Here is a 70563-nt window from a genome sequence, read left to right as displayed (position 1 = left end):
TTGTTTTGGTTTAGTTTTTAAAGTTATTGACTGTTTTGATTCATATAATCCTCATCTTTATTCAATTTTTAAAAACCTTTACTGAGGTATGGTTGATAAGTAACAAACTATACATATTAATGTATTGTTCACTATACTTAGTTTACTGTATTAAATGCATTTGGAACTGTTTTCACATATGAAGAACTATCACTAAGAATAATGAATTTACTTGAAACTGCCCTAATGTCCTTGCATCACTTTATTCTCTCTCGCCTCATCCTTCCCATGGTGTAAGACCCACTCCCTTCCCCAAGTAACCACTCATATGCTTTGTTCACTGTCATCCTAATCACTTTGTGTTCATAGTGAAAAACTTTAGCTTCAAGTTTGAGTGCTTTCTTTGGCCTTTGTATTCTCTTTCTATAATGAATCTTTTCACTATATTATTATTATTATTATTATTATTATTATTATTATTATTATTATTTACTCTTTAATGTTAGAGATTTTACTCAAATATCTAATGATCACTGTGCCCACAGTGGATTGGACCCTCCCATATCATTCACTAATCAAAAAAAAATGCTCCACAGACTGCCCCCAAGTCAATCTGATAAAAGCAGTTCCTGAATGTTCCTTCTTCCCAAGTTGGCAAAACAGAGTCATGCCAGTTATGGGTCAGAGATGTGATTGTGAGATGGAAACCACATCCCTCACTTGATGTCCTATCTTCCTGCTGGGGGTGGGCTCTATAAGTTCCCTCTCCCTACTGCTGGGCATTTCATCTAAGGTCCTTTGAGTCCTGGGTGTCTCTTACCTCCCAGGTCTCTGGTGCATTCTGGAGGGTCCCCTCAACCTCCTATTTCCTGAGGTTGCCTGTTTCCATTCTTTCTGCTGGCCTTCAGGACTTCAGTCCTTTTCCCTCACCCAATGCCAGATCAGGTTCCCCTCTCCCCCTCCACTGCCTCCCCTTCCCCATCCACTTTCCCTCCCAGGTCTCTCCCTCCCTCCCCAGTTGTGGTTGCTTTCTTCTCTCTCCCAAGTGAGACTGAGGTGACCTCACTTGGGCACTTCAGCTTGTTGAGCTTTTTGAATTCTGTGGACTGTATCTTGGATATTCTGTACTTTTTTTTGGGGGGGTGGCTAATATCCACTTAGTGAGTACATACCATGCATGTCCTTCTGGGTCTGAGTTACCTTACTCAGGATGATATTTTCTAGTTCTATCCATTTGCCTGCAAAACTCAAAATGTCCTCGATCTTAATAGCTTAGTATTCCATTGTGTAAGTGAACCACATTTTCTGTATCCATTCTTCTGCCGTGGGACATCTAGGTTGGTGACTTGTTTTTGTTGTTGTCATTGTTGTTTGTTTTATTTATTGGTTAGTTGTTTTTTAAAGCTTATTGGAGTCCTTCTGTTTCTCTTTTTATGGATATCATAATTACTTATCAAAATTTGCACTATTTGTTGTTCATAACACATCCACAGACTGCTGTGCATCTAATGATTTTGTTCCTCTTCTCTTTTCTCTTTTCTGATTATTTTCCCAGGAATTCAACAAAATGGGAATGCAGTCCTTTAGTCTGAAAAAGCTATGCAGAAATAGTGACCGAAAACAGGCAGCTGCCAAATTTTATACTCTTCTCATCCTGAAAAAACATCGTGCTATTGAGCTGAGCCAGAGTGTTCCCTATGCAGATATTATAGCTACTGTGGGACCAATGTTCTATAAGATGTGAAAGAAATCCACAGCATGCGGGTTTATACCATCACTGGCACTTCTGCAGAGACTGGTCAGTTTGATGCAGAAGCCATGGAAGCAGCTGATGGTCTGATCCATTTCATAGACAGGCTGGCCTCTCTTTTTCTATCTAGAGGTCAGAACAAATACAACCAGAATTGGAAACCTATGTGGAGACAGTTATTTTTCTAACTTAGCTGATTTGAATATATGGCATTTATCATTGCCCTGATCTGAATGTTGCATTTAGGTTGTGTTTCGGATACATTATAAAATACTGTGTACCTCCAGGAAACATTTAAGGGTGTATCTAAAACACTGTTATACATTAGGTTACTAAAATTTATGGGGCTAATATATGATTGATATTTTCTTACTTGTAGATATCAGTTTATTTGATCTACTTGTATCATTGATAGTGCCTAACTCCCTGGGTTTTAATCTAATATGCAATTATAAAGAGCCTCTTTGTGTGTGTGTATGTATGTGTATATATATATATAATGCAAACAACAATTGTTTTAAATATTTTTATTTTTAGATAATTAAAAAATTGATGGTTTGGTTTCTTGATTTTTTTGGTATACATTTCATATATTTTTAAATATATATGAAATTATATATTAATATATATGAATATGAATCAATATATATTTCTAATATATATATTAGAATACACACACATATCCCACAATCTAGACATATTCATATCATCTTTAAAAAAATATTTTTGAGTTAATCTCCTTGTGGTAGTTCCNCTGTTCTATAGCTGGGTGCTATTCTCCATGACTACACTTGTGTCTCTTTGGGAATGTTATATAAATGGAATTATATAGCATATAACCTTCTGAGACTGGTTTCTTTCACTCAGTGTAGTATCCTTGATATGNATCCAAGTTCTTTTTGTATCAGTATTTTGTTCCTTTTAAAGGCTGAGTAGTATTCTGTTGCCTGCTTTTATCCATTAAAAGAGTTTAAGTACTTCCAATTTTGACTTATTACAGAGCTGTAAGCATATTTAGTTTTATATGTATAAGTGTTTATTTTTGTACAAATAGCATTTCTGAGTCATATGTAAATGTATATTTAACTTTATAACATTATTTGCCGGAGGTTAGACCACTTTTATTTACTCTAATAAAATATGAGAGCTTCAATTCACTTGTGAATTTGTTTGTTTATTGATACAGAGTCTCACTATGTAGCTGTGGCTGGCCTGGAACTCTGCTGTAGACTAGGTTGGTCTTGAACTCACAGAGATCACCCTGTCTTTACCTCCTAATTGCTGTGTGAAGGTATGTGCCACCACACTTGTAGGCTTGATAATATTTTTGTATCTATATTCATTTTTAACCCAAAATTTCTTTATATAAAACATTAAAATACAATCTAACTTTAAGATGAAATTGTATATAGGTGTATTTATAACTATGCTAAGTCAAAAGCTGTACAATAATGAGAAACATCAATGGGACAAATGTTGACACAAATGAAAACACTCTTGAGTGCCCCTGTGTCATTAAGCATCAAAACTCATCCATCGGGCTGGAGAGATGGCTCAGGCATTAAGAGCACTGGCTGAAATTCTTGAGGGTCCAAGTTCAATTCTCAGCAGAATCTCAACTTACTGGACTCCATTTGCTATTCTTTTCTTTCTCCTCCATACCTTGGGTGGTAGTTGGCATTTGTATTTTCATTGACTTACATTCGTTTCTAAGTCTACACATTTTTTAGGGTTGGGGGTAGTGGGAAGGGCAGGAGATGGGGAAGGAGAAGCACTGTAGCCAATGAGGACATAGAGCTGAAGAACAGCCCTAGAGAAGGTGGCAGTTAGTTCTTGGTAATGGCTTGTGTATAAATGAGGAAATTGAAGGTCTGAATGACACTTTTGAGTTTCACAGTTGGTTAAAATAGAATTTAGTTCATTAGCTTTGCTTCCCAGCTTAAATCAACTTGGAAAGTTGGAACGTAGTGACAAAATAATCTCTGGAGCCTTGGAAGTCCTGGAAGAGAAATATCTAAATCTTACCTGCCTGGCTCCAAATCTTTTTTTTTTTTTTTTTTTTTTTTTTTTTTTTAAATCAAAGACCCCAGTACAGTAGAAGCTTCGCAAAATCTTTAAAAGTAGAAGTTTCAACTTGCTTAGCTGAGGTCACAAACCTGGAAGATTATAAAGAAAGTATTTTGGAATTGTTGCAGCAAATTGCATAAGTAGGTGGATTCTGTCAGGAAGATCGCGAAGCTCCAGATTTGGGGAGGATAAAGAGGAAGATGAAAGAGATGAAGCTGGTCCACCTGAAGTTTATGAAGAGGAGGAAGAGGAACATGAAGGAGGCTCAGAAATGGGAGACATCCGCCTAATACCTCATGAAAGAAGAAATTCAGGGCTAGGATGATTGTACTGATGAAGAGGAAGGGGAGGAAGAAGAAGATGGCCTTCAGGGAGAGAAAAGGAAACTAGATGCTAAAGATGATGGAGAGGAAAATGACCAGATCATTCTAAGATGACATTGCCTGATACTCCTGGAAATGCAGGAGAGCGATCACATTTTTTTCTCCACATATGTTGACTATACCTATAGAAGATAATGTGTAACATTTTATGAAAAAAGTATGATTTTGCTATTTTCACCTTATGATTAAGATTTACTAGTTGATTAATCATAATGTATGTAGAAATGAATTTCATTGACTCTCCCACTGTGAAATTAGCATTGTATTTAGTGTCTTGGTTTTTAATTTATGTTTTCTGATCAGATGTTTTTAGTTCATAATTAAAATGTGGTGGCTTTTTACAAAAACATAGGGTTCATTTAATTTCATAATGTATTAAACTTGTTTATAATTTTACAAATTACAGTCATCTGTAATATGAAATGACAGCAGTCTCCTGAATGATCCAGAAATCTTTAGTTTGAAAACAGTTTTTGGGAGGTGGGGCTGGGAGTATTGAGGGCTTTCTTGTTACAAGTTGGAAAATAGAAGCAAAATAAAGATTCTATTAAGCAGCATAGTTTATGGACTTAGGAAGGTTCTATTCAGTGATGTTGCTTGAGGCTTTTAGGGTGACTGATAAAATTTTGTTTATTTAAAGGAGCCTTGCTTATGTAAGTCCAGAGACTTGCAGGTGAGCCCTTTCTCAGGCTGTGGATGTCGCCAGTTGGGTTTCAGGTGTGCATTCTTCCCTCTCAGCAGTTTCTCTGCCATCACCTTCCATTCTTGCTTCATCCTCTCGGCATCCAGAAGAAAGCTGACAAAGTGTGAACACATGGGAAACTCTTTTCTTATACCTCCATCACCCTGCTCTGTCTGACTGAGTTTCAAATGAGTAAGGTTCAAAAACGGAGGTGTTGAAATACAGAGATGACTATTGATGGATGTTGGGAAATAGGTTCTACTTGCTGTACATTTTCCTTTGTTGACAACATGTGAGGCTGTGCTAGGATAAAGCGTGTGCCTTGGAGGTCAGACAAATCACATGCTGATAATTAATAACATGTTCAAGTATAATTTTTAAGTTGGTTTCTGAGATGCTTGGGATACCAAGGTGGCCAGCCTGGTCTACAGAGTGAGCTCCAGGACAGCCAGGGCTATACAGAGAAACCCTGTCTTGAAAAAAACCAAAAAAAAAATTATTATATTTCTGAGTGGGAACTTCTATTAATCTTCCTATAGTTTGAAAATATTATCAGATGTAACATTGATTGGAACTTGGTGAGCGGTTGGAGGGCTATTTGAAATTCGATGGGACTTATTTCAGGTGGGTGTAAAAATGGAAAAATATTTGAGGTAAATGTGTGCTTGCTTATATGGCTGCTAAATAAATATAAGGAGTCAGGTACATCTTCCTTTTTGCCCCAGAGGTTCCATGTTCATGACAGTTTTAAATCATGGCCACTAAATTTTGTTTTCCTTTTGTATATCTAAGGTTGCTTTTTAAACTAGTGCCAGCAGATTAATTGAAATTAATGGTTCTCTACCAGAACATATTTAAATTACTCAGCAGCAAGGCTGTTTCTTTCTAAGGTGAATGATCTGATGTTTTAGAATAAAAATTATAAAGTTATTTTCAAAGAAGCTTTCAAGTTTGTATAACGGACAAACCCTGTGATAAGAAGCAAACCTTGGCAGCTTCAGCTACATGGTTCTAGCTTTAGAGTCAAGGGTACAAGAAAGGGGCTGTGGAATCTTCCCCCATGGCTAAAGAAAGCTATGGAGGCCAGATGTGTGTCAGGCATCCCTGCATGGAGACTCAGAGAAGATGTGAAGGTGAAGTCCAGACTTTGCTGTAGACTGTGAGATGCTGGAGATGCTAGAGCCGTGAAATACCTGCCAAGGTCTATGGACCAGGTATGGACCAGAGCATGAGAGAGAAGTGTGTTGTAGTCAACAAAGCTGAAAGGAGTTGGAGATCTGAAATGCACTTTGACATCAGACATAGAAATGCAGAATATATATATATATATATATATATATATATATATATATATATATAACAAAAACTAGAAAAATTACTCCTAATGATGGTCTGTTACACTCATAGATCAGTGCTTAGTCCAGTTGTCATGAGAGCAGTTCTTCCAGCAGCTGATGGGAGCTGATGCAGAGTGGGAGCCTAGGTTGGTAGTCTCCATCTGGCTCCCCTCAGAGCTTGGGGAACCCCAGAAGAAGTTGGGGGGTGACTCCAGAGAAGTCAAGGACACTGGGTGAAGAACACAGGCCCATGCACAATCAACTAGGTAGGGCTCACGGGGGGGGGGGGGGCTCACAAAGACTGAAGCAGCCTTCATGGAGCCTACATAGGTCTTCAATAGGTCCTCTGCATGTACACTGTGGTTGTGGGCTTGGTGTTGTTGTGGGACTCCTAACAGTGGGAGTGGGAGCATCTCTGATGCTTTTGCTTGCTCCTAGGATCCCTTTTCTCCTACTGGGTTACCTCACCCATCCTTGATGTGAGGTTTTGTGCCTGGTATTATTTTGTATCTTATTGTGCTGTGTTCAGTTGCTGTCTCTGGAAAGACTGCTCTTTTGTGTGTGTGTGTGTGGGGGAGATGTGGGGAGTGGATCTTGGGAAGAGGAGAGGTGGGCGGGTGGGGACTGGGAGAAGTGGAAGGAGAGGAAGCTTCGGTCATAATGTATTGTATGAGAGAATAATAATAATAAAAAAAGTCCCCTTCAAAAATTCTGTAAATAACAGCTTTTGAAAACTATAAAATTAGCTAAATTATTATTAAGGTGCCAACATAATTCAATCAGTATCTCCAGATTTGTACCCTGTAGTTATTTCCAGGTGCTGACCTATAATGATTATGAATGTAACCTAATACAAAATAATGTACTTACTTACATTATTATGAGATGTGAGAGGCACTTTTTAAAAACTGATTGTGAACCTCCCATAGGCCTTTGAAGACAGGTCCTGGATTGGACCTATTTTCAAAGTATAGGTATCTGATGAAGAATGTGAGTCCCAAGTGTGTAACAAACTGGAGCAACTCAGTAAGATCAATAGTGATTTTTTTAATGGACAAAATATCTGAGCAGAAATCCCACCCCAAAAAAGATATAAGGGTTACAAATAAACACAGGTCATTAGGAAAGGCAAATGAAGGCCACAGAAAGGCACCTTGGTATACATTTTTGTGTGAGATGTAAAACTGTTGCTAGAAATATTAAAAGATGAACTCGCCAGCTCTCAGCAGGGCCAGGCCGTGCCCTCTCGCTACTGCCACTGCCAACAACTCTCTAGAGTCTACACCAGGTGACCTCACCGGCTTGGTCTCTCAGCCCACCAATTCACCAACCCTGCTAGGCCACAAGGCTCCCACCGGGCCATCTCTTGGATGGGGCCTCTGAGTTCCTCTCACTTTCATGCAATGCCCCACGCACCCCTGGTTAACCATCTCAACACCTTATTACCTGGTAGAATAAAGACTCTTAATGCTTAATTAGCCAATCAGATTTATGTATCAATAATAACACAATTTACAAGATGCCAATACAATACAATAATTTCAGAGCCAAATGATAATGATAAAGCTTTAACACAATTATTCTAACCTTTTGATAACACCAAGTCAGCCTCCATTCTGGTTCTCCCTCTCCTCCTCAGACCTCTCTCCCTGTCTCCTCAACTCCTTGCTCTGCCTCCCTTCTCCTGTCCAATCACAAGCCTCCCACTGCCCAAATTGATTGGACAGGGAAAATCCTGCAACATAAAACCATGCCAGGAAGTTTGGTAAGGTAGAACAGGTCAAGACTCACTGGGCACAACAGCTCAGGCTAAAGGTATCTACTGAAAAAAGCAGTATTTATCAAATGTGTGTATGTATACATATACATATACACACATTATGTTATATATATATAATATAAATGATATATATGATATATATACATACACATATATATATATGTATATATTACACACACACACATACATGGAGTGTTACATATGTGTACAGGGCCTAGGTCCTTCCCATGCATGTTCTCTGGTTGGTGGTTTATTCTGAATGAGCCCAAGGGCCAAGGCTAGTTGATTCTATAGGTTTTCTTGTAGTGTCATTGATCTCTCTGGCTCCTTCAATCCTTCCTCCCTCTCTTCCACAAGATTCCTCAAGCTCCACCTAGTGTTTGGCTGTGGGTTTGGCTGTGGCAGCTATTTCCATTGATTGCAGAGTGAAGCCTCTCAGATGGCAGTTATGCTTCCTATCTGCAAGTGTCTTAGTTAGGGTTTGCCAATGTGAACAGACACCATGACCAAGGCAACTCTTATAAAAACAACATTTAATTGGGGCTGGCTTACAGGTTCAGAGGTTCAGTCCATTATCATCAAGGTGGGAGTGTGGCAGCATCCAGGCAGCCATGGTGCAGGAGGAGCTGGGAGTTCTATATCTTCATCTGAAGGCTGCTAGCAGTGTCTTTTGTCTTTATTCCCTTTTTAAAAAAATATTTATTTTATTTATTTACATCCCAAATGTTGCCCCCCTCCCAGTCCTCCCTTCCTAGAGTTTTTTACCCCATCACCTCTGAAATGGTGACCCCTCCCCAGGCAATCCCCTTCTCTGGGGGGCATCAAGTCTCTACAGGATTAGGTGTATCCTCTCCCACTGGGGCCAGACAAGGCAGTCAGTCCTCTGCTACACATGTGCCTGGGGCCTTGGATCAGCCCCAAGCAAGGCTTTCAATGATGCTCTTAGCTTCCCTTTCTCTCAGAATGTCCCTGTTTTACTTTCATTTCTGAGAATTGTTTCAATCTGGTTGACAACTCTTTTAGCCATTCATTAAGTTTGTTCTGCTTTCCATTGTTTATGATAAGAAATCTCAATTATGTGAAACATTTCTATAGAATTAATTTATCTTTTCCTCTTCCCTTTCAAGATTGTTTTCTTGGTTTGGTGCTTATTGGTGCAGAAAAGTATTACATATATCAGGGTCATTATTAAGGATTTATCAGAAAGCTATAGCTGAGAACTGTACTGTTCTATTCTGCCCTGCTGCCAGCTTCCCACATGTGCACCTGGAGCTAAGGGTGGGATCATCAAGAGGCAGAAACCAGCAGGTGTTCACCTCCTTCAGGACCACACCTACTCTGATGGAGTAACTCCTCTTCCACCTGCCATTTCCTGCTGTTCCAACAGCCACTGCAGCATTGCCTGAGAACTGAACTGTGAGAAAATGGAGAAGGATCTGAAAAGAGAAATGATTCCCCCCCACCCACCCACACACATACTGAGCATCAGATGCCTCCTTTCCTGGATCTCAAGGCGGAGCGGAAGGGGTTGTTTGGGAGATTTCTTGTGCTGGTTCCCAGTGTCAGAGTTTGCTGTCTGGAGCCCAGGCTGGAAGAGAGCCAAGGGGGGGGAAATGCTAAGTTCTGCTACTCCAGTGACTTAAACCTTGATGGCCTTCTTTAGTTAGCCCTGTTTGTGGTTTCCCTTAAGAATGCTCATGTAGCTCCCACATGTATGTATTTTGTTTAAATTTTCTTGCTGCATTCAGTGAGAGCAAGGTACATGCTCAGAACTGGAATAAAAACTGGGTTTGAAACTGGAAAAAAAAATCTAAATGTAATGTTTCCTAATTAGTGCAAAACAAAATTACTGATTTCTTAGGAATAATTTTATCTTGTTTAACCCTCATTTGTTGCAATTTCCCTTATTCCTAAACCCTGATTCTCTTCTCAGTCACTGCTTTCTGAGGTTCAGGAGAATTCTTTACTGGCTGACACCATTCCAGATGGGAGTAGTGTGGGTGGAAGAGCTCTCTTGCTTTGGGGACATTGTTAGTGGAGACTTCTGGGAAATGTAGTCTTCTAAATAACAAGGAAAAAAAAAAAAAAACCAGGAAGGCGATTGATATGGAGCTAGATCACAGTCTTAGAAATTTTCTCCCCATAAACATGCAATGGTTACATGGTATTGTTTTGTTTTGCTTTAAGTATGAAGAAGTAACTTGTTTAATTTAGGTGGTCATTAAGACAGATAAAGTATGCCATCACTAGTTCTCTGGTGTAGTATTAGGGGTTTTGTTGTTGTTGTTGTCTTGTCTTCTTTTTTTTTTTTTAATCTCCCATGACCTTTTCAACTCCAATGTACTGTTCTTTCTACCACTGCTCTTTTTTGTATTTTTGCACAATGTATATAATATAATGATGGCCCTTTGGCAAGAGAATTAAATTTAACTGGAGATTTAATAGAAAGTGTAACAAATGTCCCCCCCCCCACGCGCAAATAGCCATTTACTGCTTTAAAAAATAGAAAAGAAAGAAAGAAACCCTGGTAGATTTAGTAAAAATGTGAACTGTAGAAAAAGATTTGACTCATAAGGAATAGAAAAAATTAAAATAATGCTTTTTGTAGATATTATGACTATTTACAAAACTACTTTTGAAATAGCAGGCCAATAGTGCAGAGTCTTAATGCAATTAATGAAGTTGCTTTGCAAATTCTGTTGGAAAACTCAGCTTGGGTAGAGAGTAGAGGGCACCAAGTTCATCTTTGCTCTCAGTCTCGGCCAACATTTATTGATCATCTTCCATGATGTGCTAGCTTCAGTCCTAGGCACTAGAGATATAGCAAGAGGAGAATGTTCTCCCCCTCACAATGTGTACATTCTAAGGGAGGTGACATAGATCATCACAAGTAGTAACTGACTGTCTTTTTTCAATTACAGATAATTAAATACAGTAAAACACAGGTATAAATGCATGAGGGAGGGCGTCGCTGGGGAGAAGGCTCAGCCACTCAAGTGCCATTCAGTGAGCATGAGAATCTAAACACCCATGTAAAAAACCCAGACAGGGCAGAACTAGTGTAACTGAATCAGGGAGTGAGCTCCAGCCAGGTTTATTGAGAGACCTTGTCTCAAAAACTAAAGTGGAGAGTGGTTTTAAAAAAGACCTCTGGTGTACATACCCACCCACCCACACAACCCTCCAGTGTGCACACCTACACCCCACACACACACAACCTTCAGTGTACACACCACACCCACATAAACACACGCTTATGTGTACATACAGCAAGAACAAGCGACTGAAGGGAGAGGAAGTCGATGCGTTCTGGGAAAGGTATATTACTTTTCTCAGGACCTTGACCAAATCTCTGACAGAAGGAAACGTTAAAAAAGAAGGATCTATTTTGGCTGTGGTTTGAGGGAAATATAGTTCATCATGTCAGAGAAGACATGGTAGAAAGCTTATGGTTGCATTGTGTCCTCAATCAGGAAGCAAAGAGATGAATGCTCCTACGTAATGAGTTTTCTCTTTTCACCCTACCCAGTCTGGGCCCTAGGCCACATCCAAAGTGGGTCTTTCTTCCTTCCTTAGGGAAATCTCTCTGTAAACACCTTTACAGACATATTCAAACATATGTTTCTGAGGCGACTGCAAATTCAGTCGAGTTGACAATGGCAGACGACCTCCCTGAGATGGTGTCTGAGGAGTCCAAGGAGCAAAGTGGAAGTCTCGGTTGTTCCAAACCCATGGAATAGCAAATAAAAGCTGGGGGTAGAGGCCCAGCATGGAAGAATTTGTTGAGAGCAAAGGAGCAAAATGAGTGGCGGGCCAAGTCACGTGAGAGGACAGCAGAAAGTCGAGGTAGAGTAAGATCAAGACAGCAAGGTGAAAACTTCCCAGAAGACTGGGAGCAAAGGCCCAGCTGATCAGAAAGGGCTGCTTCAAGAAGGGAGCCCCTTCCCACCGCACCCTGTGGGGCAGGCAAGAAACCAGGCCAGTAAGTTAACTTATTACAGAGGCCAGAAACAAACGGAGCGCTAAAAATCCAGCTTCCTGGACTTTGTGGTCTCTTGAGCCCTTTGATGTCAGGTAGAAGGCAGGAGACAAACCCACAATAAGGATTAGTTCACTTTATATTGCCCATCTTTCCAGCTTACTATTTTAATACTGCAAAGGATAACATTTCTTAAATACCTTCGGGTATTTAAGATTCTTTGTTGTTGTTGTTGTTTTAAGGCAAGAGCTGTTCACATTAAATAACTCCTGTCACTCACAAATGGGTTTAGGGGGTCAAAAATGTTTCTAAAGGCTTCCAGATAATACTATTACTTAATGTGTGCCAAGGGGTGAGTTACTGAGGCCCAGAAGCTGAAGGGATAGATACCCTCTGAAGTCCTTCCCATCCTCCACCTCTGCGCAACAGCTAGTTGGAGGTAATAAAGGACCCCATGCATGCTTGATGTCTTGGCTCCAGGGCTCTCAGAGAGAAACCAACTATCTCTTTAAGAAGGAAAGTGAAGACGGGAGGCTTACGCAGCTGCCGGCGAGCTGCCGACTGGCTCATCCCCTCCATCCACCTCTCCTTCCCCGCCCTCCACCTCTCCCTCCCGGCAGCCCCAGCCCCAGCAAGCACCCGCTAGCCACCTTCAGCTGGGGCTCGGGAGAGCAATCCAGCTGCCCTCCTGGGGGCAGCCCAAACCATGGAAGCCTTCGCAGGTGATGACAAGGACCCCGGGGACCTCCGGGCCCACCGCCCAGCCTCACCCGCCGCACCCAGGAGTGCAACTGCGGGGGTGCGGGGCGCCGGCCAAGCACAGGAGCTGCCCTAGCCCGCGGCGGGCAGCGTGTCCTCCGAGCTTGCGGGCTGCGGCCACCGGCGCTCACCCGCCCCTGTCTCTCTCTTCCCCACCGCCGCAGGTTGCTGATCACCGCCAGGCGGCTGCTGCAGCGACTGCAGAGGCGCTGCGCCAAGCGGCGCGGGAGTCGTGCGAGCCGGCGGGACTGCGGAGGGCGAGTGGACCCAGGTGAGGAGGCCGCGGTGGAGCGGGAGGGGGCCTCCGTGGTTCCGCGGCCGCCGGGGCCAGTTTGAGACCGCTCGCGGCGGCGCGATCCCGCAGGGGTACCAGGAGAGGAGGGGATTAACGTGACTCACCCCTAGCCTCCCTCCATTCCCCCACATCCTCGTAAGCACCCCTCTCCCTAGCGTGAAATTTACTAATTAATTAGAGGATGCTGTTTTCAGTAGGGAAGACGCCCAAGGTCTTTGACATCTAGTAGGTGGGTTTTAGGGAACTAACCCCTCGCCCTTCTTGTTTGTTTTTCTCTTCTGGCATTCTGCAAACATGTGAGCTTCTTTTTGGAACCGCGCAGCACACCCACCCCAAGGTCAAGTGCCTGTGACTCCCTTCCTATCTTGTTCACTGATAAACATCAGAGCCTTGCAGTAGATCTGGCAGAATTTCCCATGATCCCTAGAGTGGGAAATTTGCCTCAGTCTCCCTGGAGCTTCCAGGGTATATGTTGTTTTCTCTTTCCACTCCCTAGCAGGGAGCCAGACGGCTTGCAACACCTGCCAGCCTCTAAACTCCCCACATTCCCTTGCCTAAACTCTGCAGGGGTGGCGAGGCTGGTCACGTGCTGCTTGTTGCCTTGGCCTTCTCTGCCCAACTGGGGGTTCAGACTTCCGGTGGGATGGAGGAGTTTCCCAGAAAATGCTGGTCTCTGTAAGTCGAGGGGTGTAAGGAAGTGAGATAGCCTGAGGTTCTGGGCCTTAACTTGCTGGTTGGCTCCAAGTAGCCATCTTACTATTTCTTTGGGTGTGGGTGTCTGCTTGCTTGTCTGTTCAGTGCAGAGGCTGGGCTAGATGATCCGTACAATTTTAATATATCACTTGAGTGTGGCTTCAATAACTCTGGAGACTTGTCCATTAAAACCATTTAAGGTTAGGACCTTGACATAATTGAGGTACCCTTGGTTATTCTCTTTGGACTCTGGACTTCTTGAGTGAAATGTTGACCTTCTGGGTCTCACAACGCTGGAAGCATCAGAGGATTCTGTGGAGATACCCCTGCCCTGACAAGTTACTTCCCTTCCCCAGCCTTAAATCCCTCACTTGTGAAACTGGGAGCTGGTACCGGCCTCAGAGTTCTAAGGGTGAGATGAGATTCAGATGAAAGCTCTTGACAGAACGGCTTGACACACACCATAGGCTTTCAAAGATTCAGAATTGGAAGGCATATTAGGAGAGAGAGTTCATGCTTGCCCACCAGACTCTTCCAGAGCAGCCAGGAGATGAGAACATTTCCATTGCAAGAGCTATGTCAGTTCTAGCAAATGACAGTTGCCTGCAGTCATGTATAATCCAGCCATGAGCTTGGAGGACCCTGTCATCCATAGGTGGCATCCCACGGGAACAGAAGCGCATAAGTCTTGAGAGCTGGCAGAGAGCAGGAGCCAGACTCAGAGATCTCAATCTCTCCCTTCCCTAGCCTAAGCTCTTCTGAGACCCAGGCAAGAGAATCAAGTTCTGGGGCCCACATTTCCTATTCTCTGTTTCCTTCCTTCCTTGTCATTTTCAGCAGACCGGACCAGCCATCCTGTCTAGCTCTAGTTTATTCCAGCAGCATAAAGGAGACTCCCAACAGGGTGGGGTGGAGCTTTTGCCGCAGCACCAGTTAGGTCAAAAGAGTGGGATGCTCCCTCCCATCCCTTCTGTCCTAAATCCCTGCTGGACCTTGAGCTCTACCCCCCACAGAGTTCCAGCCTTTGCTTCTCTGTCTCCAGACTCTGGTCCATGACAAGGCATAAAGTAGGTGCTTAATACGTGTTGAGTTAAATACATTTGAGAAGATGATGCCTCCAAACAAGCTGTATTGGGAAAAGGACTGTGGTGAGTTGGCTTTCAAAGGTCAGATGCTGCACCAGTGTTGGTTGCCATTATATGGAGATTAATAATATTCAGATTAGTATGTATTGAGATTACTAATAATTACTCATGCAGTATACTCATGATTGGAGAGAACTGGGAAGAGTGATTCCAGCCATCACTGTGTGAGGGAGGGGAGCTGCACAGGAGAGCTAACCAGGCTAATACAGAAAGCAGTAGAAGGTCAGAAGACCCAGGTCCCAGACTCCATCCAAATGCCACCTCACTGTGTGACCTTGGGCTTATTTTTTTTTTAGCATTTCGTTAAGAGGACTTTTAAAAATAAAGAAAATGGATGACTATCTATTATTCCTAATATCAGTTATGGAATGCCAGAGCACTGTAGGTGATCCTTATTGTCTTTGCTAGAAAAGGAGGAGACAGAAACTTGGAGAGATACAGGATGTGCCTAGGGATGCCCATGAAGAAGTGGTGGTCTATGCAGCTCAGAAGCCTAGTCTCTTTCACATATGCTGCCTCCTCCCACCTGTCCCCTGCTATGGCATGCGTGTGTGGCATGCATGTGTGTGCCCTTGCACACAGGCATGGAGTTCAGAGCCAGGAAAGCTGTGAAGGATCATGAAGGCAGATCAGGCATCTCCCCAGGATGACTGCTGCAGAGGACGTGCTGGGCTGAACTGAGAGGAGTGTGTGAGTCAGGGCTGCAGAGCATTTGCCATGAGCTCTGTGTCACTGAAGGATGGAGGGTTCCCCTTTCTCAAGGAGAACGGCTGGGTCTGAATGACAGCCATGACAAATGTGCCTTCTGTGCGCTCCCTGTGCAGCATCCCAACATGGTTTCAGTTATTTACTGCCCAGACCATCCTAATGTGTAGGCTCCATACATCATTTTATCCATTTTGCAGTGAGGACACCAGGCAGACAGGCTGAGAGTGTTGCCCAGAACTGGACAACTAAAATACTATAGAACCTGGCAAGTACGGAGCTGAGGACACATCAGCTTGGGAGTCAAGGAACTGCTTTTAGTTTGAGCCCTCCCTTAGACTGGGTCGCCTTGGGTAAGCCAGTCTCCCTCTGAGAGACAGTGTCCCCACCGCTCCAACAGACTGAATGTGCTGTTTGGCTCTGAGTCTAAATGTGACCCAGGGTAGAGGGATTCTCGGTCCTTTTGAACAGGGCTCAGTGTTTGTTATCATTCATTAGCTAGGCTCTGGGCCAAGTGCATGGGTATGGGAAAGAGCTAGAGCCAATCCTGAGTTTCAAGAAGCCCAATATATGAGCCGGGTGTGGTGGCACACGCCTTTAATCCCAGCATTCTGGAGGCAGAGGCAGGNGGATTTCTGAGTTCGAGGCCAGCCTGGTCTACAAAGTGAGTTCCAGGACAGCCAGGGCTATACAGAGAAACCCTGTCTTGGAAAAAAAAAAAAAAAAGAAGAAGCCCAATATGTAGGTACGAAAAGACCTAGGAGGGATACTGATAAACATTATAATCTGGGGGCAGAGAAAGAGACGGAAAATCAAGAAGACCCAGAGAACTGATGTCATTAGCATCTTTAAATCCTATGCTAAGTTTGAGACTAATGATAGTAAGATTCTTTCCGGTCCCAGCAGTGTTAGAGGCCTGTGCGTTCTCTTCCCCAGCAGCTAGAAGGTAGCCACAAAGTCTACCTACGATCACTCTGTGACACTGTTCAGTTGAATTATACAGTTATCCCAAGTGGGCCAGACACTTTCCTGTCCTTAGAGGCTTCTAGAAACAGGATCTGCTAAGTTTGGTTTTGTTTTTGTGAGACAGGGTCCCAAGCTGGCCTCGAGCTCAGGACCATCTTGCTCTTCCCTCCTACATGCTGGGATTATAGGTGCATGCCACCACACTTGGAAGAAGTGTGACTTTTCTGTTGTTACAGTCTGTCTGTGACTACCTAGAAGATAGTCTTTTTGTACCTTGTGTACCTGGAGGACACTCTATGTAGTGTCTGTGACTATTGGAAGGCTCAAAGCCTTCCCTTCAGACAGTTCTCAGTGTCTCCTACATGAGGAAGAACCACTTACCTTGAGAAGTTGAGTCATTGTTCAAGATTTCCCAAAAGGGCAGAGGCCAGAACCATCCAATAAGAACACGCGTTTCTGAGTCATGTGGGCTCTTTCTGTGTCTAGGCCACCCAGGCCCTAGGGGTGGGCAGCTGGTGCTCAGTGCTGGTGACACTGAGCCAAGAGCCCTTGCAGAGGGAAGTCTGTGTTCCCAGGCTGCTCTACATCTCTTAATGGATGGGATATTTATGAAGTGTTTGTCACATGCCCAGCACTGTCCTCTGAATTGAGATGCTGAGCCAACCCTAAAGAAGTGTCTGGGAGGCAGCCTAGTACGGTGGAAAGAGCCAGCAATAGGAATCTAAGGCTGAGACCCTGCCTGCACCCTGAGGTCAGACCTCTTACTTCTCCATACCTGCAGAGTAAGAGTCAGAGGTTAGCTAGGCAGTGGTGGTGCATGCTTTTAATCCCAGCACTTGGGAGGCAGTGGCAGGTGGATCTCTGGGTTCAAGGCCAGCCTGGTCAACACAGAGAAAGTGTGTGTGTGTGTGTGTGTGTGTGTGTGTGTGTGTGTGAGAGAGAGAGAGAGAGAGAGAGAGAGAGAGAGAGAGAGAAGGAGAGAAGCAGTCAGAGGTGGAGATGGACAAGGGCCCTTCAAGCTGCGATGAGCTAAGGACTTTACAACTGTTTTCTTCTGTGACCACTTTGGAGCAGGGATGGGGGGAGGCGGGGTGGATAGGGACCAGGTACCTGTAACTTGAGGAAGACTCAGATAATGTAACAAGAGGCAGGAACAAATGCTCTGTGGATTTGCTCGAAGGATAATGTTGGGGAATGGCTCCATTCAAAGCCACCTCTTGAAAGATAGAATGCTCCAGATATAGATAGATGGATTCCTGTGTGTTTGGGTTTGGGTCAGGAGGAGCCTGCTGTCATACGGGGACAGGCTGGCTACGTAGCAAGGACTTGCGTTCACAAAAGTCTGCACCTTTGGGAGTCTAGCCTAGCTTGGCCAGCTTTTTATTTTGCCAGATAAGGACATTTCAGATGATACTCAGAGTTCTGTTTACTATCATATTGTAAGAGAAGATCCTCTCAGACTCTAGTACCAGAAAGATACCGCTCAAACTGAGTATGTTTTGCTTTTAAAAAAAAAAACCTCACTGTAGCCTGGAGACGTTGCTCAGAGTGGAGCACTTGCCAGTGGGTGCACAAATCCATGGAATCCTTCTTGAGCACCACAGATGATGATGGTGGTGGTGGTGGTGGTGGTGGTGGTGGTGGTGGTGGTGGTGGTGGTGGTGGTGGTGGTGAAGAAAGTACATTTTATAATTATTTTATTTTTGTATGGCTGTTCTGTCTGCATGTGTGTCTGCACTATGGTGCATGCCCGGTGTCCACAGAAGCCAGGAGAGAGCATTAGATCCCCCTGAAACTGGAGTTACAGATGGTTGTGAGTCACCATGTAGGTTCAGGAACTCAAACATGGGTCCTCTGCAAAAGCAACCAAAGCTCTTGACCACGGAGCCATCTCTCTAGCCCCCATAATAACACATGTCAAAGCCCTAACTCATTAGCCATATTTGCCTTAGTTTGTCTCAGGCAAGTGACCTTGTGTTGTTGGTCCAAGTCGGGCTGCTTGGATTTTAATCCTCATCTCGTTTCCTGAGTCTGTCTCCTTGTCTCTGAAATGGCAATGATGCTCTGTGTCTGCAGAGGTTATTAGGGGGTCTATTCACCAATAGAAACCAAAGCAAGAGCCTCCCTCCGGTGCGGTTCTCTGTAAAGGCAGAGTGAAGGCTGGGTTGTAGTGCTCTCTGGAACGAGGCAGTTGCTGTCTTGCTCTGCCATTCTTGACTGCAGGAATGCCAGCCCTGGTCTTCTCAGATCTGGTGATCTGCGAGGCAGAATCTGGAGCACTGTTATGATGGTGCTCAATGTTAAAGATGGGACCAGCGAGGTAATATTTCCAGTGCACGTATTGAACTATGTCTGTTAGGTCATTGGTAACCTCTGACGAAGATCTTCCATGTGAGGCCCACAGTGCTCAGCAGTTGCTAGCTGGTCTACAGGGAATGGAAATCATTTGGGAAGGCAGGCTCATGCTAGGGTAGGCCCATTCCGCAAAGCTGGGAACTTTCCTGGCTTTGGCAGCCTGCACTCAATGGCTCTGCCTCTGTGACTTCCAAGGCCCTAGTTGAGGCTCCTTACTTTCAACAGCACCATCAGGACTGCCTGGGGACGGAGGCTTCCGGTGCCTCTGTAGCCACTTGAAACTGGTCCTGATCAGGCTTCCTACCATGGAGGCTCCCAAAGCATAGTTGGCAGCTTTAGTAGGGGGTCTTATTGCGTGGCCTATGAAGCCTGACACAACCACTTGGAGACCTGAGGAAAGACCCCTGATGAAGCACTTTCTGTCTTTGGAAGCTGAGGTACTGCTGCCATCTGCTTGAGTGGAATATGACCTGGCTAGCCAGCAGGCGTTCTGTGTGTTGCTCTGTCTCGTGGCCACTCTGGGAAAGTGGGCTCTGGTTGCAGAGGAAGCCTAGAGTGTTCTAAAAGAAGAGCCTCGGAGGAGTTTACATTGAGCAGGAGGAAACCCAGGCGTATGGTTTTAGGGCCTTCCAAGATTCAGATGAAAGCCACTGATGACAGTTGCATTCTTGTGGCCCCAGTTAATCAAATATTCATCAAGCAACCTAATATGATAAGACTATTCTGGACATGTCAGGGGAGGCAAAGGTACAACTATTCATTTACATCCATTCTCCTGAGTGTCTGTCTCAGGCCCAAGGTGTGCTCCCTTTCCTTGGGGAGCTCTCCAGTCTGGCTGAATTGGATGGATGCATGGATAGATGGATGGATGCATGGATGGATGGATGGATGGATGGGTGCATGGATGGATGGATGCATGGGTGGATGCATGGATGGATGGATGCATGCATGGATGGATGGGTACATGGATGGATGAATTGGATAGATGGATACATGGATGGATGGATACATGCATGCATGCATGGATGGATGCATGGATGGATGGATGAATTGGATGGATAGATGCATGGATGGATGGATGAATTGGATGGATAGATGGGTGGGTGGGTGGATAGATGGATAGATGGGTGGCTGAATTGAATGGATGGATAGGTGAGTGGATGGATGGATGGATGGATGAATTGGATGGGTAGATGGATGGATAGATGGCTGAATTGGATGGGTAGATATATGGGTGGGTAGGTGGATGGATAGATGGCTGAATTGGATGGATGGGTAGGTGAGTGGATGGATGGATGGATGGATGGATGGATGGATGGATGGATGGATGGGTAGATGGGTGGATGTATGTATGGATGTATGTATGGATGGGTTGGTAGGTGGATGAATGGGTTGATAGATGGATAGGTAGGTAGATAGGTCGGTAATTGGATGGATAGGAGGGTGGGTAGGTGGATGCTATACAGAACCTGCTACATAGAAATGCTACTAACAGATCTGTGTGCTCTGGATATGCAGCCATGTTGCAGTTGGTCTGGGAGATTTGATAAACCCAGGTGAAAGGCAAGGTACAGAGGCTTAGAGGAAAGAGAAACAACTACGGAATCTAAGGGCTCAGGGGCGCAGATCAGAGATGGAGACATGCGTGTGTGTGTGTGTGTGTGTGTGTGTGTGTGTGTGTGTGTGTGTGTACTAGACCATAGCTGGATCCCGTTTTCAGTCCCTGCCTCCCAAAAGAACACCAACTGAAGCCCTTTATCATAGGTGGTCCACACTTTATAGGGGAAAGCACCAAGGCTCAGAGAGGAGAAGCCGTTTGCCCAAGATTACATAGCTGCCATGTAGCAGAACCCACATAGTTTTGCCATCGAGGCAGTGTTCTCCGTCTAAGTACCTCTGGATAGCTATTCATTTGATGGCCACATGGGTAAGCACACTGTCACAGTTACAAAGCTGGGACTTCTAGAGAGAGTTGGCCCAAAGTTTTATGTTCAACATGACAGGGGTCAGGACTTCCTCTAGTATAGAGACAAAATGGCACTCTGCAGGGGACCCCTCTGCAGGCATTCAAAGTCATAGGAGACAGTCTGCATAGCATTGAAGGCAGAGCCTAGACCAGTACTTGCCAAGGAAGGCAAGTTCTGGCACAGACCAGAGCCCATTCTCACCATTGAGGTGAGGATAATAAGCAACTAGCAATAAGATGGCACGTTTGGGGCTGGAAAGAAGGCCCAGCAGTTAAGAGCAGGTACTGTTCTTCCAAAGAGGGCCCGAGTTTGGTTCCCAACACCCACATCTGGAGGCTCACAACTACCTGTAACTATTTCCAGGGGATCCAATACCTCTGACCTCTGAGAGAACCCCCACACAGCTCTATATTACTAAGATATAAAAGAAATCTACAGGGGCGGGGGTGGGATAATCTTCAGAGCTAGCCTCTGGCATCAGGGCTGATCACATAGGCCAGGATGTCCTAGAAGGGACTCCCAAGGTGGTGTCATAGTGAGCAGCAGCTGAGCCTGACTCACCCTGCAGTGCAGAGGGTCTGGAATTCCAGGACAGGGCACAGTGATGCAAGTGGGAGGCACCACTCATGTTCCCAGTGAAAAGAACAGCTGGAAGCTGATATTTCAAGGAAGGCCTTCAAGGAGGAGGACTCAAAATTCTGGCAGAGTACTGGCTGAGGGAGGGGAAAGGACAAGGACTGTAAAGCAGATGGACCCCAGCTTGGTGTTAGGTCTGGGGCTCCCAGCAAAGGGTAAGTCCTTGTCCTCTCTGGCAATGGAGGCACTGGAAATCCTACATCTGCCCCAAAGCCTCACAGGGAAACCAATTTGGTGCTGTTCCTCAGAATCCCACACATCCCTCTCTTCCCTGTACTGACACACACATACACACACACACACACACACACACACACACACACCTTCCCTTTTGGAAGTGGCAGACTTTGAATACTGAGCTAAGTGCGAGAGCGAAGCTTGCTGAACGTCACCTCTGCCGTGAGACACGGTCATGTGACAAAGGACACCTCCCTCACCTTTGGGGGCCTGAGCCTGTGGAGAGAAGCCTCTGATCAGTTGTCTGAAGCAGCTGTGGGTCCTCTGGAGCTCCTCACTGTTCATGATGAGCACTGGCTTCAGAGTCAAGTCTGACGCTCTTCCAGGTCTGCTATTTGTTAGCCTGGGGTTTGAGCCACGTCCTGTGAGCATCCTTGACCATGTCCTCAGCTACCAGAGAAGGACCAATTGTTCCTTCCAGAGAGCAGATGGGATGCTCCCCTGAGAGCCTATGTGAACAAGTCCCAGAGTGCAGCAGGTAACCCCACAAAGCTGATTCCCAGTCACCTTCTTCCCCAGACATCAGCCCCTCTCCCCTTCTCAAAGCCCCAAGTGACAAAGAACACTGCTGCCCATGCTGGCCTAGTAATGTAGGGCTTTACAGCCCCCTCCTGAGAGCCCCCCAGGCACAGCATTATGATCTAAAGGGATGCTGGATCACCAGCCACCTGATTCCAGAACCCTGGTTCTCACCTCCCCTTTGCTTTTGCTTTCTCTCCCTCATTCTGTCCTCAGAGGAGACTTGTGCACATCCATTCTTCACGCCTCAGCTCTCACCTGGGCTTTTCAAAGGAAGCTCATGACCAGGGGACGCTAAGAGCTCCGAAGGACTCCTGACGGTGTGTGACTTCAGAAAAGTCCCTAAGCGACCTAGGACTTGATGTGTTCCAGATCGGCAGTCTCCGCTCTGTGCTCCCCTTCCCCCTCCCTCTCTCGATTATTCCACTCACCCAGTTCCTCGTTTATGTAACTTTCTTCCTGGTTGGTATCTTCTGGCGTTCAAGGCCCAGCTCAAGTGCTGTCTTTTTCGGAATCCTCTTCCGAACACCCCCCTACACACACACACACACACACACACACACACACACACACACACACACACACACACACAGCTCCTCCTCAGAACCTGGGCCCTTAGCCATTATTCTGTGTGGTCAGAGGTGAGAGAGCCCCTTGCTACCTCCAAGAAAAATGTGTTCCTCTGTGGAATTCCAAGACTGAGGGGAGATTGGCCCCTCCCTTAGCACTGAGAGGAGGTAGGCATTGGAAGGATCCCAAAGGTCAGCTGTTCCATCAAGGGCAGGGCTCAGGTTACGGCTACGTTGGGCCTTCAGACTCTCTGAGCGGTCAGCTGTGGAGAACACAAATGGGGTACCCTTTTAGCATCTGCTGTGAACAAGTCATGGTATTTGTCTGGCCTTGTTACCTCACTGGTCAATGTCATTAAACTTAGCCTCGGAGGAGCAAATTGGAGTGAAATTAAACTGGATTAGGAACCCCATTTGTGCCACTTTAGGGTTCAGCCGACAGTAGATGCACAGTAAGTTCTGGGGAAAAGTCTATGACTCTTGCTTTCTCGTGTCTGTTCAGTTGCTTTCTCCTCCCCACAGGGGTTTAAACAGGCCAGGTGCGTGCAAGAACAGGACAGTCACCTAGAGAAATGTCCCTCAGAGGCTGTCACTCACTGTCAATCAGTCTGAATGGTGGGCTTTGGAGCCTAATGTCCTTTCTTACTCTGCACTTCTGTGATCCTGTGAATACTTGACTCCCATTAGTCGATTATTAGAAGTCAGTTGGGGTTCAGCTTGGATGTCTATTTAGTAGTGATAAAAGGCAGAATTCTGTTACAGTCGTGAGCTAATTGAAGGCTTTGAAGTGACATGGTTATCAAATCCCAGCCAAGAAGAGCTGTGATGGAGCTTGGGAAAGGAACCCAGATAGGGAGGTTGGGGTATGCGTTTCCGTTAGATTTGGGAAGGATGCATCATGGCTGCTCCGGTGAGTTTCCTGGGGCAAGAGTATCCCCGGTGGCCTGGCGTGAGTGTGGCACACAGGATGACAAACAGCCACGGCATCTCTAGCAGATGAGCTATTCAGCCACCAGAGTTTTCTGGCTACCTCAGAGACCATGTGGCAGCTTCTCCCTCAAAGCAAGGGTATGTATGTGCTGTGTACGCTTAGCTTCCTAAGACTCGTGCCTGCCACCCTTCCTCCTCCTTACATTTCTCCCACCCTCTCCTCTCTCCCACTTCTGGCTCTAGTGAAGTACAGTTTAGTAAGCAGCAAGCTGCACATATTTAAATATACTGTTAGGTCATTTTGGTAACCCACTCTCACAACTAAGATTCCCTCCTCTTTCCTAGAAGTTCCTCTTGCTTCTTTGTAACTTGTTACTCTCTAGCCTTATCCCCTACTGCCTGGGCAACAGTGTACCTGCTTCCCACCACTGGTGCTTTTAGACATTTCTACAGATGTAACTCTAGAGTGGACCTTTTGGGAGGTGTGGCTTTGTTCCTACAGTAAAATTATTTTGAGTCACATTGCATATATGAATATATGATATCTCTGGGGTACTGGAGAGATAGCTCAGTGGGCAAAGTGCTTGATTGGAAATCGTAAGAACCTGAAATGAGATCCCTAGAACCCATGAAAATCCAGATGATGCTGTGCACACTTGTAACTTCAGCATGGGGAAGGGAGGTGGACAGAGGCAGGTGGATTCCAAAAACTCTCTGACCAGCAAGTATAGCCAAAATACCCAGTTCCAGATCCAGTTAGAGGGCCCCATCTCAAAAAAATAAGGTAGATAATGGTACGGGAAGATATGCAACATTGACCTTCAGTATCTACAAGTGTTCCATGTTTGAGTACATTCACAGATATGTGTGTACATACCGGCATACATGCATGGATGGACACAGACACACACAGACACACACACACACACACACACACACACACACACACACACACACACATACACACACTATAAAAGAAAAAGAATGGTTTGTTTCTTTTTATAGCTAGGTAGTATTCCATTGTATGAGTAAAAGATCAACCATGACTGGTTTGCTTATTCATATTTTGTTGGTTATACAGGTTTTTTTCTATGGTTTTTTTGCTGCTACAAACAAACATTTTTTACACAGATTTCTTGATGAACACACACTGTTTTCTTGGTTTATTTAAAGACCAGCCTCTGCTTGGAGAGGGGTTCTGAGGAAGGGGGAGGGAGTCTAGGGGCGGGGAAAACAAATGACTCAAAGTCAAATTGTGGCTCCGAGCTGACAGCCATGCTCTTCTGGAGAGAGCTTTCCAGCCAGCTTTCTTTCTATTCTGCTTTCTTTCTCTCTGATCTGTTTCTCTTTTGCTATGTTCTGTTCGTGCCAGTTCTTCAAGCAGTTCTCTCTTGCTAGTCTAAAAAAAAAAAAAAAAAATTCTCTGGCTAGCTCATCTCCTGCAGATCATAAGCCCGGTCTTTTATTTTACATATCAATCCAGTCATTTACTCCAGGTTTCCTTTTGGTTATCCCGTGAATCAGCATCCTGTGACCCTAACCCCTTAATTCTTAGGGAACAGCAAGCACACTTTCCCTTGTAACATTACAAAAGATCTGCCTGCCTCCGTTAAGCACAGATGCTGAGCTAGCTGGTTAGGACCCGTCCTGAAATGACCACTTCTACCACACGTGGACCTAACCTTGCTCTGTCTCAGGCTGATCCTGAACGCAGGAATTTGTCTGCCTTTGTACACATAAACAAGAAACCTTAGCTGGGTGGAATCGACTTTGATCACCACTCCCTAATCTCTTTCTCTACTGCCTTAGTATCTTTCTGACAAGTTGGCTCATAGCGCAGCTGCCTCTGTTCCTTTGGATTCGTGAAGTCCCTCATACAATTCATATCACACCTTTATTTTTTCTTTGCATAGTTGAGAAATTGTGTATTTTTGAACTCATGTTTTTCGAGTTCTTTCCCACAGCCTTCAGGGCTGCCCTGAAGGTCTCAGCAGTTACCACTTTGCTGAGACATCAGCCATACCTTTGCCTCCTGGACTCCTGCTCTATGATTATCTGGGAATCATTAGTGTTAAGTGGGAGGACATTCCTCAGAGGAATGTGAAAATATGTACATTTTTATACAAACAAGTCTCACACACACAGCAGTCGTGGAGGACCATGCCTGCTGGCCCTGTCCCAGGGACAGGAACCCTGTCATTCTGTCCCCACCAAGACCGTATGGGACTCAGCATTATTCCTATAAGTAAATGCACATACCATTTGATGCATTTAATTTAATGTATGCAATTAACTAAGACACGCCCAGTTCACAGTCCCAGTTGGCTTATGGAAATCCTGGAAGAATCCAGGTTCCTCCACGTCTTCTCCTACACTTGGAGTGGTTGGTCTTACGTTTAGCTGTTATGGTTGATGTGTGAAGGGAGGGTGCTTCTCCACGACCTTCATTTTCATTTGCCTTTCCTAATGACCAATGGCAGGGCCATTTCCTATGCTGTTTTGCAGTCCGTGTATCAGTTTTGGTGAAGTGTCTATTCTGATGGGGTTTTTTTCCCCATAAAAAGGGGGTGTTGTTGATCTTGCTGAGCTGTTGCAGTTTGCTATTTATTTTTGGATTCAGGTTCTTTGTCAAATACTTACATTTTGCAAATATTGAGTTTTAGACTGTGGCTTACCCTCCAGGGCCTAGAGAGTTTCATGTTATGTATACACACACACACACACACACACACACACACACACACACACACACATGGGTGAGCTCTGACTAAGGTTCCATGGGGTTTTCATTTGCCCAGTGACATTCTAGGTACCTATGTTCTATAGATATCTCCAGATGCTGACCTGCAGGGACACACACATACATATATACCTATGTACATACATATACATGCATTTTCTGGATTCAGTTCTTCCTCGTTGCTATCTCACGGATAAAAAGCTTTTGACGTTGCAGCACAATGTTTTCCTTTCGCTCTTTAGTTCTGCAAGGTTCATACACAAGAAGCGCACAAAGCATTTACAAAAGAAAAATTCCAAACCCCAGAATGTTTTTAAGTACATACATTATTTTGTGTTGGGTTATATTCACATCTGTCCTGGGCCTGACTGATGCAGCTCGGGGACACAAGTTGAACACATGTGACAGTCCCTGCAGGTCAGCGTCTGGAGCTATCTATAGAACATAGGTACCTAGAACCTCGCTGTGCAAAGATCCCATGGAAGCTTAGTCAGAGCTCAGTCATGACTCTGGTTTTCCAAGCTGTTCCTGGCCCCATTAGTCCTGCAACTGTAGGAGGGTCTGGCCACCGTTCTGCCTCCTTCATCTATAAGATGGTGACAGCAGAGCCTTTCTGTAGATGAGAGGTGGGGTCTGAGCACTCCAGCTCTCCACCTCCACTCAAGGATGAGGAGTGTGTGTCTGTGTCATTGACATCCTAAGGCGGCTGGGTGGAATGGGGTGGGGTCGTGTGCTCATTCAGAAAGGGCTGTGGAGCTTGGCCCTGGGCGGGACAGGGTGATGTCAGGCAGCCTTCTCTGCTAGGCTCTGGCTCTCTTGAACAGGGACAGGCATTTTCATGCTTCTGCAGAAGCTCTCCCACATCGTGGTGGCATTGTCTAGGCTCAGAAGCCAGCTACGGGTGGAGCAATACACTAAGGAGGGCATCGTTAACAGGGTCACGGGTGGGAGCTGTGGATTTGACCTCATGTAGAGCCATTCCACAGGCTTCCCTGCCTGAATGGTCTTGGCAGACAAGGAGGCTTGAGAGGCTCCCAGGAGCTTTTTAGAGGCCCCTGCATGAGCAAGTCTGGGACTCCACATGAACTCAGTCAAGGTAGCTGGGAAGAAGGCATGGGGGTGAGATTGATGTCACAACAGCTCTGAGAGGTGTGTGGCCATGGGCAGAGGTAGGTGCCCAGGCTTGATCCCCAGGAGAACAGAGGAACTTTTCAGAGCCCCCTTTCTGCTGCCCAGAATAAAGCTTCGGGGATCTCAGGATGCCCGGGTCATCTGTAGACTGCTTCGCTTCCTTCAGCCGTTGTTTTCCTAAATCTTGCTTCTGAAGCCAGCCCTATTCCCAGGTACCTGGGAAGACTCCCTACCTTTGAAGGTATGGATGGAGTCCCTTCTTGCTCAGCCTTTGCAGATGAGCAGCCAGCCAGATCTCAAGCCCAGAATGCTGCTGCCCATAGTTCACAGGCTGGAGCTGCTACCGCGACTTCCACCCAGACTTGGGGCTGTTTGTGTAGATGCTTGGAGCTGGGGACGTTGCCGTCCCTGAACAAAATTAGGGTTGTACTAATACCAGAGAAGGAAGTGTGAACCCTAAGAGGAAGGGATTGGTGTTTGTGGCCTCCCAGAGGCTAGGCATTGTCATGACTCTACCCCCTCTGCCTGCACCCCCACCCCCCCGCCCGCGCCCCCATGCCCCCACTCTGTCCCTCACAGGCCATCTCTTCTGGCCCTGAAGAGTTGACCCCCTGAATTCCTCTCAAAGCCACTTCTGGTTCTGTCCCCTCCCCTTTCTTCTCATTTTAGCTCTACAGCCCTCTTAACCTGACTCTTACCTGCTCCACTAGAGCCTTTCGTCACCTCTGGTGCAAGGGCACCTACCATGATTTAAACCTGACCTGACGTTGAACCTGCTAGTATTCCTACACCCATATACCTCCTGGCCCCAGCTTTGCTCTCTGCGGCCCCTCTGTCCCTACTGCAGGTGACTGCACAGTACCCAGCCACCACAGCATTCTGGAACATTAACTGCTGACCCCACACTTAATACCCATGAAAGGATATAGGTACAAAGACAAAATTTTGAGCTAAGATGAAAGGATGGACTATCCAGAGACTACCCCATCTGGGGACCCATCCCATCATCAGCCACCAAATCCAGATACTAATGCACATGCCAGCAAGATTCTGCTGAAGGGACCCTGATATTGCGGCCTCTTGTGAGGCTATGCCAGTGCCTGGCAAACACAGAAGTGGNTGCTCACAGNCAGCTATTGNATGGAACACAGGGNCNCCNATGGAGGAGCTAGAGAANGNACCCAAGGANCTGNAGGGGGCTGCAANCCTGTAGGTGGAACAACAATATGAACTAACCAGTACCCCCTGAGCTTGTGTCTCTAGCTGCATATGTAGCATAAGATGGCCTAATCGGCCATCATTGGGAAGAGAGGCCCCTTGGTCTTGCAAACGTTATATGACCCAGCACAGGGTAATGCCAGGGCCAAGTAGTGGGAGTGGGTGGGTACGTGAGCAGGGGCGGAGGGAGGGTATAGGAAACTTTCGGGATAGCATTTGAAATGTAAATAAAGAAAATATCTAATAAAAAATTTAAAAAAAAAAAAAGAGTAGCTTCACAGGAGGCTCCAATGTGTTCTTCAGAACCCTCCTCAAGGGCTCCCAATGCCTGCAGAAACACTGTTCCCTCTGGCCACATGGGTGTGAAGACACTGGCCGCAAGGGAAAATAGACAGCAAAAATTATACCGAATGGCTCTTCTGTCTGGGATTAACTTTGCCTTTTAAGCCTGTGGTCAGGAACAGTGCCTTTACCACACAGGAAATCCAGCCACTGTGCAGATGTTATGGGTGGGAGGAGTCAGCTGGCAACCTGATCCTCCAAGAAAAAAGCAGTTTGTCTGGCAGAACATCCAGGCTCCTTGATCCTGGAATCCACCCAGGGATCCATCATGAGGAGATAACACTAAATGCAGAACAGTAGCTACAGACAAAGATAGCAATTACACTGGCGTGGATAATGAAAAAGTACTGGTATTTAGCTGAAGGGGAAAGTGAACCATCATGGATCAGGGATGGAAGATTACGCAAGCCATAAAGCACTGTGGTATTTGTGTCTGTGTTAATATGGGTGTGGGTGCGGAGTGCACGATCGTGTGTGAGTATAGGCACAGCCATGCCCCAGCACTTGTGTGGAGGACAACCCTGTGTGTCAGCCCTCACCTTCATGTGTTTAATTGCTTGTGCCAAGCTGTTTGGCCCTCTAGCTTCCAGGGATTTTCCTGGCTCTACCTCCCTTCTCACTAAGAGCACAGGGACTGCGGATTCACATTGCTGTATGCAGCTCTTACACGGATTCTGGAGATCCCAACAGCTCTTCACACTTGCACAACACGTACTTTAGCCGATGAGTCATTTCTCCAGCCCCCAGAAAACACGTTTTATAAAAGACTGCACCATATGGACAATTCCTAAACCATGTTAAAATTTTAAAAGATATGAAGATACACACACCCCACACACACTATGGTTAGAACCATGCAAAACCAATAACAATACAAAATTACTGTGTGCTAGCCAGCAGGTAGTGTGTGCATACCTTTAATCCCAGTACTTGTGAGGCAGAATCCTGTGGGTCTGAGTCTGAGGCCAGCATGGTCTACATAGTGAATTCCCGGACAGCCAAGGCCATATAGGAAACTCTGTCTCAAAACACACACACACACACACACACACACACACACACACACACACACACACACACACACACACGTGTGTTTAGAGGGAGAAGAAGACTTTTTAAAGGGTCTATACAACTTTTACTACTATATTTAGCTTAAAAGTGATTCAGCCACGATGGCTCACCCCTATGGTCCCAGTGTTTATGAGGTGGAGGGAGAGGAATCAAGGTTGCCTCAGTTACATTAAATTTGGGTCTGGTCTGGGCCACACAACACCTGATCTAAAATAAATAAATAAATAAATAAATAAATAAATAAATAAATAAATAAATAAATAAATAAAATTGATCCAGTCCAAGGAAAGAAAGCCTGTTGCACCATGGGACCTCCCTGGGATGTTACCCAGGGCTTTGGTCTGTAAATGTGTCTACTAAGCAATAGTGTGGCTCCTGGTGGGCATCATCACTAAACACATTTACACAGTTGAGCCTCACTTGGCAGGGAGGGGCAGCTAAGGTTCATATCCAGTCCTTTGCTGAGAGGCACATTCCTAGCTCAGTATTATCCTAGGACAGTTCACTTTCTCTTCCCACCAAACCAGAGTCCCTGTGACAATGCTCTTGTGTGCTCTTAGGAAAGGCAGGTTAGAGGGGTGTACCAGAGCCCAGTGCCAACAGAACCAGTGAAGGGCGGGCTGTTTTACAGAGTGGGGATCGTGTGCACCAGCTGCAGGGAAGAAGAAAGGTTCTTGCCTGCTGCAGTCAGTGGTGCATTCTGTTTCCTCTGCATCCCCAGTGGCCTTGTCCAACAGGATTTCCCTTTTAGCCCCATTCAGCATTTTCACCAACATCTGGCAAGAGCCAAAAGAGCACTATCGGGCTAGCCTAGGCCACTGTGCACCACAGCCCTCTGCCACAGTGTAGGCTTCGAATCCTAGCTTTACCACTGATGGCCTTGGTACTTGGACAAGTGCCGCCCTATACCCCAAGCCTAGATCTTCTGCCTATATAATATCTCTAGAAGAGAACAGAAACTTTGACTCTGCCAGGCAGCTAAGAAAACAACCAGACCAAGCAGGAGAACTCTTGTCAGAGTCCTGGAGGAGCCACGTCATAGCCTCAACTTCCATTGTCGTTCTAGAATATGATGTGTACAGAGACGTAAGCTCTTTGATTTGTTCAAATAGGCTAGAAATATGGATTTTCAGATTAATGGGAAGTCTCTTAATTTATCAATGTTCACCATGTACAGGTAGATGCAAGGCAGAGCAAAGTGACCTGTGGCATGGCACTGCTTGCTGTGTAGGTTTGGATCTGCGGTGGATGCCAATATCTGAATACCCTGTGGCTCTGACGCTCTGGGTCAGACTCATGATGGACAGACATTGATAAAGCCAGCGCATGGCAGGGTCTAGGCAAGAGTGGGAAAGCCAGCATGCTAAGGGGGAAAAAATGGAAGGGTTTGGTTCTGTGTGGCCCTAGTACTTGCTCCTGCCAAATACTTAGTCTTCAAAGGCTAGTTTGCCACTTACTGGAAGTTCTGCCCCAACTCTGATATGTTCCATGTGCTAAGCCAGGACTGACCTTTATTGTCACAACAGTAGTGTACCTTAGAAACGGTTAAGGAAATTGGCCCTGAGAGGACTGGCCTGAGGGCACACAGCTACCCTGGGCTGAGATTTGAATCCCAAGGAGTCTGAGCTCTTGCACCACAAGGGACCCCTGAGCTGGTGCTAATGGCATTGCTTTTGGAACATGCAAGCTACAGCTAGACCCATCATGTGCACATCTGTGAAAAAAAAATTAGCTGTTGTCTTAGGGTTTTATTGTTGTGAACAGACACCATGGCCATGGCAACTCTTATAAAAGACAACATTTAATTGGGGCTAGCTTACAGGTTCAGAGGTTCAGTCCATTATCACTATGGTGGGAAGCATGGCAGCATCCAGGCAGGCATGGCACTGGAGGAGCTGAGAGTTCTACCTCTTGTTCCAAAGGCAGCTAGCAGAAGACTGGCTTCCAGGCAGCCAGGAGGAGGGTCTCAAAGCCCACACCTACAATGATACACTTCCTTCAACAAGGCCACACCTCTAATAGTGCCACTCCCTGGGCCAAGCATATTTAAACCACCACAGCTATGTTTGGACTGTCAGATTTGTGGTACTATATTTTACAAAGTTATAGCAAACTAGAAACTATACAGTACTGAGCCTTTGTGCCTAAAGGAGTCACAGGGTTAGGTTTCTGCCAGCCTCTATCACATCTTCACCCACGCATAACCTTGTCTCATGTGGGTTTCTGTCTGAATATATCTTATTTAATACATGTTGATTCAGATCCAAGGACACATACCCAACATCTCTGTGGTTCATCCCTGGGTAAAGTGTTTCTGACTAATGTATTCCTTTGTGAGAAAGCTTTCCTGTGCAGAGAAACATCCGATAGTAATCTAACACAGCTTGGGGCAATCATTTCAACCATGAAATCATGAGCAAAAGTGTTGCAAATCATAAACCTTGACTAGCTCCTGTGCTTACAGTCGATGAGGTTGACCAGGAAGCCACCTTGTTGGGGTGAAGTAGCTCAGTAGTTACAAGCAATGGCTATTCTTCCGGAGGCCCAGGTTCAGTTCCCAACACTCACAAGGTAACTTACAACCATCTGTAACTCCAGCTCCAGGGGAGCCAGGGCCCTCTCCTGGCCTCCATGTGCACGGTGTGCAGACATACATGTAGGCGAAAATACTCACACAAAATAAATCTCTTTTGTAGAAAAATTAAGAAACTGCCTTGTGGTCAACTAAGAACATGGCATCTAGCAACTCAAACTGTCACTCAGACCTGTCCATGAATGACTGGAGAAGAGTTGAAATTAATTTTGGATATTACAATTTTATTAATTTTGAGACTACAAATAATTATCAGCAAGTAGGTGACTTTAAAAATGTAAAAATCAGTGAATAATGAAAAGCAAGCATAGATGTTGGGTGTTGGTCTTCCTCTGAGAGCTGGTGTCAGGCTTTTGGGGGTTGTTGGTATACCAATTGGAATTTCACAAGATGGAAAGAAATAATTTGGAGGGGCAGCTGGAATAAGTCCTGAGTTCTAGACAGTTCCCCTACTGCAGAGGGTGGGGGGTGGATGGAGAGATTGATTGTAGAGCATCATGGGGAAGCAGCAGCCTTTAAAAAGGATGTTTTCATTCTTGTCCTTGAGATCCACCTGTTAGTTTTGTGGTCAGGTCTCTGCCAAGGAGTAGAGTCAGCCTTGAAGGAAAGATGACCCACGATGTGAAGCACTGAGCAAGAGGAAACTGTGGTCGTGCAGGTGAAGAGTCTGAGCTGCTTCATTGCCGAAAAGCTCACATCATCTCAAGCAAGCGCAGACACACTTATCATTCAGCAAGTCTGTCAGACATTGGGCAGAGCGTAGGTACTAGCTTAAGGCCTAGGAACACAGTCCAGAACAAGACGGGCACCTGTCCATACTTTCCTGGAGCTTATAATGATAACAGACAAATAAGTGCATATGTATGTTAGTGGTTGCTGGGGATGCTAGAGAGTGGTGAAGTGTGAGAGGGGAGAGGGATGCTGGGCCACAGGAGCTTGTATCATATTAAATGAGGTGCGTTAGGGAGACACACCTTCGTGGGAGAGAGAGTGCCGAACAGAGGTGTGAGGGCGGAGCTTTCCGGGTAGAATTGACACATGCAAAGGCCCTGAGGTAGAAGAGCTTGAGAAGGTATGGTGAATGAGGGGAGCAGGAGCAGAGGATGAAGACAGTCGATGATGGAAAGAAAAGGATGTAAAGGACTTTAGATCAGCCAGAGTTCCCTAGATGGGAGGCATTGAAAGGGTGCCACAATCCAATCCCTGTTCTGAGGGGACCTGTCTTGCCCTGGGATTGTAGGGGCTAAGAGGATTGCTGCATCCAGAGACAGCTGGTGGTGGCTGACCCCGTGGATGGGCACTGGCAGCTCTGGCAGGTGTTAGATTCTGGATATGCTGAGCAGGGAAGGAGGGGCGCCACTGCTCCCCTGAAGCACATCAGAGCGGACCTGTGTGTGGCTGGAGCAGTGGGATTGCTGGTGGTGATAATAGCAGGAAAACCTCTGAGAAACAGAGCTCTGAGGGAAGACGATCGAGAGTTGTGCTTTCGGGAATGCTAAGCTCGGAGTGCTGTCTTACACCCAAGAGGCAGTGTCCTGAGGTGCTGTCATTTGCTAGACAGTTAGTGGCTTGTGGTTGGTTTTTTTTTTTTTCTTTTGACTTTTTCTTTGCACATACCACCCCCACAACTAGAGCCAAGGTGGAAAAACAATGTTTGGAGGGAGTTGGATTTGGAGATAGCTCAGCCCTGAAAGTGCTTGCTGAAAAAGCAAGAGTTTGAAACTTCTGGGAATGCTGAGTGTGGTGACACACAGTCATAAGGCCAACTCAGAAGAGTTGGAAACAGCTCATTGGCTAGCCTAGCCTAACCTCATTGGCTAGCCTAGCCTGACCTGTGACCCCAGCGAGAGAGACTCTGTCTCAAGAGACAAGATAGATGGCTCCTGAGGAATTACACTCAAAGCTGACCTCTAACCTCCACATACATGTGTATACACTGGACCATGGACACACACATGCACATTATTATTATTATTATTGTTATTATTATTAAATTTTTAAAATAGTTATAAAGAGAATAGACAGGAGTCCACTATGCCTGGGCTCTGGCAGCACAGAGAAGGCATTATTGCCGATGTTGTTCAACATTGCTATCCCATTTACAAGTGTAATCAGCCCCATTTGCAGAAAAAGCAACTGAGACTTAGATTCAATGGCATTAGGAACCTGAACCCAGCTGCATTTGATCCCAGAAGTATGCTGTTTAAATTGTGAGTGAAAACTTTCTGAGACAAAAGACTTCTAAGTGGGGCCTGAGTGTTTGCAGACTCTCCACTTAAAAAGCATCTTGAAAATGCTTGTTTTGACTAAATCAAGAGACAAGACAGCTTCTCTGGAAAGGCTTTTCTGGAGAGGGGTTTGTTACTGCCTGGCCCTCATCCAGCAAGCTTGGGCAATGCTGGGCCTTGGGAAAAGCCAGGGAGCTTCCTGGAGGTGAAGGGTTTCAGCTCGATGTGGGAAATGCCACCAGCAATCAGCTGGACAGGGACCAGCTGCTAAGCAGGCAGGGCAGCTGGCAGCTTCAAAGAGCAAGCACAGAGGAGGAAGGAGGAGGCTGCAGTGAGGGGCGTGGCCCGTGGGCAACACAGGGCACGCTTGGGTGAGCCACGCCGCACCTCTGTGCTCAGCTCACAGGCCTCAGGAACACGTGGCTCCCAGGAGAAGCAGCACACCGTGAATGCTGGTGGGATCAGAACGAGGTGGCCGTGTTTCAGGGTCATGCCTTTTGATGCCATTGCTCATCCTGTGGGCTTCACACGTCTTTGGTTTTTCTGCTAACAGTGTGACCAGTGAACTAGAGCCCTGGGTGGCGACCCCTTTGGGGTGTCTAATGATGCTTTCACAGAGGCCACATATCAGATATTCCACACATCAGATACTTATGATTCATTACAGTAGCAAAATTACACTTATGAAGTAGCAACAAAAATAATGTTATGCTTGGGGGTCACCACAACATGAGGAACTGTATTAAAGGGTTGCAGCTTTAGGAAGGGTGAGAGCCACTGGACTAGAGTCGGGAAGATTTTTTTTTGTATGTCAGTCCTGGTTTGGCTTTCCCAGCTGGGGGAGGCTCTCTAATCAGTAACTGATGGAGGGCTGTCTCCATGCAAAGGGGCTGTGGTCCCAGGCAGAACTTCTGACGTCTGCATATCCCTTTGGTCCCTGTGACACAGGCCCCATGAACAAAACACAGCACTTGAAGGTTGGCATTACCTTTCCTCCACCCCACCTTCTTTCTCCCTCCCTCACCCTCTCTCTCTCTCTCTCTCTGGCTCCTCCCTGCCCACTCCCAAGGAGTCCTGTAACAAATCCTGTGCAGAAATCCTTCCTTTAACACCCACTTAAGTGATGTCTTTCTTTTTCCCAAAGCATGAACCTGTTCCTCATTGGAGAATGATCATAAGTCTTGTTTACATCAGTGGAAGCTTGGGGTTAAACCACTCTGTACTCATAGCTTAGTGGTCCCCTCTCCTCTGGGCCTCAGTCTCACCGTCTCGTCTTGTGTGACCTGCCTTAAAGTTGGTAGAACACTTGTCTTACCCCTCAGCTTTCCTCCTAAAGCTTCCCCTTTGGAAAAATCTCTCCTTTTTCCTTATTGAATTTGGCCTGCTTTTAAATGAGGATGGGTGGAGGGATGGGTGAAGAAGGCCTTTTGCTGGAATCCAGCTGCCAGTCCAGACTGTCTCCCACTTGCTGGGTAACTGTAAACACGTTACCTGCTCTTGCTGGATTCTCATTTATTTGTGGCGATGTTCTCCCTTAGATATTTTCCGTCCTCTGCTTCCGAGACCACATTAGCCCCTTTCTGGTATTGGGGATAGGTGCTGGTATAAGTAATGGTGAGAACCCAGGATCTTAAAAGTCAAGGCCCAAAGAGGAGAGAGAAACCAGGGATGGCATGCCATCATTATCCTCTTCCTGTGCTGCTCAAGAGGAGGAGGGGCAGCAGAGGAGCTGCAGAGCTTGACAGCTCTATCAGTCAGGAAGCACAGGGGAAACATATGCAGGGCTGCTGGGGGGCCTCCATCTGCCAGGAGTCATTTGCTAGGTTGGCTACCAAGCTGAAGTTGGCACCATGACCCCTCTGTTCACATGCCTTTCCCTAGTGTCTGCAGAAGGTCTATCCTGGAGCAACTGGGATTAGAAGGAGTGGACCCAGGATTCGCCTACTATTCCCTGCCTATGTAGGAAGCCTGCCAGATGTTGCCCTAGTGACTGTCTCTGGGCAGCTGGCCTGGAAGAGGGTGTAACTTCAGAATCATCTGGTGCCTTATTAGACTCTCTGAGAGGTGTACAAATTGTCTATAAAGAAGGACAGATGCCATTAAGAGTTAATAATGCAAAGAAGCATTCTGATTTCTGAAGGATTACCTATCATTCCTTATTACCTCGGTTGGGTCTCAAACATGGTAGTAAGGACAAAGGAGGCTACCACAAGTGCTTGGAGCAGCTGGACTTGAGAGATGTGAGGCAGGCCCTACATCACCACCAGTGACAAGTGATGTGGCTCAGAGCTCCTGAGGGTCTCAGGGTACTGCCTGCACTGTTCCTAGGCTGCAAGAAGAGACAAGAGAGAGGCAAGATCGGGGGTCTCTGGATAGAACGTCTCCTTTGCTTATAAGAATAGTAGGAGCAGTCCTACTCAGGTGAGAGAGAGGGCACAGGAAGAATTCCTTGGAAGTAGAGTCTGTACGGTGCTCTCCTCTGGACTCAGGTGAGGGCCGAGAGCTGGTTTTCCATTCTGCCCTGCTGCCACTGCCCAGCATTCTGGACCATCCTCTCCCTTCTGGACCATGCCTATCCTTTGGCCACTCTCCACTTAAAATAGAGATTGTGTGGATTTATCTTGAATAGGATTTTAAAATTGAGATGTAGTTCATGGTCCATAAATCTGAGAAATACACCACCCCGAGAATGTACTTACATGAAATTGTGTAACCAGCCCCATTATCTAATCCCTAAGCATCTGCATTGCCTTCCTTAAGAAGCCCCGCTCCTGTCGGCAGCTGCTCTTTATTTCTTCTTGGCAGTCACTCAGTGGCTTCTGTCCATCTGGATTTGCCCATGTTGGGTATTTTGTGTAAACCCACTTGTTCGTTCAGTCTATGTGTTTGCATCTGGCTTCTCTCACTTAACGCAGTGTCTTCAGGTCTCTCTCCCGTGGTGGCTTCTCACACTTAACGCAGCGTCTTCAGGGCTCATTCCTGTGGTGGCACATTGTTGCTACCTTGTTTCGTCTGATGGCTGAAGTCCTGGTGCAGCAGCACATGCACGCATCATCTCTCACCGGCAAGCTGCCTGCATCAACCCTGTGCCTGGTATTTCAATGCCTGCTCTGTTCCTTGGGAAATCTATCTAGCAGTGGAATTACAGGCTCACGGGCCATCCTGGTTAGCTTGGTGAGGACTCCCAAACTGTTTGCTATAGCAGTGTGGCTATTGTATTTTCTGCCAGCCACGCATGAGAGTTTCTCCATGCTCATAACAGGACTTGTTTCCTGTTTGTTTTTTTTTTTTATAGTAATCCTGGTGGATATGAAAATTTTGTATCTCAAAATTTTAACCTGTAAACAACCCTCTTGTTTGGGGCTATTAGGCAGTACTTGAGATTGAATCCAGGGTCATTCACATACTCTGTAAGCCTCGGCTACATCCTCGGCCTCCAAATCCTTCTTTAAAAAAATGGTCTTCCCCTGGGTTTGGTTTCCAGTATCCACACTGTGCTTCACAACCATTCGTAATGACATTCTAAGGGATCTAAAGTCATCTTTTGTCCCCCATGGGCACCAGGCACACATGTGACACACATGTATATGTGTAAACACTCAGACACATAATAAAAATAAATCTTTTTAATTAAAAAAACAATAAGGAATTCTAAAAACAAACAAAAAACTCAAAGTGGTCTTTTCTTTTTTGTTTTTTGTTTTTTTTTTTGGGGGGGGGGGGTTTCGAGACAGGGTTTCTCTGTATAGCCCTGGCTGTCCTGGAGCTCACTTTGTAGACCAGGCTGGCCTCGAACTCAGAAATCTGCCTGCCTCTGTCTCCCGAGTGCTGGGATCAAAGGCATGCGCCACCACGCCCAGCCCAAAATGGTCTTACTGGCCAGAGGAGATGTCTCAGTTGTAAAGTACTTACCAAACAAGCTTCAGACCCTGAGTTTGGATCCCCAGTTTGGCATGGTGGGTACCTGTAATCTCAGCCCTTGGGAGGCTGAAACAGAAGGATTCTCGGGGCTTGTTGGCCAGACAGTCTAGATGAACTGGTGAGTTTTAGGTTTAGTGAGAAACCTTGTCTCAGAAAATAAGCCATTGAACAAGACACCCCGCCTTGGCCTCTGGCTTCCACATATACACAAATGCACATGTATACACACACACACACACACCTTCAGACCTTCTAGTCAGTTTTTGTCCTTGTGACGAAACAGGTCAGCAAAGTGAAAAGGGGGGTTTTTGTACATAGTTTAAGTAGGATTAGCCTATGGGAGAGGGGCATAGCTGTTCGCCTCACAGAAGCCTCACAGAGGGGAAAGAGAGACAGACAGACTGATAGAATGAGGGGGTAACTATATATACGAACTCTATTCTTTCTTCTGCTCTGTGACCCAGACTAGGGAATGGAGCCCCCACATTCAGGGTAGCCTCTTCCTTTAGTTCCTCTGCTCTGGAATGCTCCCCCCAGACACACCCAGAAGGGTGCATTCCTCATCCCCAGTGCTCACTGTCACTCATCAGCACACCTTCCGTGAGAAGACCCGATATAAGGACCCCACTGGCTGAAATGGAGGAGGAAGCCTGAGCCCACCCTGCTTAGCAGTCCAGAGCGAAGTTTCTTAGGTGGTGTGTAGATGGAGGCTTGGAACCACTGCTGAGGCATCTGAGACTAGTCCTGTGGAGCTGCCTCAGCCCTCAAGCCTTTCCTGGTTACCTTGGAAACCCCTGCAGCATTTAGCCAAGTTGTGGAACAGTCCTGCCACTGTTCTGGGGTTGCCACAGTGAGAACACAGAATCCAGTGGCCTAGCTGAGTGGTTTCAGTCCTGGGAGTGGCTTGTGCCAGAGACAGGAAGTGATCTGGTGACCTAGCCCCCCCCTCAACTCCTGCCTGCTGAAGTGCAGGAAGGCTGGACTTAAGTCTGCTGATGGGGGAGGAGGAGACCACCCTGAAGCCTGCATGGTTTGGCCCACCACCTCAGTGGAGCTGCCCTGAAGTTCTGAGGTTGGAGGGTAGCTGCAGGCAAGCATCCAGGCCCGTTTCCATTTGCATCTCTGCGTTAGCATCCCAGGAGCACAAGTTGCTGTATCTGCCAGGGAAGAATGGTCCAGGCTCTGCCTTGGCAGAGATGGGATCCTTCCCAAGCTCTCGTCGCTGTGCTCGGCTTTGCACAGCTGCTGGAGGCTGAGTCATAAGCTCAGCCTGTTCTGTTCTCTGGGGTTGCAGGGTTGCTTTCTTCTTTCATAGATGGCTGATGCTTTGGGGGGAAAAATACCTTCAAAGGTATATTCTGGGACTTTCACTTAGAACACTGGCTGACCTGAGCATCTGGCTGCTCCCCATATTAAGTAAGATGCCAGGCTCTCCCAAGAGATGCAGCTTCCTAATCCTACAGCTGTGGACACTGTAGCCCAGAAGTCTATAGTCAATGAAGAGACAGAATCATATCCCAGTCCCTTGTTTTGTAAACAGCCCTAAATCAGAATGTGGGACCCAGATACCCCAGAGACCGTCTGGTCTAGCTACATGATCTAGCACAGGGTTTTAAACCATTGTATTATGAACAACTGTGTGTTGGTTGTGTTTGTTCCTATGAAATACACCAGGGAACTTCAGCTAAGAGGCTAAGACAGGAAGGGATGGGAGCCAGTCCCTGTAGGAAGGCTGCAGGGCACAGGCTGAATACACAGACCGGGGGGCTGGGATACAGTAGGCTGGCAAATAGCTCAAGCAGAGATATGGCCGTGCTTTGACAAGCAGAGCTCTCATTATGTACACATACATACACATGTACACACAAGCACACATACACACACTAACTCAGGAGGAAAAGAAAAGGGAGGAGACTCTTGTAGGTGGAAAGGGCTTGATCACCAAGATTTTTTTCCCACTTTGTTTCCAAATAACCAGGCACTTCTGAGGGATTTCAAACATGGTCTAGGTCCTTTCTCTGTTATTCTTGATGCTAACCCAGACCCATGACCTCCTGAATTCACCCCTGGAAGGTTTTTACAGCTTCCTGCCTGGTCTCCTTTCCTCTGGTCCCGTCCTTTTCCCTACAAACAGGCTTCCCAGGGCTTCCTCGAATGAACATGTGATGTGCCCATCTCCTTTGTGGGATAGCTCCATGCTTCCTCCCTGTGGCCTACTGGACACGACCCTGGCTTACCAGGCTATGTGGCCTCACTCACTGATCCTCGCCTCTGAGCAGCTGGATTGTTGAGTTACTGGCTGCGTTTGGCCACACTGCCTGGTCTCCCCCCTGGTGGGCTCCTGCCCATCCCTCCAGACCCAACACACGTTTCTGATTGGAAGAAGCTTTTCTTGACCTTCTGGAGGCCACTAAAATGTCTTGGGTGTGTTTCTTTTTTGAAGGTCATATCACACTCCAATTATTTACTTCCAGACCAGTGTCTGGTCCTGTTTGTTCAGTGGCTCTTCTGTGACAGAGCAGCCATCCGTGCCATTATGCATGCACTGCTTCGTGTTACTTTCATGGTGCCCAGCAAGGAGGTGCAACTCACCGTGGATGAGAGATTGAATCTCAGCAGTAGCCAGACTTGCTGAGGCACGCATTCAGAGAGTACAGGAGCCAGAATTCAACCCCAGATCTGTTCAGCCCTATTTCTGCATCCTTTCAGCTCTTGCTCCTCATTATAAGCCCTTAGGCAGCACTGGGCATGGGGATGACCAATCAAAGAAGCAGATGTTTGTGCGGTTGCTATGGAGGGTGCACAATGGGGAAACAGGGACACTGGTGTGAAGAGGGGTGGGTGCCCTTGGGGTTGAAGGGACGGAGAGATTGTTGGCTGTGCTCCCGTGGCTTAGGGTTTCCTTTCACCTTCTATTCCAAGTGGCTGCCTCCAGCTGCCTGGGGACAGGCCTGTGGGACTCCAGGCTGAACAGGCAACATGGCAATGATTGCCTTGGCAACATGCCTCCTCTCTCGGGCTATGATGAGAGGGAGGAGTTAAGAAGACACAGGACACACACTGGGACCTCTGAGCAGGATCCTAAGAGGAGGTACCCTGTGGGCCTGGGTGGCTTCTGCCTGCCTGTGAGGTCCCATCTCAGCAGGGGAAATGCCACTTCTACTCTGCCCTGAATTAATGGCTGGTTCTGGTCTCCCAGGAGACTGTTAGCTGTGTCCAGGTACAAATGCCACTCCATTCCCACCCGCAGCCAGGGAGGAAGGAAAACAGAACTCAAGAGGAGGGAGAAGCAGGTTGCCAAGCAAGGTAGTAGCAGAGGCAGATGGGACAAAGCTCACATTGTACCAGGGCCACATGCGGTTCACATCTAAGCCTCTCTCACCCGCCTCCCGAGGCCTGGGCCTGGAGCTCCACCTGGGCTCTGTGGCCACACTCGCCCGAGCTGGTGTGGTACAGAAGCTGTCCTGGGAGGTGAGGCCTGTGAAGGTGCTTCCTCCCTCTTGACAGCCCGCCTAAGGCCAAGAGTAAAGTGTTGATGGGAACAGAGGCAGTAAAGAGGCAAATGAAAGAAAGCCACTAGCAGGTCACCTGACCACAGGGGAACCACTCTGTGGCAGGCAGTCCTCCAAGCTTTGTCCTCTCCTGAGCAGATACCATCACCCCCTCCCCACCTATCCTACTCTAGCTGCTCCCACCATGTCCTTCTGTGCCCCGGAGACAGGGACCCCTGTGTGCCTCTCTAGACAGGCGTACAGTCCGCTGATCCCCCACTTTGCACTTGCCTACACACTCGACTGGGGGATCTGGGCCCGCCGTTATTCCCAGAGTCTCTGCTTGGGTGACTGAGACTGGTGGATGGGGAAGTGGTGCCAAGCTAGGTGGGCAGCTCAGGTGACGGGCATGGTGTCAGTGGCTCCTGCAGCCCAGCACCTGACACCTCTGGGTAGACAATGCTGGCTGTGTCCAGGCCCTCTAGGGGAACAGGCCGTGTTCTGTAGCACAGCCAGGAAACTGGCCATCTGAGTAGTGTCTTTGTCCACTCAGGGGATGGTCCCGCTACTGGCCAGGAGAAGCAGGCTCTTGGGGGGCCCTGACGTGGAAGGAGGTGGTCCCTGGGTCAGGGACTCTGGGGTTTGAGATCTCAGTCTCTGATGCTGGTCTGTTTCAAATACTGGTCCTGCCACATCACTGGGGTGTGACTTGGGCAAGTCCTTTTGCTCGTAGTGGCCCTGATTCCTTATCTATGAGAGGGGACTAATCTCAGAACTTCCTCATAGGGCTGTTGGGAGAAATCAATGGCGTGATGTACGTAACACATGTAGCACGGGCCGCTGTGCACTGGGGCTTGGCTTGGTAGCTGCTTTTCCTCCAGCATGGGCGGAAGTCCAGGGCATGACATTCTCAGCTAAGCTTTCCCAGGCTATTGTCTACAGTCCCTTTCCTGAGTGTGGAGTCTGGAGCTGCCACCTCTCGGACTGGCTCGAAACTAGCCACTGACTGCAGAAAGCCTAGGTTTCTCTCCCTTGACCCTGATGCTAATGTAGCCCTGATCCCAGACAGCTAACCCTCCGCATGGGGTCTCTTCCCTCCCCCTTATCCCTAAAGACACCCCTGCAAAGCTGTCCCCTGCCACTACTTGTCTCTTCTGCATAGAACATCCTAAAGACCCCAGCAGCAGGGTCAATAGGCCTGGGTCCACCCACCCCTTTTCTCAAATCTCCTGGGCATGTGAATGTACTTGCTAGACCCACCCACCCTAGCTTAGAACACTCAGGAGCTAGGGAGGGCTTCTTACTCTCTTGACCTTGGCCTCCTATACATCAAATATGTGCTCAAGTTCTTGGGATGTGCCGAAATAAGCATGCATGTTTATATGACAGAAGCTGGCATGCCTGCATGCAGCATGGGAATCAGAGGGCCTGGCTGCTTGTCCTGCTTTGTGGGCAGGCGCCTGAGCATGCACATGTGTGTGGCACATCTTGGAATGACCTATTTTGTCTGTATCCATTTATCTTTCTACACGTGTGCTGGTATGTCCGTCTGTCTTGTCTCCTTTGTAGCCAGGAAGCCCCGAACCACGTGCCAACTGGGAAGGCGATGGTCAGCGAGACCAGCCCGGCCTATTCTGGGGCTCCTACTCCTACACCAGGAGTCCTTCGACCTGCAGCCCCTGCCAAAGAGGGAGGACTGGATGTGGGAGGCAGGATCTGAGGGGCAGGGACCTGGGGAGAAGCAGGCTTTGCTGATAGATTAGAAGATCCTTTGTGCTGCACTGGTGGACAGGAGGGTCCTTGTCTGACTGTGACAGGGTCTTCAGCCCTCTGGGCACCTTCACTGTGACCTGGAAGATCTGGGGCTGAACTGAGACTTCTAGCCCCCCTGAAGCTCTGAGGACTGAGACTTTAAACTGGGGTTAGCAGCCTGTGCCAAGCCCCCACTGAATTCACTGGTGGAGGCAGCCACCTGCAGCCTAGCCTATAGGCCCTCGCTTGATTCTGGGGTGTCGTGTCTCAAGGGCAAGAGGAGAAGCCATGCCAGGCAGTGGCCCCAGTGAGAGGATGACATGGCCCGGCCCTGCCCTCCCAACGCCCCCCACAACCCGCCCTCTTTCCTCAGCCCCGGGAACACCGCCCATTCCGCCGCTAACCAGGACCCGCAGCCTCATGGCCATGTCCCTGCAGGGAAGTAGACGAGCCTCTGCCGGATCTCGCAGGTGAGTTTCTCCCTTGTCTACAGCCTGGGCTTCGGATTCGGAAAGCCTTGGGCTTTGTCTCGCAGTGTGTGTGCAGCAGACTTGTAGCGTGCCTTTAAGCCAATTATGCCCTCAGTTTTCCCATCCTTAAAATAGGCTGGGTGATCCATGCCACCTCCAGGAACTATTTAAAGACCCAAATATGACACGGTGGATAGAACAGTTATCTAAAGGTTCCCATCAGCACCAGCCCTGCCGTTACCATCCCTGCAGGCCATAGTTTCTCCCTTTGGCCCTTTCACTGGGGCCCTCCTCCAGTCGCTTCCTGTCTGGCCCACTCTCCTCCCCTCTGTTTCAGCTCATGCATGGATAGCCCTCCCTGAACCGAGAGACCCTGGGACCCACCGTTTGTTCACAGCCTTGTCTAGCCTCTGTTCTTGACCCTGGGGATCTAGGAGGGTCAGCCACCTTCTGGTTTCCATCTTGATTTCCACTGTCTGTTCTGTCACCCTTGTCTCTCTGTGTGTGTGTGTTCCCCTCCCCACTGCCTTTCTTCCCTGTGATGAACCCGAAGCGGGGGCACTTTAGGCCGTAGCGGCCTGGCAGTGTTCGCCCAGTGCCCACAGCTGCCCGCCAGCCAGAATGAGCAGCTGCCTCTTCTCCCCGCCTCCAGGCGCACCTCTCCACCTGTGAGTGTGCGGGACGCCTACGGCACCTCTTCCCTCAGCAGCAGCAGCAACTCTGGCTCCTGCAAGGGCAGTGACAGCAGCCCCACACCGAGGTAACCAGCTCCTCCTTCCAGCCTGGCCAGGCTGCCTGGGAACATGGTACCCAGGAGATGGGGAAATGGCACCGTGCTCCTCCAGCACGCTTACTGGCCTAGGACAGCTCACATCTCCCCTCTGAGCTTTGGTTCCTGTCAGAAAGATGGGCATGAACAAACGAGATATTGAGGCAGGAGCAGAGGGGGGCAACTCCTGAAACATCACAGGTCTTTGTTCTTCCTGCTCCACCATCCATGTGAACATCTTTTATCCTAATTATCCCAGGATGGCTCCTGTACCACCAGCCTTCTGGCCAGCAAAGAAAAAGATAGCCCCCTTTGTGTTCATTGCTCAGAGAAGGGACATTTGCCTGTGAATTTTTGTCTGACTTCGTTTGTTAGAACTAGGCCATGTGATGTACTAGCAACCTGTCCTGTTAATTCAGAGAGGATTAGTATTGTCCCCCACCCCATGATGCCACCCCTAAGGAGAGAAGACAAGATGCATATGGGCATTATCTCAGGCTTTGCAAATGCAGATGTGCTGCAGATGTGGCATGTGCTAAATTATGGTCTAGGTATAGTAGACAGACACCTGAGATACAGAGTCACCTGGAGGGCAGATAAAGAAATGCTATGGGTCCCTGAATGTGAGAACCCGGTGCTGATATGGTGTCCTGCTTCCTGGGTACTGGAATACAAGGAGGAAGTGGGAGGCTCTGGGGAGCTGCAGGCCTTGGATTTGACTTCCTGTCTCTAAGGCTCAACTTTTTCTTTGCCATAAAATGGACATAATAATCCAGAAATATCAGGGAATGAGTTTGCAGCCTGCCTGTATATCCTGGACCACAGTGAGGCTTGGAGGGTTATGGACACGAGGGGAGGTGTGTTCTGACTGCAGTCCCACAGTCGAGCTCCCCCTTCTCAGTAGAGAGACGTCATCTGTGTTCAGTGATGCCCAGAGCCACTAAGGATCTCGGGTATTTCCACTTAGGTGTGGATGGTAGGTAAGTCATGTGTGAGACATGTGCCCAGTCTCCGGCTTCCGATTTGCATCTTGAAATGCATGGAATTGGAAGCTTCCAGACTTTTCTGTTACTCACAGTTTTATAACACATCTCCCATATGAGACTCTCAGTCTCAAACCCCAGGCCAGTCAGTACCTGTGGAGACAAATGTCCTGTTGCCCAAAATGGGAGAATGCTACCTCTAGGGGATGGGACACATTACCTAAGGGCTTCACTGCAGCCAGGCTCTCTGCTGAGATATGTATAATCACATGCTTCTATGTTTGAATGTACACGCCACAAAGACGGAGGGGAAGAGGTGGAGAGAGGGAGAGACTATAGAGACTATAAACATGTATTAAATGTTATCTTGGAAAAATGTCCATGAAAGCAAATGAGAACCAAAGCCCCCTCTTGACTGTAACCCCCTCCTTAGTCGTTTAATGTTGGCTTCTTCACCTCTTGCCTCATGCCAGGCTGAGGACTCCCTCTACTCATCCCAGGTCTGTGCCCACCTATCAAATCCCTTGCAGGGCAGGAGGGCAGCTACAATCTAAATGGAGGATGCTATATGGCTTCTCTTTTGACGAGATCTTCGACCTAGGTGGGAAAGCCCACGCACCCACCACTGCAGATGTGCTACAGATGTGGCATGTGCTAAATTATGGTCTAGGTTCATGCCAAGTAGAAGAGAGGCTGTATGATCTAGTCTCCCTTACTATCGCCATCTTCTCACTTTACAGTATACAGTAAATATTACAAGGCTTCTTCCATGAAACTTTAAACCTGCCTTTAGTGGGACCACTTCCACATTGGGCCTCCACAGGACCTGCCCTTTCCAGTCCTATGAAGTGTCTATCCTGCGCCTAAGAACTCCCAGCCCCTGGAGCATCAGGGTGTTATGCTGCAGCCTGAGTCTCCAATGTGTGGGAACACTCCTGGGGTTTGAAACCAAGAACCAACTAGGGTTCCTAAGAACAGATCCTGCAGCCAGGAAGCTGTGGGTGGAACAGTCTGGACTATAGTCTGTTGAATCAGGGAGTTCTCCTTTGTAGGAAAGCAGTGGCCAGCCCTCCGTCCTGGCTCCAGTGACCTTCTGGGGAGAGGCTCCTCCAGAATGGTGTGGCATGACATACTGTATCAGATGCAGAAGGCATCCAGTCAGCTATCATTCAAGGCCCTGCTGCTCATTGTTCACAGGTGTCTCACACATGTCCCGGAGCACAAGTGTATAAACATGGCTGGTGTCCTGGACCAGGCAATTGCCTATGAAGGCAGTATGAAATTGGTGTATATACACACATGGGGACAGGCAGGTACACAGTACCTGAGACACCACGAATTTCTTAAGAGGAAGGAGTGGCCAGACCTCCCAGTGTGCATATGTAATGCAAACCTGTATGTTCCCAAAGGAGGTAAAGAGGGTGCATTAGGGTATCTGCAAACATGGCTATGACTTCACATCTGTCTGCCCTCCCATCCCCATCTGTATGCTAGATAGGCTTTCAGCGGCAGGGAGGAGAGTTCATGTCCTGTGCAAGTGAGTCCTCATTCTCCAGGCTCACTTGGAACCTGCCCTTGCCCCTTGCTCATTCTCCCACGTACCTGTTGAGGATGAGCAGCCTGCATGTTTGAGCCAGCCTCTCTGAAGTGAGTGTATGTTTGCAGGACAAAGGCTTCCCTGAGTCTGCTGCTACAGGGAGGGCCCACACATGGTGTCATAAAGTACTTAGCACACACAAGCCTCAGCAAGGTCCCTTCTTCCCTAAGCAGAGGAATCTTTGAGTCTCCCATCCTGCTCTTCACTCAGAAGAGCTTCACTAAACTCACCTGGCAGAGGGCTGTCTCTGCACTGTGGCCTCGAGGCAGGCCCAGGAGGGCTGGTGGCACAGGCTGAGCCGAATGTACTTAGGCTGGAGGCTCCTGCTCCCTGGCCCCCGCCCTCACCCAGCCTGCCCCCTCATCCCATACCTCTGATGGACACACCCTTGCAGGCGCTCCATGAAGTACACACTATGCAGCGACAACCACGGCATCAAGCCTCCCACCCCAGAGCAGTATCTGACTCCACTGCAGCAGAAGGAGGTTTGCATCCGACACCTGAAGGCCCGGCTCAAGGACACACAGGACCGGCTCCAGGATCGGTGAGTGGCAGCCACGGGAAGCCCTGGGGACACCCAGCAGCTCCAGTCTCGGCAGAGGCAGGGCCCTGGGGTATTGCCTGGGAAGGAGAAGGAACAGCTTTGCTCCGTTTATCACCTAGGCCCAGAAGCCCCCCTTCATGCTGCTTCCTTCCTGTAGATGATAGACGGTCGGCAGATGCTGAGGCCGTCGTCCTGCTTATCCTGGAGCAGGTCTCCTAGGACCTCAGGCCCAGTGGTGCTCTTTCCCAGGTCCTTGTAGACACTTATTGCTGCCACTCCTGGTGGTTTCATCTTTCACAGCCATGCTTCAAAGGTTGAGCACCATGGCACACGTATGTTGCCCCAGAACTCAGTCGACTGAGGAAGGAGTGTAAGTTGGAGGACGGCATGGCATGTAGTGTCCTGTCACGAGCAACAAAAGCCCTATGCTAGGGTGGCCTCCCCCCACCTCTTCCCACTTTCTCCAGTGCCCTCTGAACTGTGTCTGGTCTGAGCTGGACCAAACAGTGTAAGACGGCAGAGCTCAGGCTGGGCATCCCACTGTGTCTTCTCTTTGCTTCTCCTGAGGCCTTAGAGCACACCTCGCCCAAAGTATTCTCTATGGCACAGAATTGGCCCCTCTAACATAACTCCTCGGGGGTGGGTCGTGTTGGCACAATTGCCACAATCTGATCCCTCTTTTTATCACCCCGTTCCCCTTAGCAACCATTCTCCATCCTCTCCAATCATCCACCAGCCCTAGCTGCTCCTCTCCGATCACCAGCTCCGATCACACATTGATCTTCCTGTCTTCATCGATCCTAGACATATTAGAGTACAGCATGTATGACTACCCTCTGCCAAGCAGCCAGTTCAGTCTGGGTTTGTTGTGGTTTTCAGAGTTCAGCAGGTTTCAAGTGCTGGGCTCTGCCACCTTTGAACTAAGGTTTCTTTTTCAAGTTCCTACCCTCTTCCTAACAACCGACACTCATACTCAACTGGCCGTTTGCACTGATGCCCATGAGGAACCAGTAGCCCATCTCCCGCCTTCCTGTCTGGGCCGGCCAGTAGCGGCATGTTGACCACCCACCTGTGTTTGGCAGAATGCCCTTCTGTGGCTGCCCTCATATCATCCCTAACCACTCTGCTACCCACAACAGGCCTATCCTTGGCACAATGCCTTTCTCCTCACACCCTCCAGGTGCTATTTAACAGCCATACTTTCATGCTAACCTCCCCCTCCTACTCTTCATCCACCATGTATCCATCCACTCTTCAAACTCCTCTGTGCTTGTGGACATCGTGTCCCCAACCCTTGGAGGTGCCTCTTCTCCCATCTCGTATTTACCAACTCCTTCCTTTAAGACGTGGTTCAAATGTTACACCTATAGCACCAGGCCATCTCAGGACTGGGAAGCCATTGACCCCAAGGTCTAGCTGGCTCCAAGGAGAGAGATGCGAGGTGCAGCCAAGCTGAGCATACCCAGCTCCTTCTTAGACTCGCCTCCCAGGGCAGGCATGTGTGAGAAGTGGAGAAGAGGAAGACCTAGGACGCCAGCCTGCTGATCTGCCTGCTGTTGCCCCTCAGGTAGTTCAGGTCACTGCCTCCTAGCTGTCCATTGCTGATACATCCTATTGGGTGGCCAGCCTCTCCTGGGGGATACTGCTCGGCATCTGAAACCTATTCCAGAGTGGGAAATCTATGGTGCCTTAGGTTACTCGGCTAGACTCATAAATCCTTTCCCACTGCTTGAAGCCAGTGCCCACTGAGTCTCACCCTGGTTTTCGCTCTCATCACTGTGGCATGGCTCACTAACCATTCCCTCTTCAGCACCCCTGGGTCCGTCTGTGACTGAGAGACTTGAAGGGCCTTAGCATATCTGGGTGGAAGTCTTGCTGTTGTTCTGCTTGCTGGAGTAGCCCTTCTCTCCGTAACCATGTATTTCCCGTCCATCCCTTCAGCTTTTCTTCTTGACAGGAAATATAAAGAACCTTCTAGCATGCATACAAGAGAGCCACCCAGTTCTCCTCACTCTCCTGTGACTCATTCACCACTCTTTATACCACTTTATACTCTTTCTGAAAGAGGCATGCTGTAAAACATTCAGCTGACCCACCATCAGCAAAGGCTATCATTTGTCACATGTCACCATCCTTTCCCTGGGGGTCAGGGGACAAAGGTCTCTCCACTTAAAACACAAGCTGCTTCAGTAGGAAACTGTATCCCTCCCTAATGTTTGTTGTTTTGCATTAAGATTTTATTGCATTTTTATAGCAGGAGGTGACGATGTGACAGCACTTGGCTTCATGGGTGAGATGAGACGTGACTCCTATTGCTGTTCCTCCCCCCCCCCCAAGGAAACTATCCTGTTTTGACCCCTGGCTCCATCCACCATTACTTCTCTCCCTGTGGGATGAAATGAGAGACATCAGCAGCCATCCGTGCTTGGTGACATCTCCTTGCCTCTCCACAGTAGCAGTGACAGGTCAGGAGGACAGGCTATGAGCAGTCATGTTGCCTTTGCTTACAGGGACACGGAGATCGATGACCTTAAGACGCAGCTGTCCCGCATGCAGGAGGACTGGATTGAGGAGGAGTGCCACCGCGTAGAAGCGCAGCTGGCCCTGAAAGAGGCCCGCAAGGAGATCCGGCAGCTCAAGCAGGTCATCGACACCGTCAAGAACAACCTGATTGACAAGGACAAGGGGCTGCAGAAGTACTTTGTGGACATCAACATCCAGAACAAGAAGCTGGAGACCCTGTTGCACAGCATGGAAGTGGCCCAGAATGGAGTCGCCAAGGAGGAAGGAACCGGGGAGTCAGCGGGTGGGTCCCCTGCACGGTCCCTCACCCGCAGCTCCACCTACACCAAGCTGAGCGACCCAGCCGTCTGTGGTGACCGCCAGCCAGGGGACCCCTCCAACACCTCTGCCGAGGATGGAGCTGATAGTGGATATGTGGCTGCCGACGACACCCTGAGTCGGACGGACGCCCTGGAGGCCAGTAGCCTGCTGTCATCGGGAGTGGACTGTGGCCTCGAGGAAGCCTCACTGCACAGCTCCTTCAACCTGGGCCCCCGCTTCCCTGCCAGCAATACCTATGAGAAGCTGCTGTGCGGCATGGAGGCTGGTGTGCAGGCCAGCTGCATGCAGGAGCGGGCCATCCAGACAGACTTTGTGCAGTACCAGCCTGACCTGAACGCCATCCTGGAGAAAGTGGGCCAGGCTCAGGTGTGCGGTTCAGCCCTCAAAGACAGGCACTCAGAGCTGGATCCCCACCCTTCAGGGCCCAGAGACCCCGACTCAGCCGTGGTGGTAACCGTAGGTGACGAGCTTGAGGCCCCAGAGCCCATCACCTGTGGGCCAGCCACACACCAGCCTGCAGTCAACTCTAACCCCGGACTGCCCGTGAGTGTTGTGTGCCCCATGGAAGAGGAGGAGGAGGAGGCAGCCGCTGCCACCACCGAAAAGGAACCCAAGAGTTACTGGAGCCGCCACTACATCGTGGATCTGCTGGCTGTGGTGGTGCCAGCTGTGCCAACAGTGGCCTGGCTCTGCCGCTCCCAGCGGCGTCAGGGCCAGCCCATTTACAACATCAGCTCCCTGCTTCGGGGTTGCTGCACGGTGGCCTTGCACTCCATCCGTAGGATCAGCTGCCGCTCACTGGGCCAGCCGAGCTCCAGCGCAGCCAGTGGCTCCCAGCTCTGAAGCTGCTGGCTCCCTACTTCTGGCAGCCTGACCATTGATTGTAGGATGCCATTTGCTGCCCCACCCCCACCTCAACCCCACACCCATCCCCTTCTGGCTTCCTCTTACATACTTTCAGGTCTGGAATAGCACCCCCACCCAAGATGTCAATAGTGTCAGGGATTCAGAAAGGCGTCCCAAAACTTGGAGAGAAAAGGTTAAGATGGCTAATTGAAGAGGGAGAAACTGATAAGAGCTTCCCCCCTCTGTCCCCTCTGTCACCCAGACTTTAGACAAGGCAGGCCCTGCTCAAAAAGTCTCTGGCTGTATTGATCTGAGGATCCTCCCCTCTTTTGAACCATTCTTTCCATCACCTGGTCCACCCCATGCCTTCTCTTCCTTGGGCTCCCAGACCAGTATTACCTCCTCAAATGGAGGCAGCCAGGACCCAGAATACAGAGAGCCACTCCCAGCAGGGTCTGGCTTCCCTGGTCCCACCGAGGCTCCAGCTCTCCTTCCTTGTCCTGATATGCAAAAGTATGGTCCAACTGGAATGACCAGCTCAGGCAGGAGGGTAGGTTCTGTGTCTGTCTGTCTGTCCTCTTGGCTTTCTGGGTGTGTTAGATCTTTGTGAGATGTCCAATGCCCATCACCACTAACACACTCATCATGGGAGTGGAGGGAGCCCCAGCTTCCCTTGGGCAAATCTGCCAGCCCAGAGAAGGCAAGGCTAGCAGCTCTAGGGGCCCTTCACCTTCTGAGATGAGTTCACCGCATCTGTAGCCTAGAGGTACCCCAGTGAGTTGGGAAAGTCGGAGGCCACTTACCCAGGCTCCTTTGGCTCCAAGCCCTGACTACATTTGCACTCCGTTTCCTGAAGGACTTAGTTTCCTGCCCGTCCCAGAAACCCCAGGCTGCTTGCTTTCTGGGATGAGGGCTTCTCTCATGGAGCTGACTCCAGAGGAAGATGGCCATCAGGGGGCACCTCCAGATGGGTTTCTGAGGCCACAACATCTGCCTGTCTATGCCAAAGCAGGGTCTCCTGAATGTGCTTCCCAAGTACGGGCATGGCCAGGTGGTAGGAGCCTGTTTGTGCTGCTCCTGGTCCAGGCCCAGTCAGCCTGAGAAAATGCTCTGCTCCTTACTTCCCTCCTCTTCCCAGAGAGGTCATTCCTACCTGACTGGCTCACCTCCAGGGAGCTGGTAGAGCCCTGCATCTCACCCTCTGGCGTGGGATCCTCTGTGGTTCTCTGCTAAGGTTGCTTGCCCTCACTGTTGCTCCAGTGGCCACCACTTGACTCATGAATTCTGCCCCTCCGCTCTGTGCCCTCCAAAGGGGCACCTGCATGCACTGGGAGTGGGCAGCCAGCCTAGCCATCAGGGCAAGAGCCCTCTGCCATGCGCTTTGTGCCTCCAAAACTCCCCCACCTTGGCTGGGGCCTCAGACCAGCCATCCTTGGTGGAACATCCCTACCCCAGCTGAACCAAACCCAAATGCCTGAGGCCTTGCTGGGGCTGCCCCATAGGACACTGGGGTGGTACCATGGAGAGACAGGGGATAAAACTGATCCAAAGCCAAGCCAGGACTGGCCACGGACCCAGCCTCCTGCGCCGTGCACTCATGGAGCTCCACATGTCTCCCTAGCAACAGTCGAAGCTCTGCTGAGAAAATAAATGTATGAACTATATTTGACAACATAAAATCCATATATTTTTCACCATTGGCATTTATTCCAACTTTGCAGCCCCTCTGTTCCATGTCTTGCTGTCTGGGCATTCTTGTCGTGTCTCGTGTTTGGTGGACTTGGGCAGGGCTAGGACTGTGGTCTACCCTGTACCTGCTGCTGGAGAAGCCATTGAAAAGGGTCCAGGTTTGTAGAGGCATCAAGTGGAACTGGCCACCACCCTGCTTCTGCTATGACCCCTAACCCTGCCTATGTGATCACCAGAGGACCTCACCTACAGCAGAGGTCCTCTCTTTCGTGAATTCTGCCTCTCAGAAGGGCTCTGCTCCTTGCCAGAGCAAGTGGAGTGAGCAACCCATGACCCAGCCCCGGGATGACCTGTGAACCCTGCAGGCTGGGGTAATGGCCCTATCCTTAAGTTTATATAAGCCCAGAGTCCCATAGCCGTACAGAGGGGTTGCAATGCCCGTGCAATCCCAAGAGGTAGGCTTGGAAGTAGACACTTGAGCAGCCTGCTGGTTCCAGATATGGAGAAGGGGGCTGAGAGCAAGGTGGAACTGGGCCAGGCTCCCCTTAGATGCTCATCCCCAAAGCTCTCCCCATCCCATAGGCTGCAATTTTCCCTCTTGCCCTTGGCTCCTGGAGCAAAAATGTTAAGGGTGCTCCTTTCCCCTGCCTCCAGTCAGAGCACACAAGGTCTTGAGGAAGTGTCCCCAGGAACTACCTTCTATAGCTACTGGGCCCTTGGAGCCCAGTGGCTTAAAGTAGTGGCTTCTTTGTTCTGGAGCCCTCCGATAGGGCTCAGTGAGGATTTCTGAACAGAGGCAACGTTGAGCAGAGTTCATGATCCATCTGTCCAAGCAGGCAGCATACATAGCTTTCACTGAGACCCTTTTCCCCTATCCGGGCACAGGCCAACAAATCCCAGGCTTTAGGGCCAACGGCTACTGAGGGGTCTCCACCCAGGGACCTCACAGCTCTCCTCTGACCTAGGTGACAATGTCAACAGGCCACTGCGCACTCACATTAGACTATCCTCTTGACAGAAACTTCAGGGGACAGAGGAGGAGCCCTGAGGGAAGGGGTCATAACTCTCAGTCTCCTTTGTCTCTTTACTCAGACAGAGTTGTGCCTGTAGCAGACAGCACTGAATTAAAGCATGAACACGCACACCGCCCCTCAGCCTGGTGTCTTTGTACTGTGTCATTTCTCTGAGCGTGTTGGGGTAGGTGAGAAACTCACCACAGCGCCCAGCACAGACAGACTCAGCCCCACCAGACCCTGCTGCGTAGGGCTGGGGCCTCTCTGACCATCTGTGATCAGGCACAGGATCTAGAACCTCCAATCTTGGGTCCCCATCCTGCTTGGCACAAGGAGAATATCCCAGTTCTTTCAAGTAATCTCAAAGTGGCTTCTCTGGCCCATTCTGTAGCTACAAAAACAGCCATGACTGTTCAGCAGGGGTCCCAAAGCCAGTGCAGCGTCCCCTCAACTCTCCCTGGCATCCCACAGCCACATGCCCCTCAGTGCCAACATCCTGATGACACACCGGCAAGCATCTCACAGCACATAGACCACTCACTGCTCCCAGAGGCGCACGTATGTCACCTTGGCCTGGCCACTGTCCAAAAACAAAGGCTGCCCTGGCAGGTTATGAGATTCAGGGATTTTTCAGGAACTTTCATGACCAGGGCTGTGTTTTAAATCCACTCTTTATTCAAATGACAGTAAAGGGTTACCATTAATCTATGCATACATAACCTGCGGCAGAGATCAACGAAGACAGCACACAAGGCCTCCTCTGTTGAATCAAGCGGCTGACCTCCTACATGAGGCAAAGTCTGCAAAAGGAAGCAGCAGCACGGAGTGAGTGACAGTCTGCTGTTCTGCTTAAGTGCCCAGCATCCAGGGCACAGAGAGTCGGGACCCAAGGGGGCCTAAAATCGGCAACTACAGACTCATCCAGTATACATCACCTGGGACACATCTGCAGTCCCCAGACCTAGGCAGCAGGCCAGCTGCAGCCTGTCATCTGAGGACTGCTGTCTTCTCTGCAGGAGGGCGGGAAGCCTGCGCTGCCCTCCTGGAACTTCAGGTGTCTGGAATGGAGTGGTCCATGGTGTGGTGAAGCAGCAACGGGGACAACCTAGACAGGGCAACAGTGACAGTGACTGAAACCACAGCTTCCTTCTTCATTCTCACCCCAGCCGGTTCACCCCACAGGAGATGCATTCATCCCCCACCTCTAAGGACTTCAATTCATGAGAAGCCACCACGGAGCCCATGAAAGATCAAAGACAGAGCAGAGCAGACCTGTGCTCTGGATCCGCACCATGGCTTGCCAGGGCAAGGGGCGGGGTGGGGTGGGGCAGAGTGCAGAGGTGGGGTATAATTGCCTTACTTTTTGATCATATGCTCGTAGATCACAGTGGGAATGATGGTCAGTGTGATGACATTTCCAGCTGAGGTCAGAATCTCAGTAACCTTTTTGTCCTGAAGAGGAAGAAAGCGCTTGGTCATCCAGGGATAGCACCAGCCCAACTGGTAGCTTAGCATGGCTATGGCTAGAGGACAGCACCCACACTTCACATCTGCCTGCAGCAGCTAGCTGCCCAGGACCCTGGACATCTCAGGTGGGGTATTCCTCTCATCTGAGAATTTCCAGGGTCATGACACTGGCCTCCCATTCCTTGAAGCCAGCCAGCCATATGGACCTGATAGCACTGCCCCACCAATGTGATTCTTGGGCCCCTACCAACTTTGTTGGGCCCAGTCACACTTGGGCTCCAATGGGAGACACTGGATCCAGCTGTATCTGCAGGCTCTTGCTGCCTCACCAGCCGCTTCCACACCTCACTGACTAGTAAGGAAAGCTTGAGAAACGGCTCAGATCATGAAGAGAATAAGAGACAATCTCCATGCCAAGGGTGTCCAGCAGTTAAATTACTACAGCTGTGGTGATGAGCCTCTGGTCCATCCTCAGGCCCTGGTGACCATCATTTTGCATTTATAAGGAATCTAGTTCTATGCTTTCTTAGTTTGAGGAAAAGATGCTTCAGAGGACTACCGGTGGCCACAAACTTTGAAAAATGATGGATCTCAAAAAGTGTAAGTCTCAGACACTGCTCAAGAGCATAGACCTAGTACCTAAGGGTCTTATAGTACTGCAGCTAGGCAGAGTAACTTGCGAGTTCACAGTGATGCTTTGGGCCATCTATGCAGCTGTAAGAACCACAACTGAGCATGGCTACTCTTAGCATTGTAACTGAAGCGATCTGCAGCTGCTCATGGGTAGCATTACTGCTTTCAGATTTTCAAGCACAGACTGTGGTGGCCTTTTGCTTGGTATGCTTGATCACAGAGAAATGGGAGAGGATGCAACAGGAGTGACCAGACACAGGAAGAATTTCCTGAACACAGCAGCACAAGCCACCCGAATAAGTCTCTACAGAAGGTGAGGGGAGACTACCCCCAAGGAAGCAGACATACAATAGGAGTGGCTTGTGGCCACTATGGAATGAGATGCCACCACCCACCCATGAGCACATGGGGTGGCGCAGCACAGCCAATGTAGAGCAGTGTGAGGTCAGGACTGAGTCGCTTCATCTGTTCATGGCTCAGACCACACAACTCATCACTGCCCGGTCCCAGAAGACACCCATCTTTCCAGATCTATAGCATGTGCCTAAAGCCATGTGCACCAGCTCAATTTGTAAAGATACAATTCATCTGCCCTCGCTGAAGAATAAGCCAAGGTCAGAAATGGATTTCTAAGTCAGTATTCTAAAGGAAGCCCCATTACTGAATGTAATCAGCATCCAAAGAGAAGTGCCACATGGAAAAGGAGGAGGAGGAGGAGGAGGAGGAGGAGGATGAAGAGGAGAAGGAGTCCTTCTTTGTGGCCAGCAGCAACCTGGATGCCCATGTACCTACACATTACAACACTCCTCTGGTACACCCTGTGTGTTAGAAGGAAGGAATTCTTACAAGGCATCTACTCATTCTCATTAACGTCAATCAGAGCTTCACATACAAAGTCACACTAAAGCCCTCATCAGCCTTAGGAGAGGATTGAGGCTCTGGCAGGTTTCCCAGACTATGCAGACAAGCCCTGTCCCACATTCATCATCTCCACAGTGCCCACATTTCCTGACAGGGCTACACCACTGCCTACCTTTAGCCCAATGACGTTCTGTCCGTTCACCTCACACACATAGTGGTTGGTTAGAAGGCCATTGCGGGCGGCGGAGCTTCCCTTTACCACAGACACGATCTTCCCCTTTTTGATGGAAAAGCCAACTTGTCCTGAGCTGTCTTTGTGCATGGTGACAGTCCTCTGGAATGGCCTGGTGGAGAGTGACAGTAAGCTGGGTTTGCGGGTGTGGCTGGGGCCAGGTAGAGAGGAGGCTGGGACCTGGGTACCGACCTGTCCCGAACAACCATGACAATCTTCTCCGCTGATGCCTTCTTCAGTGCCTTGTGAGCTTTGTGTGTGTTCCACCCAGCACAGTCACAGCCATCAATCTGCAGGATCTGGTCCCCAAAGCGCAACCCCACAAGGGATGCAGGGGTGTTGGCCTGGACCAGCTGCACAAAGAGCCCCTGGGAAGCAGGACCCTAGAGTCAGCACCCCTGGCTGCCTGAGCCCAGGCCCCTCCTCTAAGATGTTCTTTCCCTATATCCTGTGAGCTTACAGTATAGTGGGACCTAAGATCTGTAAGAGATACACAGGTTACCCCTATTTTCCTGAAGGAGGAAACACACCAGACCACACAGAGTAAGCTGAATTTCAGCATCATGAGCAATTCTCCTATACTGCCCTTCTCAAAGATGTCTGGCTAGTTTTCTCTGCAGTCATCAGGAAGCCATACGCACAGGAGTTACGGCACAGGAAAATGGGGAAGGGGGTGAGGGACTCGAGAGGCTGGAGCCTTGTATGGGGCTAATTCCTTCTGCAATCAGGCACAGCCTCAAGGCCTCAGATAGTAAGGTGCCTTCCTAGAATCTTCCTTGCTATGAACAGAGGCTCTCTGAGCCCTGGGAGGGGAGGGCCCTATATACTATGCTAGCTCAGGCTGCTGGGTGACTGTCCCAAAGGGGAACTTGTATTCCTAGGGCCATGACGAGGCTATCTCGCACCAGAGGAGCACACTCTCCTCCAAAGGGTCCTCCACAGACACTGTTTACCTTGTCAACAGCCTGCAGGCGCAGTCCAGTCTTGCCACGTTCATCCTTGCACAGGTGGATCTCTCGCACGCCAGGCTTGATCTCTGCACGCAGTATGCCCAGGTTGTTCCCAGATACTGGCGCTACCACCTGGCCAGGTCCAGGGCTAGTGACCACCGCCTGCAGATACAGTAGTGGGATTGGGGGTTCAGCCGGGCACCTGGGGCCCATGCCTCAAGGGTCTCTGGGTTTTAGGTAGGGATGAGTACAGAGGACCAAACAGTCCCTGAGTTCCCCTCTCACACACTTTGCAGAGGCTGAGAGAAAATGGAGCTGGGTGACACCACTAGAGAGCACCAAACTCCACACCCCTAAGCATGAGTGGAGGGAGAGAGGAAGCTGGGATCAGGAAGGGGTCACCGTATCGTCCAAAGGAAATTAATGTCAAGAAAAGATGCCCTTAAATTTCACTTAAAAAAAAAAAAGACAATTGCACAGTAAATAGCGAGTTGTCAAAGATGACAGGGCTAGTTTTGATTTTGTCTTGGACAAAATAATTTGAACCCAAAATAAACATTAACAAATGACCCGTCCTATAGATCTCCAAAGGATGTCCAGTCTCACCAGACACAGGCACTATACAATCTGGCCAGTGCAATGAATCAAGAAAACAGAAAAGATCACACAGGATGGGAAGATACAATTGCTCCTGTTGATAGATACCATGATCATCCACTAGAATGTCTGCAGAAGTCGAAAACTCCTAGCCATAAGTTAAATACAAACATTCATCAAGATCTAGGACTCAGTGTCAGCATATGGAGATCAACTGTGCTGGGCTGGGGACAGTCAGCTGTAGTCTCAGCTGCCAAGGAGGCTGAGGAAGAGGGTCACTCGAACCCAGGAGTTAGAAGTCAGCCTGGGCAACAGGCTCAACTATTTATCTACAGCCTGATCACCTTCCCAAAAAAAGGCAGAAAAAAAAATGAACTATGTGTGAATCTAACAAGACACATGCAGAGACTGTATACCAAAAGTGACAAAAATTTAGGATGCAGAAACATTAACAAAGACCTGAGCAAACAGTTTCTTGTGTGCACACACTGGAAGATCTAGCAAAGCGGCCAGCGCCTGCGACACAGACACAACACATTTCTATAAAAGCTCTACAGCTGTCTACCAATCACACATACAGTGCACATATATACAGAGAAAACAATAGTATATGTAAAAATAAAACAATTCTTTTTCAAAGACAACCAAGGAGCAGGTTGTGTAATTTCTTCACTTGGAAGGCAGAAGCAGGCAGATTTCTATGACTTTGAAGCCATTTGGGTCTACATAGCCAGTTCCAGGCTAGCCAAGGCTACAATAGTGAGACACTGTCTTAAAAAAAAGGTAGCAATCATAATTTAGGATGAGTGCATCTCATACTAATTACTGGTATAAAGAATGGCTGGGTTGATATGCATGCATATATGTGTGTGCGCACACACACACACCTTTTAAAATGGCAAGACCAAAAAGTAGGATATTTAATGGTGGGAGACAAATACCTACATTGTCACCATCTGGAATCTGAGGCAAGTTCTTCTGAACTTCTTGGCTAGAGAGGGACAGTCCCATATAACTTTCCAGTTCTGCCAGGTTTGGATACAACTCTGATGGTAAGGAAGAGACAAGGTGTCACTCGGGCTTATGCAGAGCCACCCTGGCTGGACCAGGGCCATTCTTTTTTCCGTGAAGTTAGGGAAATTCACCAAGACTACCCTGATCCCCTGAGTATGTCATGTGCCCCAGGGATGCTTGCCAGTGGCATGGGCCAGCTCTGCCAAGGGCTTGGAGCACCGTTGTCTCGGCGCAGCCTCATACAGAGACCCTCCTATACTGCTGAGTTACTCAGCTCAACTGCTGTGGCACCTGTTGGACAATCAACACAAAGCCAGAGCAGGTTCAAGACCACTAGGGACCACAGGCCATGATGGGGTAGGCAGCTCAAGGAGCCAGCAGAGCCCTGACAAGAGGAACCATGGGCCCTGGTTTAAACTTCTCTCATAGGACTGACCCACGTTTGCTATGAGCTTCTGAATGGGCTACCTCAAACATCTGGTCTCCCCCAGGTGGCCAGCCCATCCATGGTAGCACCAAATCAGGCAATTTATGCCTCACTAGGTCAGTTTCTCTAATGTTTCCTCAAAGGGTGAAGGTTAATTGTACATGGGCCCCCACTAAAGGGACAGGTGAGAAACGGATGTTGAGAAGTGGCCAGGATACTGGGCCATATCCTCAAGGTCAGCACAGCCCACACACCCAGGAGAGGCAGGTGCCCAGCCCTGGGAACAGGAGCTTCAAAAGTCCCCTTCTCTGCCTGGGTGACAGGTCCAGCAGTGCTGGGTCCCCTTCTCTTCCTGGATGACAGTGCTGGGGTGCACAATGGTGCTGAAGCTGTCACTGCATGAACACTGGGGTCAGGCTCACTCACCTGAAAGTGGGGGTGCAGAAGCCATCGGGGCTGGTAGAGTTGGCATCGTGGGTGAGGCTCTGGCCTGGGCCTGAAAAAAGAACATGAACTGTTGCTCATCTGTAGCTTGGACCCCAGGAACTCTTGGAGCCTGGGACACTCTGAGGCAGGGACAGGTATGACTGTAGACTTGTGAGAAGTATGACTGTAGACTTGTGAGAAGTATGACTATAGACTTGTGAGAAGTATTACTGTAGACTTGTGGTGGCGGGGTGTCCTGGAACCCTCATGGCTCCAGAGTATAAGTGCAGCCTCTACATACACACATGCTATAAGCCAGGTATAAAAAGTCAAATACTGCATGTTCTCACTCACTCTGAGCATGCTCTCAAAGCTAAATGGATGCTCTGTAGCACATAGGGTAACTGTGGTTTATATTCAGCAACTGCTAATATCTCAAAATAGCTAGTGGAGAGGAGTTTGAGTGTTCCAAGCCCAAAGAACTAAGTCTGAAATGATGGATGTGCCAGCCACCCTGATCTAACTGGTACAGTGTGTATAGAGGCTGAAATGTCACATGTACCCCCATGAGTATGTATAGCCACAAAGTGTTAATTAAAAAATTAAAACTGCATATGTTTTTTAAAATGTGGCCTCTTGGGGGCCAGAGAGGTGGCTCAGTAGTCAAGAGCACTTGCTGCTCTTGCAGAGACCTAAGTTCAATTCCCAGCACCCACATCACAACTGACAACTATCTACAACTGGCGTTTCAGAAGGTCTGATGCCCTATTCTGTCCTCTGAGGGCACTGGACTTGCATACTGTACATATACATACATGCAGAGAAAACATGCATATCATAAAAGTAAATAAATCTTTTTTTTAATGTGGCCTCTTTGGACATGCATCTTTCTGGCAGAAAGTCCTCTAATGCCTGGGACCAACTCTTTTCTATCCATAGCACTCCCAAGCAGGGAGAGAGGCTGAAATTTCCAGGCTTCTGGAAACATAGAGGGTGTGGGGTGAGGGTGGAAGAGGCTGTTTGGGACTGAGCAGGCTGAGCCCATGCCCTGGGTTTCCTGAGGAAGCTGGCTGGCACCTAGGTGTTCCTTCAGAGGATGGAAAAGTGCCAGAACCCACCTCACCCTGGCTGCTTTGTCTTTCCACGCCTGCTCAGACTCCACGGGCCTTGACTCCTGGACTTTCCCTTTACCCACCAGCCTTTGCACTGGGTCCCAGGGCTTTGCTGGAATTCCCAAGGGCTCCCAGTACCCGGGATCCTCCAGGATAAGCCTTAGTTCCTGGTGTTAATCCCCAAGGTCACCATCAGGGACTCTAGGCAAATGGAGCCTGGTTCCTTACCTGGATGACTTGGCCAACCTTCAGATCCTCCAGAGATGGGTACAGGACAGACATAACTGCCTCCTGAAGCACACTGCAGAACGCAGAGGGCGATAAATCATTAGAAAAAAGACAGGACTGCTGCCTCCTGCCACCTGTGTCCCACAGCACGCCGAGACCATCGCCATCTTAAAAATGAGGATTTACACTAGTCTGGTTCTCATGTTCATAAATGGCCACCCACAAAATTCCTGATGGATCCTGGACCTTAGAAACCAAACGTAGTGGGCCATGCAGGATGTACCCAGAAGAAAAGACAGGGGCCTCATTTTTCCTGCTGCGTGTAAGGTCTTCCCATTCTGACTCCCCATCCAGCGGGTGCCCATGGAACACCTGCTGCAGACCAGGGGAGGCTGGGAGCTGGCACAGTATCACCCACAACCACAGGCATTGGGACTTAGCATTTAAGCAGAAAGGTGGGAGACTCTAGAAACCCTCCCAATCTCTTCCTTCCTTCCTCTTTCAGTTCCACAGTATGCCACTTGGCATAAGGTTACTATTGCTGTGATGAAACACCACAACCAAGGCAATCTGGGGAGAAAAGGGTGGCTTCCCCCACACTCCCATGTAACCGTCGTCACCGAATGCAGTTAAGGAAGGAGCCTGGAGGCAGGAGCTGATGCAGAGGCCACTTAGGGCTGCTTTTTGGCTTGCTCCTCATGACTTGCTCAGCTTGCTCTCTTATAGAACCCAGAATGACCAGCCCAGGTTAGCGCCACCCACCGAATGTGTCCTACAGACCTGCCTATGACAGGCATTTGCTCAACGGGGGATCTGTCCCCTGACTCAAGCTTGTGTCAAGTTGACACAAAAACTCGTTGGTACAAGTGTCCTTTGTTAACTTGCCAAGCACATCACTTATTAAGTATAACCTTTCTTCTCTTGGTGTCCTCAAGATCTCATATTAATACTACAATCAGTCTTTACAAATTCAAACATTTTAAACGTTCAGTCTCTTTAAAAATCCAAGGTCAGGCTGGTGAGAAGGCTCAGCGGTTAAGAGCACCGACTGCTCTTCCAAAGGTCCTGAGTTCAAATCCCAGCAACTACATGGTGGCTCACAACCATCCATAACAAAAACCTGATGCCCTCTTCTGGAGTGTCTGAAGACAGCTACAGTGTACACACATATAATAAATAAATAAATAAATAAATCTTAAAAAAAAAAAATCCAAGGTCTTGGGGCTGCAGACATGGCTCAATGGTCAAGAGCACTGACTGATCTTCCAGAGGTCCTGAGTTCAATTCCCAGCAAACACAACTTTACCACAGCTCACAACCATCTTTAACGGGATCTGATGCCCTCCTCTGGTGTGTCTGAAGACAGCGGCAGTGTACTCACATATATAAAATAAATCCTTTTATAAAAAACAATTCAAGGTCTCCTTAAAATTCAAAATATCTTTAAAAATTTAGTCTCTCAACTGCAGACTCCTGTAGCATCAAAAATCCTTTCTTACTTCAAATGTGCTGTTGTATAGCACACTGGAGACCCTGGATTCTACAACAGCACCTCTGTCCTCCCTGGGGCATTTAGTATAACGCTGTTCCACAGGGAGGAGGAACTGAAAGTGGAGGGGCACTGCACACACCCACACGTCATCATCCTGCATGGGAATCTGTAGCACCTACAAGGGGCTCACCTCCTGAAAACATGCCATTTCCTCCCTCTGGGAGTTTGACCTTCTGGGTTACTCCCTTTACCTGACCCAGTCACACTTCCTGCCCTTTGCTAGGCAGGCTATTCCAGCTGGATGCTCCACCCTGTCTGTCACCTCCCTCTTGCTGTGCTCCCAGAGTAGAGGTCACTGTCCTGCCACCCTGGGCCCTGCCCCCAGACAGGCTCTGAGTTGCACACCCACTTCCAGCTCTTTAGGTATCCTGTGCTTCCAGGCTCACTACCACTACTAATGGCTAAGGTATGTCCTTCTTGCCCACATGTAACAGGAACGCTAGGAGGCGGCATAGGCTGTGCCATGATGATGTGAACCCAACCCCGTGACCCTGCATGACCCACAGGCACCTAGGGCATTCTCATGAGTCATTTCTCCCTCTGTACCTGCAGCCCAAGCCAAGTTCTCCTTAACTCCCTTCCCCACTGTCCCACTCATGTGTCACCAAGTTCCCTCTCACCCATATCCCTGCCCATCATTACTGACATAGCACCCCTAAACAGGTCATGACCTCTTTCTCTGCTCTTCAGAGAGTACCTACCAGGCCTTTTAAGCATGAAGCTAGGATGTTGTGGCTTTGCTTAAAGCCCCCTGCCTCTTGGAGGCAGGAGCTGATGCAGAGGCCATGGAGAGGTGCTGCTTACGGGCTTGCTTCTTGTGGCTTGGCTCAGTCTGCATCCTTGTAGGACCCAGAACCACCAGCCCAGGGTGGCAATACCCAAAATGAGAAGGGCCCTCCTACATCAACCACTAATTAAGAAAATGCTCTATAGGCTTACTTATAGCTGGATCTTATGGAGGCATATTTTTTTTTTCCTAATTGAGGTTCCCTCCTTTCAGATGACCCTAGCTTATGTCAAGTTGACATAAGAACTAGCCAGCACAGTTGACTCCTTGACGACCTGACACACAAACACATCACTGTTGAGCCATAACTTTCCTTTCTTGCTCATCCAAGAGCACACATTAATATCAAAATGTTAAACATTCCAACTTTTAAAGGTCTCACAATCTTTAGAAATTCTAATGCTTAAATCTTCAGTCTCTTTAAAATATTCAAAGTCTCTCTAAAAATCCAAAGTCTCATTAAAAGCTCAAAATCTTTCTACGGTGGGCTACTATAAAATCAAAATAAGTTAAGTCCTCTTTTATTCCAAGAGAGAAGAACCAAGGCACAGTCACAATCAAACCAAAGAAAAAACAAACCTCAGTTCACTAAGTAACTGTGTCCAGCCTCTGGGATTCGCTCACAACCTGTGGGCTCCTCCAAAGGCTTGGGTCGCTTCTGCAGCTCCACTCTCTGCAACACACACAGCTTGTTTCCTGGGCTCAGGCCAGCTCCAATGCGCTGCTGCTCCTACTCTTGGCAACCATCCCATGATAGTGGCATCTCCAAAATGCTGGGGTCTTCTGCTATGACTGGACTGCACTTTTCACAACAGCTTTTCTTGGGAGCTCGTCAGGGGATCCAGCCCTGCATGCAGTGCCAAGCCTCCATGACCACTGCACACCTTCAAAACCAGTACCCCCTGGGTGACACTTATACTAAGTTTAGCTGTCAGCACATGGTACGGCGTTGACTGCCTCTAGAACACAGCTGACTCTCAGGAAACACTTCCCAGATTTCACCTCACTGATGCCTCTCTTTTTAATCACCATTAATTCCTTGGCCACAGCTGATTGGCATCAGTCCCATTGTCCCAGTAAAATAATGTCTTTACTTCAGTAATTAATCATAGCCAAGTCTTCAGCCCCAGCTGACCAGAACCACCAGTTCTTAATTCAAACCATCAAGCAGCTATGATAGTCTTTGCTTCTCTCTGAAAGCTCAAAAGTCAGGCCTCCCATCATCTTCACTGCTTTTAGCACTACGCTCTAATCTTCCAACCTCACACAGCAGCTCGCCAACCTTTGAACACTCAATGGCTTTTGCAGCCCACAGATCCAAAGTCCTTTCACAATCCTCCCTATAACAACATGGTAAAGTAGATCACAAGCAATATTCTACAATCCTGGTACCAATTTCTGTCTTAGGTTTATTATTGCTGTCATGAAACACCATGACCAAAGCAACTTGGGGAGGAGAGGATTTATGTGACTTACATATTCTGAATCACAGTTAAGAGGGAAGTTAAGGTAGGAACCTGGTGGCAGGAGCTGATACAGAAGCCATAGAGTGCTGCTTACTGGCTTGCTCCTCCTGGCTTACACAATGGGGTAGGACCTCCACACCAACCACTAATTTAAGCAAATGCTCTACAGGCTTGCCTACAGCTGCACTTTATAGAAGCATTTTCTCAGTTAAGGTTCCCTCCTCTCACATGACTCTAGCTTCTGTTAAGTTGATATAAAACTAGCCAACACACACACACACACACACACACACACACACACACACACACACACACATCAGCAGCTCCTGTGGAACCTAGCCTGTATTTCCTGAAATGGCCCACAGGGGCTCCCTGAATCTTTCTTGGAATGGAATTGGTGACCCAAGGTCCAGATGTAAAGAAATTGTATTTGACCTTGCAGAATACATAACGATTTGCTGCTTAAATACAAAATTGCAGATGCTACACTTAACAGATTCCTGAAGAACAGGAAGCTTTGGCAACTGAAGATTCAAGTGAACAGCCACAGACCCCAGTGTGCATGGTCCCACCACTCTCCATCGTCTCCTTCACCAAGGCCACTTTCATTGGAATTGAGTTCCAATAAATTTCTGTTTGTAAATGCTATTTATTGGTTAATTTTTCAAGACAGGGTTTCTCCTTGTAGCCCTGGATGTTGTGTTCCAATAGATTTCTGTTTGCAAATTTTATCTCTATATCTATCTATCTATCTATCTATCTATCTATCTATCTATCTATCTATCTATCTATGTTTTTCAAAACAGTTTCTACCTGTAGCCCTGGATGTCCTGGAACTCATTCTGTAGACCAGACTGGCCTCAAACTCATAGAGATCTTCCTGGCTCTGCCTCCCAAGTGCTGGGATTAAAGGCATTTGCCACCACCACCAAACCTGCTTTTGTTTGCAGTTTTGACCTTACTTTCCAGCTCCACATCTTTCCATGTGTCCCTCCCCAACATGTACTTTCAACAGCTGCTACAAGGAGATCCTTTCAGGTAAGGGAACGAATCTCACTGTCTTCATTCTCTCAGTCATTTGGGTATTGCTCCCTCTGTCTAGCAGTCTGTCTGAGTGACAACCTCTGCTCCTTGTCCAGCTCCTGCCAGATGATGCTCAAGTCTAAAATAAGAGGGTCCTTCTCACAGGAAGCCTGATCTGATTTGTGTTCTGCAGTGCTCCCCTGTGTCCTGACTCCTGCTTGTCCACTAGTCTTTTAGTTGATTCTACTTGTCTAGCTGTTTTGTTAGACTGGGAGTCCCTAAAGGACCTTCTCATTGACTGCAGAACTCCTCAAGTGCATGCATGGGGGAGAATGCAATGGTATGCCAGAGGCAATATATTTGACCCTTCCACTTCTCCCCTAGTAAAGCAAAGTTCTGCTTCTTCAAGACCATGCCCTACTTAGGTGTCTCAATCTTGGGTAGTTCCTTAAATACGAATTGTCAGGTCACAGACCTGCCCTTTTGAGATGATCACTCTATGGGACCAAATCCCTCAGCCTGATTTATGGTCCTAGTCAGGACCTGGCTCCTCTGTGTTCTCTGTCACATAGTCTATCCTAGACTAAATCATGTGGTGTGGCACTTCCTACCACTCTCTGAAAGTATATAAAAAATTTTTTTCTGACAGCCCTTCTTCCCTGTTCTGTCTATAATGGCTGTCTTTCTGACTTTAAGCTCTTTTAATGAAGTTCCTCTCGAAGTTTTAAAAGGAAACCTCTCCTGTCCTTAAAGGCCCCATTCATGTGTCTGATAGAAGACATCATCTCTTCTTATGCTTTGCCCTGTCAAGACCTGATCATGGCTCCTGTGGTCTCAAGGCTCTTTCCCCTAACAAAGTTTATTCCTGGAAGGTATTTTTGTGAAGGCTCCTTTCCTAGATCAACCAAAACAACCCACTCACTCATGTACCCACTTGTAGCCCCTCTTATTTGACATGAACACATGAACAAAATCTGAAAATAAAAAAGTCACTTCTAATATGTACTGAAAAATATAAGTAGCGTGGCCAGGGCTCCTTCCCAGGTGGGTTGTACCTGCTTTCCTATGACTCAAGTACCCAACCAGCCCTTGGCTGATTTTTGTTGCCTGCCTTGCTGCTAAGACATCTGCAGTTCCTTGTCCTAGGCTAGCCTTTGGGGGCAGAAATGAGGATCCTAAAACAAGAATTTCCTAGGGGCAGGAAGCATATGATTCTAATCTCCTTTTGGAGCAACTGCAGGAAAAGACCCCTTCACCTGGGGTCTGCCCTACAATGTACACCCTCCTGGAGACTTTTAACCTTGAAGTAACACTCAGAAGTTACCATCTACCAAATTATGCTTTGCCACCAGTATGCACTATGAGGATAAGAACCTAAGAGCCACCTGTATCCCTTTTTCCAACAAAGTACAGCAAAGGAGCAGATGCATTTTTGCCCTCTGGGAGAAAACAGGCTCAGAGACCCACTTCCTGTAACACTTTCATCACTGCCTTAGCAAGGGATGGTGCATATTCTCTTTACTGCAAACTTGCCCTCACTATAAGGCATCTCGCCTGGGCAGTAACTCAAGATGAATCCCAACCCGTCTCTTTCCTTAAAAAATGAAAGCACATGTGTCAGACACCGCACTCTTCATGCACCGAGTACCCGAGAGAGACTCAACTGTCCAGGGCCTAGCCTCTGTATGCCCCTACGTCACGCGCTTCCACGACCCCAAGCTGCCTTCACTCCCCTATCCTAGGGTTCAGAACTTAGCCGGAAGCTGCGTCTCCGCTCGTGGTCTACAACGCCTGCGCAGAAATCCTGCTTAGCTGCGTGTGGTGCCCATGACGCATGTGCACCAAGTTTACTTGCATGCGGGCGCAGCCGGGGTTTCGGGGTGGGGCCTGTGTTCCCAGGATGCCCCACGGCTGCGGAGTCACCTTGACAGCTTTTTTTTAACCCCCGGGAGTTGCAGAACGTTCCTGCGCCCAGCTTCAGACTTTCCAAAGAGACCGGCAGTGCAGTGGAATATGCGACCGGAAGGCCAACCTGCCTCTGCAGCCCTCCTCATGCATTCCTAAAAAGACTTAGAGCCTGTGGTTCTTCCGAGGGCCCCTTGTGGGTCTCGGCTCGTCTCGGCACAGAGGCAGCAGTGGGTGGGAGAAGAGAGCAAGAGTCCACCCCGCCCCGGCACCCCGCCCCGCTGCTCGGTCTGAAAAGGAGATCCCCTCTCCCTTTGATGGAGAAGCGCTTTCATGTCCCTAGGTGGTTGCTTCTGGTGTCACGCTCTCAGGATTCTGGCCTGGCGCTGACTTGACCTGCCCTAGTTGAAGATGCAGGTGCACCAACCACCAGTGCTAGAACCATTGGGCGTCTGCTGCCTAGGGAAGTGAACTTGGCTGAGGGAATCGAATCGCTTCCTACGGAAAATTAGACCAATCGCCCTTTATAAGGGTCTCGGGCATGGTATGCAGGGAAAAAGCTAGAAAATCAAAGAAAACTCCAAGACTTGCCTGTGGCCATGAAGGATGGACCCTTTGAGCCAGTGAGAGTAGAGTGTGCTATTCCTGGATAGGGAGGTGCGGGCATAAATTCCACCTGGTTTTTGGATATTTATTACCATCAGGTGACTACCTTAAAGTGTTCCCAAACCTTGACTTGGCAGCCCCACCAAATACATTTATGAATTGAATCAGAAATCAGGGACTTACCCTCAGACCCTGCCTTTACCTGTTGTTGAGGTCAAAATTAATCTCAGATTTCAGCATGAAATTAAAACATTAAATTAATTAAATTAAATTAAATTAAACATTTCATGACTGACCCCTGG

At 48.3% G+C, this 70563-nt stretch overlaps 3 protein-coding genes and 1 pseudogene across 10 annotated transcripts in view; 3 read left to right on the top strand and 1 right to left on the bottom strand.

The window, feature by feature from the left end:
- The window catches only part of Rad21l1 (RAD21 cohesin complex component like 1), a 24827-nt gene extending 23104 nt beyond the window's left edge, over positions 1 to 1723 (top strand). Inside the window, exon 14 of the mRNA XM_021194875.2 lies at positions 1535 to 1723. Coding sequence (XP_021050534.1) covers positions 1535 to 1723 — 189 coding nt within the window. The remainder of the gene's footprint in view (positions 1 to 1534) is intronic.
- Positions 1724 to 1737: 14 nt separating this feature from the next.
- Positions 1738 to 4233, top strand: LOC110318032 (annotated as a pseudogene).
- Positions 4234 to 12547: 8314 nt separating this feature from the next.
- Snph (syntaphilin) lies at positions 12548 to 55107 on the top strand. Of its 8 annotated transcripts, none has more exons than XM_021193234.1 (6): positions 12548 to 12679; positions 12881 to 12987; positions 44594 to 44690; positions 45343 to 45450; positions 48434 to 48583; positions 51094 to 55107. In XM_021193234.1, the coding sequence occupies exons 3-6, from the start codon at positions 44641 to 44643 to the stop codon at positions 52268 to 52270; spliced, it is 1485 nt and encodes a 494-aa protein (XP_021048893.1). In that variant the 5' UTR covers positions 12548 to 12679; positions 12881 to 12987; positions 44594 to 44640; the 3' UTR covers positions 52271 to 55107. The 8 variants fall into 8 exon arrangements, with proteins under 8 accessions (XP_021048893.1, XP_021048891.1, XP_021048894.1 ...); XM_021193232.1 differs by having other exon boundaries at positions 45244 to 45450; XM_029536671.1 differs by adding an exon at positions 43255 to 43282 and having other exon boundaries at positions 12595 to 12987; positions 44038 to 44690.
- Positions 55108 to 55665: 558 nt separating this feature from the next.
- Sdcbp2 (syndecan binding protein 2) lies at positions 55666 to 69484 on the bottom strand. Its single transcript, XM_021194795.2, has 10 exons — positions 69399 to 69484; positions 62923 to 62995; positions 61583 to 61652; positions 60661 to 60761; positions 59122 to 59280; positions 58361 to 58536; positions 58109 to 58280; positions 56336 to 56427; positions 55911 to 56080; positions 55666 to 55775 (listed from the first exon to the last, which is right to left on the bottom strand). Exons 2-9 carry the CDS (start codon positions 62974 to 62976, stop codon positions 56026 to 56028), a joined length of 879 nt encoding a protein of 292 aa, XP_021050454.1. The 5' UTR covers positions 62977 to 62995; positions 69399 to 69484; the 3' UTR covers positions 55666 to 55775; positions 55911 to 56025.
- Positions 69485 to 70563: the final 1079 nt, after the last annotated feature.

This window comes from Mus pahari, chromosome 3, assembly GCF_900095145.1.
Source record: "Mus pahari chromosome 3, PAHARI_EIJ_v1.1, whole genome shotgun sequence".
Taxonomy (NCBI): domain Eukaryota; kingdom Metazoa; phylum Chordata; class Mammalia; order Rodentia; family Muridae; genus Mus; species Mus pahari.
The sequence above is the reverse complement of the archived record's forward strand: the minus strand, read 5'-3'. Positions and strand labels throughout refer to the sequence as shown.

What these genes read in the sequence shown, in the direction of transcription:
- Sdcbp2 (XM_021194795.2), bottom strand. Translation starts at nt 62,976, where the DNA reads ATGTCTGTCCTGTACCCATCTCTGGAGGATCTGAAGGTTGGCCAAGTC. An exon ending in AGGTTGGCCAAGTCATCCAG is followed by an intron (nt 61,653 to 62,922) that starts GTAAGGAACCAG and finishes TTCTTTTTTCAG; the next exon opens with GCCCAGGCCAGAGCCTCACC. An exon ending in TTCTGCACCCCCACTTTCAG is followed by an intron (nt 60,762 to 61,582) that starts GTGAGTGAGCCT and finishes CCTTACCATCAG; the next exon opens with AGTTGTATCCAAACCTGGCA.
- Snph (XM_029536669.1), top strand. Translation starts at nt 44,509, where the DNA reads ATGCCAGGCAGTGGCCCCAGTGAGAGGATGACATGGCCCGGCCCTGCC. An exon ending in GCCTCTGCCGGATCTCGCAG is followed by an intron (nt 44,691 to 45,243) that starts GTGAGTTTCTCC and finishes ATGAACCCGAAG; the next exon opens with CGGGGGCACTTTAGGCCGTA. An exon ending in GACAGCAGCCCCACACCGAG is followed by an intron (nt 45,451 to 48,433) that starts GTAACCAGCTCC and finishes ACACCCTTGCAG; the next exon opens with GCGCTCCATGAAGTACACAC.